Source organism: Kryptolebias marmoratus, linkage group LG8, assembly GCF_001649575.2.
Source record: "Kryptolebias marmoratus isolate JLee-2015 linkage group LG8, ASM164957v2, whole genome shotgun sequence".
Taxonomy (NCBI): Eukaryota; Metazoa; Chordata; class Actinopteri; order Cyprinodontiformes; family Rivulidae; genus Kryptolebias; species Kryptolebias marmoratus.
This window is the reverse complement of record NC_051437.1, coordinates 13166812-13235380: the sequence shown is the minus strand read 5'-3', so window position 1 is coordinate 13235380 and position 68569 is coordinate 13166812. Positions and strand designations below refer to the sequence as shown.

The following is a 68569-nucleotide window of genomic DNA, read 5'->3' as shown; positions in this document are numbered from 1 at the left end:
TTATTAGGGTTCAGTGGCTCATACGCTGGGAGGAAGGCGGCTTTCATTTGTAACAGTGTTAAATTTCAGAGCTGCTGCAAGGATCAATTCAAACGGGCTTTCGAGACATGCTCTTTAAGATCAAGAAATCAAGAGGCCTCTAAGCTTTTCTTTGAAATACAATATATATGACAAAACCAAATGCAAACGGCTCGCAAATAAAGACATGTAATACAATTACAAGGAGACAAAATGACAGTAAAGAAATGGTAAAATAACTACATCTGACACAAAACACTTAAAAAAAATCAACAACATAAAGGTACAATAATTCTGACTCACGAAGGTAAGACTTAAACGGGACATGCAACCAGCACACATGTGAAGTGTCACAAATATATAGTAACATAGAGTAAAACAATAGGATACTATAGTTAAAGAGAGAGGGAATTACCAAACTTTTACATAAACAACCAAAGGAGTCCCTACAAAAAATCAACACAATCTTGTAAAAATTTCACATAATCAAAAATGACACCCAGTAAAAAGGATATAAAAGAAACACAGAGGGATGCAAAATGACTTGGATAAACACATGACAACCTGACTGGCAAAACTGCAGGAATAGACACAAAATGGAGACAATATATGATCACAGAAAACAACCCTAAGGTGACTAAAAGGGTGTCCACAACAAATACTAAGAGATATAAAACAAGTACAGACTGGTTTATGTGGTTTGTGGTGGTTCTTCTAAAGTAAAGGGCCTCTCTCTGTGCCCACAAGCCTCTCAGTTGGGAGTGCGACAACTGATGAGATGTCTTTCTGACAATAACCTGTCAGAAACGTAGCAAAGTCCCCACATGACACGTGCTAAAGGATGCTTCGGTTTATCTCAGTGGTACAGAGAGGGACCCGCAGTGCTTCAAGTGTCTCATGAATGTCTTATGAAGCATTTAAACATACCCCCCAGATTCCTGTTTAAAATTCAGAAAAGAGTGCATTACTGCGAGAGGAGAAACACATCAGCTCGGGCTAGTTTATAAACAGATAGAAAATCAAAAGGACAAGAAAGGTCAGAATGCTGCAGGCTCACTGAACGGCCTTTAGACGGACAAGAAATACATCCCCTTCATAAAGGTTAAAACACAAAAACTAGCTTTTGTTATCACAAATGAAATATGAAGTTTTCTTCTCATATTAAACACTCTGTAAAAAAAAAAAAAAAAAAGGGAGGGGGGGCGACCAGAACAATGTTGTTTTTAGGGTCATAAAATTTCTAGAATGAGACTGTTTTGTCCTCTAATTCTAAATTTGGCAGGTGTCGTAAAACATGCAGGATGTTTTCACCTGTAGAATATTAGTCATAATCTGTGTACAATAATGCGATTATCATTCAGAAGTGTTCCCACTCCACCTGTCTAAAGCCTCCTATATCTGCTGCTGGCTCAGTAGTAATTTAATGGCCTTAGGGTAATCCCCTGAGAAAGGAAGGCTATTTTAAGATTCAGCTCTATAGTCCAGAAGATACAATGAAAGAAACAAATACGGAAAATCTGTCTGTTTGCGAATGAAGCGAAAGTCTTAATTTTGTTTTGTCAAGTTGCGTCTGTGTTTTGGCTCAGTAGTGGCAGAACCTGCAGCCTCAACAGCATGTCCAAACATGACATTGTTGTGTTACTGTAAAAGAAACAAAACCGAGAAAGACAGTAAGCCAAGCTGCTGCATGACAAAACACTGAAAAAGAAAAAAAAAAGAAAAGAAAGGAAAGGAAAGGAAAAACAAGTGGATATCACAGTAAAATACCAGCAGCTGTGGTTGCAAAGAATTCACTGTGAAAACACACACACACACACAATGACAGTATGGTACATTTGTTAAAATTTGTATTTTTTTGTTTGCGGTAAATTGTTATGACAAATATAAACACACTGTTAACAGTTAAACAACCTTTAAACAACAAAAATACCGTACGTCTAATGAAAGTCTCAGTAAAACCAATTTTATTCAAAACTTCCAAGTTACGGTAAATTACCAACAGCTGCGGTAGGCATAATTTCACTGCAAAAACTGCAATGACACTGAATGATGGAGGTGGTTTGTTCCACGGGTAGAACAAGGTGCGTTGTTTCATGCACACCTGTGTACTCAGCTTACTGTCATTGTGGATGCTGCAACATTCTGCTGTACTTCTAAACAGCATCCTCATGTTGCTCTAAAAGCATCTTCACACCCTTCACCAAATTCCAGACAATACATTTCTGCTATAATTTGAAGAACAGCTCCACAACCAGCATGGTGGTGCTGCACACTGTTAGGCCATGCCATTGCACTGTTTGTTCAGGTGTGTATGGCAAGCCCATTTGTCATATAATTGTTTGACAAGCTCCTCCAACCACACATCTAGAATTCTATTTTTACCAGTGAAAATTACATTTTTAGCTATCCAGAATGCCACTTGTCTTAATCACAGTCAACACTTCAGATATGAACCATCCCGCTGTTATAAGTTAGTGACGATGGGAACAATTTTAATTAACAAGTTTCCTTTTATAAAATGAAAAACTAATCCAGAACATTTTAGAATTTCTGAAATTAAAACAAACACAACAAAACTTAAGCAAACTTTTAAAAAAATAAAACTGTCATTAGAGCCAGTATTCATGTTATGGCTAGTTAAAAATGCAATTTCAGAAATCTGTCACTGAAATCATGACTCATAACAATGTACAACTATCTAAAAAGTTATTTAGATTTGCTATTCAGAGCCCAATGCCAATTCAACATAAAGCAAATTAATTGAAACTTATGACTAGTAATAACTCCTGATAAAAACATAAGAACTTTATTTGAAATGTGAGTTTTTCCCACTAGGAATTCTGTTTCAGATATCCATAATGATCATTCTAAATGGGATATTTGCAGGTACCTGCAGAAGGAAAGAATTTTGAGATGTCTGAGATGTTGAATGCTGATGTAGGATGAAAGCCCTTCTGGATATATTTAAAAATTTGACAGGAAGAAATCATATATTAATCGGCCATACAATACATATCCAGTAGTTATTAAACGGTAAAACATCCACTGAAACTTTCTGAAAATCCAAGCTTAAGTTTTCCTAACACAACCCCAGTTGCAGAGAGACTGAAATATAAATTCTACTCATAAGAACGCACCATTTCATGCCTTTAATTTCAATACGGACAAACAGGGATGTCAGTAGAGTGCTATTAATGTTTTATAGAGGGTGCACAGATCTTCAGTCAGTTTCCTGCAACACTGGATCCTAAATCGAGCTTTTTATACTAAAGCCGAGCTTGCAAAAATATTTGACACCTGCGTCCCCTCTAAGTGAACGACAGGCCACAGCATATTACTCACACATGTTTTAGTGCTGTCCCTCTGTCAAGAGGTTCGGGTTGAGATTTTTCTTACGTTGTCTAATGTGGAGAGGATATTGCTGCAGATGCCTCGACTGCCTTGTTCGGAGTGTGGTCTTCTTCCCTTGATCTCTCTCCTGCTAAAAACGACTTAATAGTGTTCACAGCTCTATTAGCCATGAGGTTAATTCTGCAGCTCCACCTACATATATAAGCTGGGTTAGAGAGGCCCTTTATTTTCTTAAATTGGAACAACTCTGGCTTGTATGTGCATATTCCTTGTATGTACACATATGGAAGTATGCCTGTGTATTACATAGAGATATATTTTTTTCTTAAAAACACACACACACCTTGTCTCTTGTGTATGTTTCGCTGGTCTGTTGAGGGGCGGGTGCCTGGGTGAGGGTGTTCATGTGTTGTTGGCTTAAAAAAGAAGAAGAAGAAAAGAAACCAGAAAACATTTGTACCAACGCATTTGTACTGTAAAGACTCTTCCGAACAATAAAATGATGTTTATTAGTGGTGGCGAAAACGAGATAAGTGCGGTTTGTTTATATGTTACAACGACCTGCCATAGACCAGGTGTTCGATAAGAAAGTGCGTATCCGCGCGTTGTTGCGTAATGATAAACGTGCCAAGCGGTAGGTTGGCGATTGTTTCTCCGCTTGTGAGGAGGAAAAAAAAGAGGTAGAGAGGGATGTGGAGAGAGAAGAAGCGGTCGGAGGGGGCGTATTTCACTTCACTGGCTCGTGGCGAGAGAACTGGCTGAGGTACGGGGCTGCTGAGGGGAATGGTTTCACCTTCACCGCCGGTGGTTGTACACTGCGGGTAAAAAAAAAAAAAAGAAAAAAAGGAAAGAAGCGTTGAACCGGGACCTTTTCTTTCATTGTTCCGATATGTCCTCCTAAGTGTTTGCATCCTGCCGCAGCGGACGCCATCAGGAAGCAGCCGAACCGAGCAGCAGGTATGTTTTGCAGGGGGCTGACGGTTGCCCGGCAGCTGCTATGCGGCGGTTCGGTGCGACTCGGTGCGCAGTGGGTGACGCTGCGTCCACCTGCGCCGCGTCGCACCGGCGGCTCGGGCTCAGGCTCGGGTTCACGCACCGCACTGTGCGCGCACGCTTCAGTTTGCACGAACGGGGATTCGTCGAGCCTCCGGGCTGGTTCCCGTGCAGCAGCTCGGCTCAATAAATCAAGTTCAGGAGAAGCGTCTTCCTGAGAGCGCGTCAGAGACGAGCGTCAGTTCGGACGCATTTTATCAGCTTCTCCTGAAAGCGTTTACAAACTCAGCTTAGCTTACTGTAGCACCAAAAACTCGCAGTCCTCCACAGCAAAGTTTCTACATATTTTAGCCATTGCCTCTCTGCGTTGATACCTAGCTTACAGATAAATCATTTACTGTCTCCTTAAAAAGATCCTGGTTCGATTCCTGTTATTTGACTTAAAGCTTTGTTACAGAAACTAACACGTCAGCACACTGCATTCATTTGATTATTAATGCCAAATACCCCGAGACGACTGCTTAATGGTTCATTTTGAGGCCCTGAAACTGTCTGGTTGGAACCAGCAACAAGTGGACCACTCTTTATGTGGACACTCTAAAGGAGGGCTCTTTGGAATGTCATGAAGACCGGTAAGAACAAATCATGGAGTAGGCAACAAAATCTGATGGTTAGTGTGTGCCTGAATTCAAAATTTGCAAGCAAAATTATTTGTGACCAGTCACCAACTTCCTTGTGTGGGTTTTCTATTTATGAAAACAACCTAGGTGACTGAAAATAGGTCAACCAAGGCGAGGTCCATGGAAGGATGGTTAGGGATTGAGAAGTCTAACATTATTAATATAATGGTGTTGTGTTTGTGCTCAGATTTGTTGAGTAAAGTAATATAAGCAGTGATCAAAATATAACCGACTAAACAGCCTAATGTAGGTCAGTCTCGTGACTCAAGCTTCCACGTGGTTTTTCAGTGGATTCAGTGCTTTGTTTACATTGAATGCACACCCACTTTTCAGAATGCCACATCGGTATATCTGGGAAAACTGCCTGAGCAAATTCTCTCAAACTGCACCGTTTCATATAGTTGAGGATAACCTTTTTAATTTTTCATGTTATAGTTTGCATTGAGCACCTTTAAGCAGGTAAACTACATGATCATGTGTGTGTGTGTGTGTGTGTGTGTGTGTGTTTACAATAAACCTGAGCTTTAAAACAGTTTTGACTCACATTTTCATTAGGATTTGGACACATAGAAGCAGAAAGAAAAGGACAGAAAGAGAAAACAAACCCGCACCAATCTGCCTCGGGTCTCCTCCTAGATGCTGCTTGGTCGTAGAAATCCTGTTAGATGACTTTATTTTTAGGAAAAACCAGCACACCCTAGACAGCTAATATGAGTAAAGGGCCTTGCCCACTTCTAAGGAAACTCAAGAGAGATTTTTCAGTGTTTCGATGGAAGTAAAGATAAAGAGAAAAACAGATCTAACAAAACAGAACATGATTCATACCTGAGCACTGAGCCTCCCATTAATGGCCTGCTTCTATGGTTATTTTGTTTAAAACTCGCTCATGTTTGGAGTTGAAGTCTTTAATGTGGCATGCTTTCCGTGTGGCATGTATGATAAACCTTACAGAATAGAAAACCCTGAATAGAGAGTTGAAAATAAAGCCTAACTCGGTTCATCGGGGACGCACAAACCTGCTGAACAATCTCCAAGCACTGAAACAATCTTTAATGAGCAGGACACTTTGAAGTTCGCATCAAGTTCTCTTTATAAGATAGCACTTAATTTACATACAACTTGGTTGCAAACCTCAACATAATTTCACTGGATCCAGCTGTAACAATCTAGAGGAGTTGTGGTCAGATCGCTGTGGCAGACCCAGTTTATAACTTGTCATGCCTGTGATTTATTTTCCTGAAAGTGTTTTGTGGCCTAAGAACTGTTCCAAGTAGGCAGCACACCCACTCACTTATCTCTCAGGGTGTGTTTCTGGCAATAAAAAGAGTGCGAAACTGGCAGGAGATCATGTCAAATTGCTGCCGAACTTCCCTCTCATTGTTTCCTATCATTTGTCAGCGTTATCAGTCTGAGTTTACTCTCCTCGGCTGCCTTGTTTTGTCTTTCCCCCTGCTGCAGTCGCAGTGAAGTCAAGTTGTCTTGCTGTTGCCGTTAACAGAGAGCAGGACGAGATTGGTTCTGGAGCGTGACCCCGCTGTGTGGTCTGTTGCTGGAAGTTTTGACTCCCCTGCTACACCACCACCCCCATCCAATACAGAGAGGCACCTTTAACAAACTTTTTACTTTTTTTTTTATGTCTGGAGCTAAACGGATAAGTTTAGTCTGAGACTGGTTTTAAATGTTGTCATGACCTCACACGGAAAATGTTCCGGAGAATCTATTTCGCAGGTTAGGAGCTCGAGGACGTCCCAATAGACGTGCTAACAGACTGGTGAAGAACCCTTTTTTTATTAACATAATTTGCTGTGGGAGAATGACGATATTTTGCAATCCACGTGTTACTTCAAGGTGTGGAATTTTGTAACGGTTGAATCGGCGACTCCCCCCCCCCCCGCATACCAGCGTAACCACATACTCCTTCTCCTGTCCGCCCACCCTCACTGTGTCTCCCACATACTTACAATATTCACATACATTCACTTCCCGACACTGCCCGCCTCTCCCTGTCCAAGATGTCGTACAAACAAGTTATACATCTGCACGAGCTGTAATACTTTACCAGACTACAGGAACACTCAGCTCTCTGCGAAAGATTTTCCAGCTAAATATCACTCTTTTCCAGTTTTTTTTCTTTTTTTTTCCTGTTCAGTTTTACAGACTTTCTTACTGCCCCCTTTATGATAGATTACATTGTAATCTGGCTTTTGTAGTCTGCTTCTTCTCTTTATTACTTCTCTGATTTTCTTGCTCTTCCACGTCCACAGTTAACCTCTCGCATGTGAAGGTTTCTGGTTATAAGTTTCAGCCTCGTCTTAGTATTCAGCCACTTTCACGCTGAATACTAAAAGTCGGCTCGAGTGTTTGGCACTGTGATCCGTCAGTTCTCAGATTCTGGACACTCTCTTACCATCTGTATATTCTCCACTTTGGGCCATGGAATATATTTCAGGAACTTGTGAAAGGATTTCTTAGAATATATGTTATCCATAAATTAATTGTCCTAAAAGGATCGATTCCACATACTGAGGTGATCCTGTAATTTCTTTTTGACTCTACTGCCGTCTTTCACAGCTATAACAGCTTCCTTGCAGTAATTGGAGCAGAAAACTGTCCTTCTGCTCAGTCGTTTGTAGTTCTCATGTGCAAGAGAGCAGAGTTAAACTGTGAAAATATATTTTTTCCACATCAATTTTACATTATTTTTTACTGTTTGCAGTTAAACTGGCACTATGAAAGTAAAAAATGAGTGTATTATTAGTGCCATCAGTTGTTTATACAACTCTTGTATATCATATATTTGTCTACTTGCACATGTTTTTGTCCAGATTTTAACAATAATAATATCCCGATCGTCTAAAAGTACATTTGATTGTAATTTATTGGTTTAATATTATTATATCTCAAATTAAAACAGGATTAGTTGCAGTTTTGTGTTGGCCTGATTGCAGTAACAGAATTAAAACGTTACTCATGATTCTAAAAATTAGGAAATAAAAACAAATGTTCATACTGTCCCTTCAGAAAGAGTCCAAAGATTGAAATGCCTTCCAAGCACAAGCAGCTGGACATTTCTGGACGTTTGCCTTGGTGAATTATAGTCTAAAATGTGGTTTTAAGGATGCATCATTTGATCCGTTACTACTCAAACAAGACGGCATTTTAGTATTTTGTGTTTTGACTCAATATTTAATATACTCTGTTTGAAGGAAACAGTTTGGTCTTTACAAAAGATTTAGCGTTTTAAACCAAGCCTGTGGAGACATGCATGAATTAGATCAGTCTTTGTCCAAAAGACAAGTAATCCTCTGTGCACAGTCAGAAATAGTGTCTCAAATCAATGGAAAGGCTGCTCTGTCGGACCGTCTGGGATCTGGTGGAAAGAGAGTGGGCATTTTTAGGAAAAGGAGAGATTCCCCACAAACTTGACTCCACGCAACCCCCACACCACCCCCCACTGCTAGGTTTCTTGTGGAAATTTTGAACATTAGTTTGTCATATCGATGTGCGAGTGCAGACGTGACATCAGTGCTGCACTGATTAACTGATTAGTCGCAGCTGCTGTAGTACTTAGTCATGTGGTTGTGTAACGAGCAGGTCCACGCTGCGGGCAAGGAGTTTATAGTAATCTGCAGATTGCCGCTTGCTTGCTGTACTACTGGACATTATCCATGGGTATTTCCTCCTCTGGAACAAAGCACGTATTGTGCAAGAGAGAGTGACCGTATCTAAACAACATGCTCGCCACTGTGTGCAAGTGAAAGGCAGAGTGAAGTGTCCCCCTGCCCCCAGGGGCTGACAGCGATAAAAATACTCTGACCGAGGACCCATCTGTGTTCCTTAGTGGAGCATCACAGAGAAAAGTCATTTCTCTTTGGGATTGCGTCTGTGTATTTTAGTCCCTGTTCAGGGATTCCTGCACAGATGCACCCGAGCTGAGGGAATGGAGAGACTTTCATTAAAGTAAACATCAAACTGAGTGATGAAGCCAATGTTTGTTTGTTTTTTCTCTTTTTAGTGTTTGATTAGAAATTACACCAGACAATCTTTTTTCCTGGCTTGTTAGTTGAGCTGTTTGGATGAGCTGCCGTTCTACCCAAATGGGCTCAAGTTGTTTTTGGTCCGGTGGACTCTTGTTCTGCAAGTCCACAAGAACGTTTTGGTGAGCTGCTTGCTGTGTTTTAGCTTTCGAATGTAGTGCAGAGAAGGGATAATTTCTGACAGTGTCGTCAATGAGCACCCAGTGATGCGTATCTGAGAGTTTTATTAAAATCCATCCACTGCTTTATGGGATATAACACTAACAGTTTAGACAAAAGAACATGCTCACAGGCTTGGGGAAAACAATATTGCACTTTTGCCTTGGGCTGCAGACGATAATACGTTTGTTTATGTTTGACTGTCAGAGACCTGCCAGCTAAACCGAGAGGCTGGTTTGATTTCTTTGAGTACCTTCCTGACTTGATGGCCTCTCTCGTGCAAAACCTGTTCCTTCAGTGTGACTCTTCCTCTTTTTCTCATGTACTCCGCTCCTTGTTTTGTGTCGGTTTGTATCACGTATCTGCTCCCACCCCGAGTCCATGTTCTAAATTTGCAGCGCTCACTTCTTCTCTCGGTCCTAAATTTTGTCATCAATCCCGTCAGCTCATCCCCCTGCCCTCCTCTGTCAGCTCCATCACATCATGCCTCCTCCACCGTTTGAGCTTCTCTATCTAATTTGTTTCTATTTATATCAGCCCTCTCTAATAAATACCTTCTTATCTCCCACAGCCCCTGGCAAAAATGATGGAATCGCCACTCTTGAAGGATGTTGTTTCAGTTGTTTAATTTTGTGTAAAAAAAATAAATGAGACGTGCAACAAAGCTATTATTTTTCAATCTTCCAACCCTATGATATTAAGAAACTATAAATAGGGGAAATAAATATAATTAATGTGGTCTGTCAGAATTGCTTTTTATTAAATCAAGTAAAGAAGCAAATAATGGAATCACTCAACTCTGAAGAAAACATGGAATCATAAGAAAAACACTGCTCCATTCTTTATTTCGTTTCTCCGCCTCCAAGTTTTATAACAGCTTGAATTCTCTGAGGCATGGACCTAAATAATGACATCATCATTCTGGCTCCAACTGTCTCTTGTTGCTACTACCAGATCAGCTTCGCAGGTTTGAGCCTTGTCACTGACTATTTTCTTCAATTTCTCACAGATTTTCACCTAGATGGAGATCCGGACTATTTGCAGACCACGACATCCACCTTATGTCTTTCTTGAAGGAAGATTTTCACGTCCTTTGCACCATGACAAGATGCATTATCATCTTGAAAGATGAGGTCATCATTACCAAACATCCTTTGAACTGATGTAATAAGAAAAATTAAAATTACAATGTAGACTTGGGCATCTATTGAAGATGTAGTGACTGCCATATCCCTAATGCTTTTACCTGAGATGTGGGCCCAAATCATCAATGACTGTGGAAATTTACATGATTTCTCCAGGCAGTCATTTTTCTACATTTTATTGGACCGGCACCAAACCAAAGTTCCAGCATCATCACCCTGCCCGGAGCAGGTTCATCACTGACGATCCCTTTCATCCAGCCATCAACAGTCCATGATTGCTTTTCTTTAGCCCACTCTCACCTTATTTTTTTTCTGACTGTGTGTTAATGATAGCTTCCGTTTGGCTTTTTTGTATGTAAATCCCATTTCTTTTAGGAGATTTGTTACAGTTTGGTCACAGACATTGACTCTAGTTTCTGCCCACTATCTTGCTGCTTTAATGTCTTCCTTAGTATAGCAGCATTTTGTTTGCACTTGGTTCAGATTTTAGACATTTTTAGACTGGGAAGATAGATTTTAGACTGGGAACAACCAACATCTTTTACAGCATTTTGATTTACCTTCAAGATGTTTCATAAACCTCTCCTTTGTTTCAGCTGATATCTCCTGTATACATAACTCATGTCAATCTGTTTTCTGCAACAACTCTCCAAACTGTGAACACTCTTTTTTTTCTGAAGACTAATTAGCAGATTTAATTTGCTGCAGATGTTTGTTTTGACATTTCAAATCACAGAGTGATTCTATAATATTTTCCTCAAGTTTAAGTCATTCCATAGTTTTTTCCTCTACTTGATCAAAAGAAAAAGGCAACTCTGACTGACTACAACAATTATATTTCTTTAGTTATTATAGTTTCTTAATGCCACAAGGTTGGAATTTAAAAAAATAATGGTTTGTAACATGTCTGGGCTTTATTTTATTTTGTACAAACTTAAACAATTGAAAGAGCATCTTCTAAGAGTGGCGATTCCATCATTTTTGCCAGGGGTTGCAATCCCTTCATAAACTCTATTCTTTTTTACTTTGCTCAGACCTCACGCAGCACTGGGGCTATGATAAATAATCCAACTCAAACTGGGGGCATAAAAGAAAAGGCAGGAAGGTTGGGAAACAGGAACTGGTTGGAGAAAGCAGAGGAGATGGCTGAGAGAGGAAAGTAAATAAACACTGAGATTACTGTGAGTGGGCGGGAAGTGAGATATACTGGCAGTTATACTACTGCACACACCGATGAGCTTTTTTTCCCCCTTTAAACATTCATGTGTAGCACTGCAAAAACACCAAACTGAATATTCAAATTTTCTGAGCATTCATCTAAATTTTCAAACAGTACATCCTGTGTTTCGGTGTGTGTGTGTGTGTGTGTGAGCCTGCTTGTCCACTCAAACACACTTTCCATATTCAGTACTCACACAGATTACTCACTCCTTAAGCATGTCCAGGAGCACTAAATGCACATACAAACCCTGGTGTAGGAGCATTTTGTGACAAGAACTTCTCTGAGGCCCGATCATCGTAGATGTGAATAGACTCAGGGTGAGTCATACGCAGCAGAATGGCTCTGATTTCTATTTCCTGCCCTTTTCCTTCTTACGTTTCAGCTGAAGTTTTTGCATCATTCTGACCCCGTTTCCAGGGGTTATCTCCATCTGTGAGTCATAGGTAGAACCTGGTGTGAACAAGGGAGTTCTTTGTATTTAAAAAAAAAAAGGATGTTAACTGAAATTACTGGCAGCTGTTTGATTTGGCAATTTGTTAAATTGTGCAGTTCTTAAGGAGCTAGAGGTTTCTACATGTCATCTGGATCTATAAAATACACCACAATTGGTCTCACACCTTCTGAAAATCATGACTCAAAAACATTTGAACATTAAAAGCCTAGCAATCCTTGAAAGAATGCATATCACCCACCATCTTTCATGCCAGAACTAAGATTGTCTTATGATGAGAAATGATAGAGGTATAGCCATATTGGTTGAAGCTTGTGTATTACATTTCGCTGGATCGTTTGCGATATTGCAAGCTCTTGTGATATGCATTAGGACTCTGAATATGTCCTAAGGATGAGTCTCAGCTACTACCACACCAAATTTTAGCTCAATATCTGTAAAATTACCTGATTGCTAACAGATAGACACGCACGCACACACACCAACACAGGCAAAAACACCATCGCTCTAATAAGTCTTGTTACTTAGAACAAAACAGATAAAGACCGTTTGGAGTAGGAAAAACAATTCTTTTAGGATACTTTTCCTGGCATGAACACAAGAAAAAAGTTTGAGTACCCATCTGTCATTAAATAAAACCATCTGTGACGCCTTTCTTTCTTTTTTTTAAACTTGGCCTGATTGTTTTCATTTTGCAGTCTGCTCTATAACACAGAACCTGAGGTCTTGTCGTTGTGCGTGTTCATGTGTGGCAGCAGATGTAACACGCTCTCTGAAACCATATAGCTGAGAGTTTGTTGGTATCATGCTGCAATAGCTTACTTGGAGTTGATGCAAGGCTGAAACATGCACCACCTAAATTATAGATAAGCAGAAATACTTAATGACTTACTGCTCCATGAGTTCAGTTTCAGCAAGCTTTGGGTAACTGTTAAAAATGACAAGAATACTGAGCTGAATTGATATAACTTAGTTGTGCAGAATTAGAAAACCCTACCATATGTACTTTAGGTTTTAGTTACCAAATAAGGGTGAAATGGGGTTTGTTCAGTAAAAACACATTTTCTCCTAAATGAGTTACAAATTGCAAAGGCTATTGTAATTGGAGTATGTGTTGGAGGTGACTCTCAGCTTCTACCTCACCAGATTTTAGCTCAATATTTGAAAAAAATGACTTAGTTTTAGCCATATTTGTGTTCATAGCCATTTTTTTGTGTGTGTTTGCTAAAGTTAGTTAGCTGCGGTGGCCATCTTGAGTCAGGTTGACTCCATATGTTTATCAGTTATAGATGTGCATCAAATAAAAAATGTTTTAAAGCTTTTATTAATATCAGGGGTTCATGAGATTCTTTGCAAAAGCAAAGACACAGACACAGGCATTTACATTATTGCCTGCCTGTCATGGCAACAGTTGATAAATATATCATAACACTATTAGTAAATTATCCTCTTTTAATTAAACAAAATGTAATTTATGTGTAAGTATCAGACAGTTAACTCTAAATGGAGTAGATCGGAGATGCATTATTTACTATGCTTGTTCTTCTCAACAGTGGAAGGATGTTGTGACGAACAGACTGAGGCTTCAAGAAGAACTGAGACATCACTGCTCGGTGGAACATGGCTCCCAAGTCCCTCCTGTTCCCAGCTTTGCTTCTCTTCTTCCTCCCTTTTTCTGATGCCCAGACCATCATTGGCTCATCCTCCTCCTTCCCCGCTTTGGACCTGCCTAACAATTCACCTGCACCTACGAAGCAGACTGTTCGGTTCTGGCCCTCTTTGCCTCCCAGAGGACGCAGCGACGTTCCCATCAGAGTAACAGTCCAAGACAGATTTACAACTACAAACTCAGTGGAACATGAGGAAAAGATCAACCATCCAATGACACAGCTCAATTCTTCTCTTGTTTTTAATATTTCAACACAGAGTCCAAGTAGAGGGCATACTACAGTCCAAACAACTGCCTCCAGGCCCAGGACTGACACAGCTAGTTTAGTATTCGGCAGGGATTTATCAAAGGAGGAAGCTGCCAAAAACGGCCTGGCTCCACCTTTGCCCACTTTACCTTCTTCTGCTACTGCTGAGCCTGCAGATGATGGGGAGACTGCAGGGAATCCAGAGGAAGAACCAGTTAAAGAGACAGAAGATGGCGATTCACAAGGGTTGGGATCAGGCAGGACTCCAACAGGAGCGTTTGTCAAGCAGGAATCACCTCGTCTTACGCCAACTGTCGAAATGGCACAGTATCGACCACAGGCGCAGACCATGATATCCAAAGTTAGTGATGAAATAAACCCACCACTCAAAGAGCAGATTGTGCTGACTACAACCAGTACAACCAGTGCAATCTCTTCAACACGACAGCCTGAGAAAAGAGCCACACTGCCCTCTGTGATAACTCAGCAAACTCTGAAGACATTAGAATTAACAGGTTAGAAATATTACAATTAATGCTTTGTGACAGTAAGACGTTTAGGTCCTAATGTCATATCATGTCACTAATGTGAATTTTTCCTCACACTTCCAGATAAATTAGCGGTAAACAGTCCTTCCACCACTCCAACATCTTCTAACTCCACTGAGACACAGTCACAGATGGCAAGGCAACCTGTTCCAGGCCAAAGCCAGACTGGTTCGCATCTAAACACCTCAACAGCACAAGTGGCCCACACATCTGCGACTGGTGAGCTCGGCGCGGCACAGAAGGAAGACTGGACCACAACAAGTCAAAGCAGCAGAGCCACACCAACAGGAAGTCATACAACTGTAAAGTCTTCAAGGAGAGGTAAGAAACAACAACGCTGCGTTCTGGGGTTCGGACCAGTTTTAAAGTTTCCGCTGTCTTCTGATCATTTGGAGCAGACGTATTTATACAGCTGGGTCGTTTTACTGGAGGAATTTAGAAAAAGAGGCTTCAAAGGAGGGGAAAAAGCAGAGTTACTTTTCCATGGAAAGTGGGGTTGTGTTTGAAAAGGATAGACACAGCAAGCGACAAAAGTGCGAGGAGGAGGTGAGAGGAAAGGTCAAAAGGAGGTGGGTAGGATTGCAGGCAGGGAAAGGGTTGGAGAATGAGAGAGAAACTGTAAGGTTTGGGGAAAAGACTGCTGAGAATAAGATGAGAGAACAGACAGGGTGCGTAAAAGTGTGGCAAAAGAAAGGTAGAGGCGTAAAAATGCAGAGAGTTGGGATAGCAATGAAAACCAGATGCAGAGAGAAAGAGGTGAAGGAAGGAGAGATGGGGAAACGTAAACAGAGAAGGAAAACTCAACACATTTGGCACAGACCGTTCTCTTTGATACCAGGATAATAACTTTGCAATGACTTTTAAACATTCCGACGCTCCTATATAGCACTTTTAAAACAAAGCCACATTGCTAACATAACCGCATTTTTGTTGGATTGAGATTTTATGCCCCTTTTTTTCTGTTAAGAATCAGATTTATTGGTTCAACCTAATTCAGTGGTCTCCTCCTAAACTGGAAAAAAACCTCTCAAACGTTTGCTTAATACACCGGCGCTCCCGAATAAAGTAGCAGCAGCTGTGCTCAGAATTAAAAAAGGAGAAGATGGGTCAGGCCCACTTTGTGCCTCTCAGGCCTGTCTGCCAAGAAATTGTTGCATTAAAAGGAACTAATTGTACATGAGATGTATTTCCCCGTGGGGCAGCTAACACAATATGTTGGAAAAGAACCTAATAAACACAATAAACAGGAACATTAACTGTGAAAAAGAATACGAGCTATGTAAGAAACAGGCAAATTTAGGAAGCAGCATGTAGTTTTCTTTTTTTTTACCACTACAGGATCCTACACAGAAATTGTTAATTCATCCTCCCTGCTTTTTAAACTCTGTTGAGTTGTCTGAGAACATCCATGTTCAGAGCCTTTCCCTGAATTTTACATTAAACTAGAGCTTTTGAGACATTCCAAATGTGATTGGACTAAACTGAGGCAATTCAGATAATGAACATAGTCTGTCTGGTTGACTGTATTTCTTTTAGCCACGCCCATGAAAATAATTTTCCCATGAACACACAATGGATACAAAACTGTAGAAACCTGTTTTGGCCATTACCCCAAACTTGTCCTTGTCATCCTTTAAACTCAGTCGTTGTGTTGTAGTTTATGTGTACGTCCTCTTTGAGAGCAAGTTCATTAACAAGAGATTTGTTTTTGTGATTCATTCCAACACGTGAGGGCTGTGTGTGTCTTTAAAAAGAAAAAAACAAAAAAAATAGGGTTTGGGGTAAGCCTAAGTGTGCCCACCTGTGTAACTTGATCGGCACATCTGGAATGTGTCTGGATCCTGTTCCTGTTGGGGAAAGAAAAGTCTGAAGGGAGGAAATAAAACCTACCTCTATGTAAATAAAAGAGCGTGTTTGTGATCCGCAGTGCTCACTTACGTTGTGAGGCTGAGAAGTGTGAGTGTGTGTGTGTGTGTGTGTGTGAGAGAGAGAGACAGGAGGAATAGAGTGAGAGAGAGAGAACAGTTGAGTTAAACATGTGTAAGAGTGAGCCATTAATCAGTGTGTCAGCCTTATGGGTGTCTTCTGTTCGGGAAAGAGTTACTCAAAGTGACTGAAAGTTGAGTGTTAGATAAAGTCATTCCACAATCTGTTAGGTTCAAATGTTTACAGTAAAACAATACTTCTAGAAATCCATCATTTTAGAGACACTAAGCCCACAAATTTACACATTTACTCGTTATTTGCATGCTCAAAGCATGCTGTGTGTTTGTCCTTTAAATAAATATAATAAAAAGAGTTAACTTAGACGTGTGTTGTGTTTTTTCATTGTGTGGTATCTCCATAGTTACGTTACAAAGCTCTGTGTTAATGATATGATTATAACCCCGATGGATGTTTCCATTTTATTCAACAAAATAAGGTGTTGCAGTTTGAACAAACAAAAGCATAAATAGTCATAAAACAACACACAGTATTACATGATCGGGTGTCTCCCCGCCCCCATGAAATAGTTTTGTATTGTATATTCTAAAAATATGTTCTGGGTCATTTGTAATTCTGAGACGCACTGTGTCGCTGCACGCTGTGTTTCATAACAAAGATGTTCTGGTTAATTATATAATCCAATTAGGCCCCATGGATAGTTCAGCTGAATCATTGTTGGTCAGATGTGTTTATTACTATAACAAGGATGATTACCATGAAAGCATGTTTAAATATGTTAAGATAGTTGAGTTGTGTGATTGTAGCTGTTCAGATATTCAATTGTTTGTGTAATCTTTTGGCACATGATTTAACATCTGACCACTGCTGACCACCCAATAGTGACAGTTTGTGATTTAGGTCTCCATACATGGATACATAGACATCTAAATTACTATATTTCTCCTGATATTAGAAAAAAGAAAGAAACGTATCTGATGTAAATGTAATTAGATTAATTTCACATTATTTTCATTGAATGTGTTATTTATTTATCTGGTTTATAAACCATGTGTAGGTCTTCGCAGTGCATTACAGCAGATCTGACTGAGCTGCTTCAAACAACTGGAAGGATCAGGCAGCCGTACTTCACAACTTTATTAGTCAACTACTCCCCTCTAGTGGCTCTCTGTGGTTCCACATGTACTTTCATATGTTCTGTCCATTGGTCAAATTAATAGAATGATCAATTTACCATTTGGTTCCTCATGAATTTAAACATTTATTAACCGAAACTGTGTGCTCTTTTTCAGGGGCCTCGTCTGTCCTCCCAACCGGTGTTGTTCCTGTCATCCGGTCAAGATTCAGCCCCACGTATCAGGCTGAGAGGAACCGCTCTCTTCTTCTGGGACATCCTTACCAAGCTCCCTATTCCACTTTGATCCCATCTCCCTCTCCCAGTGTGAGTGCTTCAAACAATGGTACACCTTTTTATCTGGGAGATTTGAGCCAACCGTTGGCTTTGGCCTGGGAACTTCATGTCTACGGCTCAGCAAGTCTCTTTCTCCTTCTGTTTGCCGGAGCGGCACTTGGCCTCGTGCTGTCCCCTGGTACAAATTGTCCTCATCGAGGTGCTCTGGCACATGCCAATGTGCTGCTGTTTCTCGTCGGAGGCCTCAGGGCAGCTCTCTTTTTCATCGATCCCTATGGAACACGAAAATTCCTCCCCCTCCCTGCAGTTACAGCCCTCTACAACCTGCCTCTGCACCTGCTGGTGTGGACGCACGCAGTTCTGGCACTGCTTGCACTCAGGGTGGCAAGAGTGAGTTTGTTCACTCCAACTTTAGAGCATCCTCCCCTCGTGGCTGTACTGACTGTGCTACAGTGCACCGTGCTGTTGGCTGCCGATCTTTTGTCTCCAGCTCTGTCTCCTGTAGTGCCGATCACACTGCAGGCCCTGTCTTTATGCTGGGGCCTGGCTCTCTGTTTGGGCTTTCTGTGCTATGTGTTTCCACGTATACGTGTTCCCCACCACGAAGTCCCTGAAGAGGCTGCGAGGAAAGCTTGGACAGGAAGCCAGAGAACAGGCGTCACTATGGGAAGAGTGTTGGCAGTGTGCTCAGTACTCGGAGCCTTGTGCTGTGGCTTGCATGTCCATGCTTGTATCTGGCTTTATGGACTGTTAGGCGATCGGACCCGTTTCAACTGGGGCTGGTGGCTTGTGCACTTCTGGGCCCGGCTCCTGGAACTGACCTGGGGGTTCTTCCTCCTAATTCTGGGTTCATGGGTGTTTTGGAGACCTGCGGGGTGCAGGGGAAGGGAGGAAGGAGAGCAAGACGACAGAACAGCAGGTGAACTACCATCCCCTGGTCAATCTGTAGGCTCCCCCCAAAGACATACGTGCTGGTCCAAGATAGTCCAGAGCCTTCGGGGGAAGCCCTGCAGAAAGTCTGACAGTAATGGTGTAGGAGGAGGAGGAGGCGTGGGGGAGATGCCTAACAACTGGGCTGGCCAGGAGCGACCTGGAGCTGACATCAGCAAGAGTCTCATTAGGAACCAGGACCTTGAACCGAATGCGGCACAGGCCAGCTGCGTCAAAGACAACAACTACGGACAAAACAACAGGGGCCACTCTGCAGAACGAGGCACAACTGATGGCTCCTCTGGGCCCCTGCTGAGACTGCAGACTCTGGGTCAGCCCCCACAGCGCTCAGTGAGTGGCAGTCTGGATCAGGATAGGGATACTTCCTTATCTTTCTATGAGTTTGACTTGCGGCCGCCCTCCCCCATTGATCTGACTCGAAGCATCGACGAGGCTCTGCACAGAGAACACTTGCTCGAAGGGGGGAGTCTTTTTCATCCTTTGAACCAAACTTCACTGACTCCTTCCCTTGGTTCAGGGATCAGCCAGGGGGGCTGGCTCCGCAGAAACAGTGACCCTCAGCTGCTTTCCGACAGCAGCGACGCCCCGACAGAGTCCTCTATGCCACTGGGGGGCAGCATTCTCAGCAGCGTGCCTAGCAGGCAGGTGACTGCTCCCCCGACGCCATCTCACCAAGGTCACAGGTGGGCTGGGAACGGCATAGCGTGTGTACCCTCATCAGTGTCCTGTCCGGTGTCACTTCGTCCCTCCAGAACATCAACAGGGAATCTGGGGGAGGATGGAGTGGATGACACAAGGCCATTTATCACCCCAGACTCTGAAAGGGTTCGAGGGAGACCAGGGAGGCCAGTGGGGTCACGCAGTTACCTGGAAGTCAGTCGACATGACGACTCCGCAAGTGTGAGCAGTGAAATTATCGACCTCTGAACCAAACCCAGAACATTAAGACCAATGACTGCACTTCAAACTCACTCATTTAATTACTTCTGTCAGATCAAGACTAACCTGAGATTCAAAACTATTATTTTTGAAAGAGGAAATATACAAAGTATATACATAGAAGATCTAGATAATAAGTCTTAAACTTATTGTCTAGTTGCCTTTTATATTGTTAGAGGATATACCAAGTTGGGCATAAAACAGGTTTTCTTAATACGTTTACCCATGAAGCAAACTTGGGAAATACAGCACAGATAAAAACAGCACACTAACATTTTTTAACCTTCTTTTGCACACATCCTTTTGGTCTGATGTTGAGTTTTCAGGGACCAGAACTGCATATGTTTCATTAGAGAAGCTCTTTAGCAGATCTGTGCTCGAAATATATCATAGTGATACATTTTATCCTCCCACAGTGTATGAAATGGATAAGATGTTAAACTCCCTGTAATGTGACTGCCTGCCCTTTAGGTCCCTTTGCTCTTGTTTTGTCTGAAAGCATTTGTCAGCATATCATTGGTTGTGAATTTCTTGGAGTTTATTCTGTTTGCTTTTGTGATATAAAGACGTGCCATATGTAATACAGTCAGTTTCTTTGCTGTTCTCTCTCTAGTGTCTTTGCATTTGTTGTCATGGCGACTCAGCTGCAGAGTACAATGCGTTTTATCTTCCTGCAGCTGCGCTGGGTTTGCCTTGTATGTCAAAGCTGGTAACATAAAGATGCAGACAGTAAACAGAGATGGCTCATCTGCTGACGCATGCTTACGTATGGAAAAGGCTACTGAGGATAAAATTAGCAGCTGATTAATTTGGTAGACGCTGTATTGAGCTTGATGTGCTTGCATTTTTATCAAGTTAACTTGCTGCAGACAAAGCTTTTGGGATCAATAACCATCCGTAAGTGATGCCTCTGAGTGCATTTTTGCAGAATCCAAATCTGAATAGTTACTGTGCATTAAATCTGTTTGATATTTAACTAAGTGCTACGCAACTTTGCAGAGCTGCAACATACAAGTCTGGCTTGGCATGAACCCCAGAGCTCTAATACTAAACCTTAATAACAGAGCACTTACCTGTACTCTAGACTGAAGTATTTTACTACTACATTTTAAACATGCGATGTAACAATGTAAATACTATTATTTTTTAAGTGTTCATGAATAAAAGATGTATTTAAAACAGTCATAGCTGCAACTGTGAAGGACAATCTGAAGTAGTAGGTTCAAATTAGAATTTGAGATTGTGAATTAATGTTTGCAGAGTTCGAAGTTGTAAATTACCCCGAGAAGAAACCTTTGTGCGCACACAGAAAAGACTTATTTTTCCATAAACAACAAGAGTGAAGTTTCCCAAAAAACTGAAACTATACAAGTGTTTTTGTGGGTGTTCACGTTGGCAGATACAAAAAAAGAGAACTACAGATGTTCTTATTCCTAGAACTGATTGGACGGCTATAACTCAATTACTAATTAAACTGTCCAGTCAGAGTGCAGATGAGAAACTCCTAATCATAAAATAAAAAATACCTGATCATGAAAATCTAAGATTTATACTTTAATTTCCAAAGCATTTGGACTCTGACTGGTAATATTTCTGTTTTTGTCTTTAAAATCAACTTCTCTCTTGAGGTTTGCAATAGAGCTGAAGGTGGTTAACCTCTGATTGGACGGGCAGATTTGTGACGGACATGTTACCGTCCAATCAGCTTGAGGTAAGAAGACCCCTGGACTCTTTCCTCATAACTTCAGGGTCACGCAAACTGTGGGAACTTTGAGCACCGAGTTCTGCATCTGTCAACAGCTGTTCACAAAAAACCACTTCTGTAGTCTGAAGAACTTTGCCTAAACTTAGCTTTTCTCTTCACAGACTCTTTTCTGCACATGAATGCACAATCTTGAATTTCGTAGATTTGTTTTATAGGTTAAAGCAACGGCAACTAACAACTTCAAATATTGGCTTTAATAATTTCAAGCTCAAGCTCTTACTAACTCTAACGTGGGGGGTTCTAATGCTTTTGAGCTGAGATCAGTTTTGATCATTTCACAGCAGACTGTGAACTGTTTACGACAGAAAGACTCGTGAGTTGATACTTGGCCAAATGAGTTAGGTCAAGAACCTTCTGTGCTCCGGTTTGTGACCATAATGCAGCTCTTTCGGCTTATTTTCATTCCTGCTTCGAGTTTCTGTTGTTTTTAATTTAGGACAAAGGCATTAAAAATACTAGATATTTGTGTTGGACCCTATTTAGTCTTTTAATTAAGTTGAAACTCTTCCTGCTCCTGAAAAAACAAACAAAAAAAAGCCCAACGCTTCCTTCCTCAGTCATTACGTTTGAACGATTTTATTCCAACATGAAGTAAAACAAACCTAAATTTAGATAATTTGTAATAACACTTAGTTCCTGATGCTTTGTTCCTGTTCGGAGACGTTCCACGACTAGTTGTCTGGTTACTTTTGGTGATGTGAGACGCTTGACTTGTTTAGGTTATTTTACAGTGCGGTCTGGACTTTTTGTTGCTGTCTACATTTCAATGATTCTGTAAGATTTTCCTCTCCAGCTCATGGTTTCACACCATGGCTCTTCCAGCACCCTCAGGGTCGTCCCACAGAGCAGCACGTGTCGTAGGGAATCCAGTCAGCGTGCCCTGTGCCGTCTGTGTCGACACTTTGAAGAAGTGCAACTTTGAAGAAGTGCAGTGTTAGTTTCATCTGTTTACTTTGCTCCTGGAACTATTTGTTCATGTATTTCCTGCTGCTTTTGAAGTCTGGATTCAAATAAAAACCAGTATACCTAAAATCTTCCTACTGTCATGATTATTATCGCCTGCCGCTGAAAGGCAAATGATGATTATGTGTGTGCTCATGTCTGTGTATGTGTCTGTAAACATTTGAAAATATCTCATGAGCCACTGATTTTAATAAAATTTATGGGAAATAATCAAACAAGAGGGCCATCACAGCTAACCATGTTAGTCAACACATAAATTGCTAGAACTCAGTTTTACAGATATTGGGCTACAGTTTGATGTGGTAGTAGCAGTAGTAACATATAACAATATTTTCAAGGCCCGTCTAAAACATCTACAACTGTAATTTCATCATAAGACAATTTTACTTGAAAACTCAGACAGCGTGATATGTGTTTCTGCAAAGAATACAGTATTTTCCAGACTATAGGGCACACTTAAAAGCCTTCATTTTTCTCAAAAAAAACGACAGTATGCCTTATAATTTGGAGTGCCTTATATATGTAAGAAGTCGTAATGTTTTTGTACAACATTGGTTAAACTACAAAGCCGCACCGCTTGCAGCATTAAGGCTCAGTTATAGTCGCGCAGGGCTCCGCCCACGGCGAGCGGTGGAGGCGTTTATACTTGATGCTTACGTCAGTGCAGTATCCTTCCGTGAGTTTTGAGCCGTTTGATTATCTTTGTAATCTCTCATAGAGGGACCATATAAATGCTGATACAGGAGAACCAGCTCCGCTAGAGCACCGAAATCATCCATTCTGAATGGAGCGCAACGCGCACAGTCTGCGCAAAGTTACAAAAATCGGGAGGTGCACGACGACACGCCTTATATATGGCAAAAGTTCGAAAATGGACCGTTCATTGACAGTGCGCCCTATAGTGCGGAAAATACAGTACTAAGCTTTTCATTTTTAAATATGTTTGGGTCTTTTGTGGACAGAAGGGAGGGACTACAGAATAGTGCGGAAATGAAGATCAGTGTTTTTCATCTTCCTCTTGTAGTCTTCATTAAACTCCTCGTCCTGTTTGACAGTGAAGTGATTCTTCCAGTCACCAACATTCCCTAAGAAAAATAAAAACAACCATAAAATGCTAATTTGTGTTTTTCTGTCAGTTCTCCTCATTGGATTAATTCAGAAACATCATGCTTGGAGAAGGATGTATCTAACCTTTGCGGATGAAAGCAGATACGTTGAAGTCAAAGGCCTCATTGGTTGACCCGTTTACCATCTTGTTCTGCTTCATGTTATTAAAAAGAACTTTTTCTGTTACGTGTTTCTTACTGTCCGCGCTCGGAGACACTCCCAGGAAGGAGCAGAGGCGATTCAGTTCCCGATCAAAATCCTGGAAAAGTAAATTATTATTATTATTAATATTATGAAAGGGCAAGCTGTAGCATTAGGAAAACATCACATGAACCACTGGACTGATTGGAATGAAACTCAGAAAGTGAATACCTGTTGTACATCTACAACCAACTTGGAAGTTAAACCAACTCAAGATGGCTGTCACAGCTGACCTTAAACAACATAAAATTGCTATAACTCTGTCTGTCTAAAAGTTGATGTGATAGTGTCTTAGACTTACAGATTGTTAGTTTACTCAAATTACCTGTCATAGTTACACCAATCATACTACCCTGTTATAGTTATACCAAACTTACTATTAACTAAAATGACCTGATTGATGTTTTTATTTCTGCATTTCTGTATTTGATTCCGTTGTTGTTGTTTGTTGTAAAGCACTTTGGATCGCCTTGCTGCTGAAAAGTGCTCTATAAATAAATTTCACTGCACTTCACACTTCACTTAGAGTCATTCCCAACATATACTTGGAGTGCTGCTACATCTCACAACAGAGATCATGCACGTCGACATCTAAAAGGTTTGACCACTAAGATGACTGCAGATGATGTGCATTCCTTAAAGTAATGCTTGGACTTTAATTAGTTGTAGTTTTTTTTTCATAATCGCGCACATAAAAACATCCCTTCCACCTACCTCTGACAGATCCTCGTAGAACAAGTACAGGATGTTGGATCTGGTCTGTTTCTTCTCCCACCAGCCTGTCACGTGTTCGTACCAGGAGCCAAACACCACTGACGGGAATGTCAACAAGTCAAGCTATGAGCAACGTGAAAAGCCCGTGTGTTTTCAGTGATTAAAGCTTTCAGCATGCCGCTCACTTTCCCCCTCCGTGAATCTGCGGAGGAAACTGCTCCAGTCACCAGGCTCCGGCTGGACCTTGTTCATGCGGTCGAAGTGGAAATACGACACCACCGAGTCCTTGGCGTTGCGAGCCACGTAGACTATCTGCAGCCACAGAGAAACAAATACTGGACGTAACTTACAGTCACATTTTAATCTTGTTTAGGTTCTGTGCAGAGTTTTGCCGGTGTCCTGTGTGTTCATTTGTCCGTAGTGACAGCAAAATATCTCATGAACCAGAATGCAGATTTTAATGAAACTCGTAGAAAGTAATAAATGAAAGACTGAATAACTGATTGAGTAAATGATGAGCCAGCATTCCCAACACTGTTCCTTTTTTATCGTTTCTCTTGTAAGTTTTTGGCAATCGAACAATGTCCGCATGCTTTGTGCTGTTTTTATTAATCATGTCAAAATGCTCAGCTCGGCTGGGAGAAGGTGTGCTGTGACTTCTGGTTTTTGGAACTTTTACACTTTTCAAAACAATTAATTTTACTTAAAAGAGAACTCTATGGAAATGCACTGAGATCAATTCCTCATTTTTATTTTCTTATGCTACCTTTGGCAACTCTTTTGCCACTTTTAATTATTGGGGTTTTTTTTAGCTTTAGCATCTGTTTTGCTGACTTTAGAATTGCGTTTTGGTCATTTTAGCCTCTGTTATGCTTGTTTTAACATGAACAACTTCAATTTAGCTTCGTCTGCAAATTGAAGTAAACTCATTCAACACTCATCTGGCAGAAATTGATTCAAGATGGCTGCCATAGCTAAATCAACTTTACCAAACAGAAAACTAGAAACATCAGAAAAGTCAGATTTACAAATACTGACAAACCTCACTAATTTACTTGCAGTCTACAGACCTTGGCGTTCTGTTCCCAGAAGGACTGGGGGAGAAACTGGACCGGCAGGTGTGTCTTGATAATGCGTGGAAAGCCGGTCAGCTGATTCGCCCCATCCACCCCTGGTAAAGAAAGGTCACGTCACCAGACAAGCCACAACGCCACTCTGATGTCGCTGTTTTACCTGACGTACCATTGAGAAACCCGGGAACGTAGAGCTCCAGGAATGGCACTCTCTGAAAGAGTGGGACCGAGTCCTGCTGCTCGGGCAACGTCTGCCTACAGTACAGAAGGTCCAGGATGTAAGAGACCCACGTGTTTCCTTGGAGATGGGACAAAGATGACATTCAGTGAGAAGCCATCGAACTGATGTGTTGGGACAGAAAGCAGAGTCGAGTCTGTCCATAAAACTCCCACCTGCTTTAGGGTAACTTGCTAACACGATATCATCTGGTCTCGCTTTGAACTTCTGCACATTTTCCCAGTTGTCAGTGAAGTATCTGGTCATGGGGACTCCATGGAAGTCAAAGAGAGTAGGTCGAGGAGGTATCTCCATCTCTGGGTGTATCTTTAAAAAACACAAACACAGGATCCTTTTAACGGCGGAAAAGGCCACAAGTGAAGCAGTCAGAGAAGCTTTGGAGACAAATTACAATTTTACATCAGCACATAAAGACGTTTAAACTTAGATAGTTATGCGCAGGTGTGTTCGTGTCTGTTAGCAAAATATCTCATGACACAGAGGATGGATTTTAATGAAACTTTCAGGAAATAATCACTGGATGTGCATCTACAACTGATTAATGTTTTAAGTCAATCCAGTTCAAGATGGCCACCACAACTAACTGATCTTAGAAAGCACAAGAATAACTATAACTTAGTCAGTTTCGCAGATATTGTGCTGAAATTTGGCGTGGTAGTGGCTGAGAGTCATTCAAAACATTCTGAGCATTAAAATTATTGTACTACACAACGTACAGGCAGATAAAGTCATTATGATGTAAATGTGTTTGAGATTTTTTTAAAACCTGTGTTCAATTGCTGCCACCGTTACATGAATGCTTACTATGATTTAAGAAAATAAAGTCAAGGAAACAGAAGAGGCAGGAGCCATTATGTAACACAATCAGAAAAGTAAATCTTTTTGGCAAAGGACAGAAGGATGGCTTTTTGTCTGTAAACCTGTTTCTGGAATGCAGCAACCAGTCTTTGGTTGAGAAAGTACAAATAAAAGTCTCATTTTCAGACACCTATCTAGTATAAAAAGTGAAACACGCACGAAGGGCTTCAGACAACACTTTTTCCAGATTCTTAAGGAATAGAAAGCAAAGCTGCAGACACACCCGGGCTGTTGCAACATCAGAAAGTACATTATTTGAGCAGTTACAAGTTTAACTTCCTGGATGTGTTTAGATACCATTTCGAAATTTTAAAAAGAAAATCGAGCCTAAACATTGCAATTTTTGCATTGATGTTTTGTTAATTCTAACAATCACAAGTACAAAACAGGACTACACGAACTGAACTCACCGGAATGTGTCCTCTCTGCCTGTTTGGGTCTTACAGTCAGCTTCCTATCGACTTCCTTCAAGTTCAGCACGGCGAAGTTCGCTTCCGATTCCAGCTTTGCTAAAGGGCTGTTCCACCAACTTTTTAGTGTGGTGACCGTCTTTAATCAATTCTGATTAAAAAACTACAGTACTTAGATTGTTTAAACTTGGGTGAAATCATTTATTCTAAAGACAGAATTGTTAAAATACAGTTTATGGTTTAAATATATATATATATATATATATATATATATATATATATATATATATATATATTGTTTGTGAAAGTTCAAGGAAGGGACATTTTAGTGCTTTTTTTAAGCATCTAGAGAACATTTGAATTGGTCCGGTTCAAAAACTACAATGTTTACAGCATTCAAACTGGGACTAAATTATTTTTACACTGTAAATAGAATCAATAAAGCATAAAGTAAAAATAGTTTGTGATTCGTGACACTTTCATTTTGTCTGTGAACGTTAAAGAAATGGCATTTGGACAACACATTTGATCTGGTCCGTTTCAAAATCTACAATATTCCAACATTTCACCATGCCCTTTTTATTTTATTTATTTATTTGTTTGATTTTTAACAGATTAGTGTGTGGTTGGGTGTGGTTCAAGTCTTACCACGTTACAAAAAGTATACTTACACTGGAGCCTGGAAGCGCTTCTTTACAGACACTGTCTAATTGATCCTGTTTTTAGTATAGAATAATCTAATTCATCTTATGTATTGTAGTTTGTAAAATGGGCCAGTTCTAATGATATCCAAATGTAAAGCACAAAAATGGCCTTATTTAAAATTTGATCATCTACAAACATAATAAAGTTTTTTGTTTTTGTTTTTTAAATCACAAACTGTGTTTTATTGATACTGCTATTGATATAGAATAATTTATTTCAAGTTTGAACAGTGTAAGTATTGTCGTTTTGGAATTGGAACTTGTTAAAGGTGTTCAACACACTAAAAATCTGGTGAAATGGACCTTTTATCAAACTGCCAAACTGGAAGCTAACTTCAGAGTCGTCCTGTTAGCTCAGCTTTTTGTTTTACTGCTCAAAGATACAACACAAAGGACTTAAGTAAGAGACCACACTACACCAATGATAAACAGTCTTGCGGCAAGTAGTTTATTTTCAGTGGATAAATAGATCAAATGCACTTGTGATAAAAAAAATTAAATAAAAAAAAAAAAATCTTCTTTCAGTTCTATAGATTTACATGCCAGGATAAAGTAAACAGTTATGAACAACATTAAACTGGACCACTTCATTTATTTGAAAACAACCAAGCGAAATTACAGAAAGTAAAGCTCATAATTTCAAAACCTGTAGACCCACCCTTGCAGCAGTGACTTATGTAATATCCTTTATGACACAATAAGTCTCATTTTGGGGAATTTGGACCCACTTGTCTTTGAAATTCTGCTTCAGTTTAAGATCTTTACTACTTTATTCAAGCCTCTGCCCGGGCCTCCCTTAAACAAGAGATATGTGATCTCAATGGGATTCGCCTGGTTAAAAAAATAGAGGTTGATAAAAAATACTTTCATGAGGATTCTTGTCCAATTACAAGAAACCAAGCTGAGTGAAGCTTCAGCTGCTGAACGGACACCTTTCATGCTACAACACTTTGGTGTGCAAATGAGGTTATAAGGTGTCTGATTATCATCCAGATCCAGATCATTAACCCTCCACCACTGTGCTTAATAGATTATGTGAGGTATTTATTAATTCACCAATATTTTGCTGTGGGTGACTATTTGATATCAACCTTCTAATTTGCCGTTCAAAATATCAGCTCTGGATTCCATTATTTGCAACTAAATCTCTAAACTTCAGTGCGAAAGTGTAGTGTAGGATTCTTCATTTTCTGCTTGTAGTCTTCATCAAAACGTTCGTTCTGGGACACAGTGAAATGGTTCTTCCAGTCTGCCACTTTTCCTGAAAAGAATCATTGGGTTAAATTGATTGTTAATTGAGAAGATTTCCATACAAAATGTGAAAAATAGGACTTTTTTGTACCTTTTCTCATAAAAGGAGACACATCATGGTTCATTATCTGGACAGTGGAGCCGTTGACCATTTTGTTTTGCTTCATATTGTCAAACATCACCGCCGCTCTGACTTTTTCCTTTTCTTCAGCTGAGGGAAATAGGCCGAGGAAGGAGCAAAGTCGGTCTATTTCTCTTCCAGAATCCTGCCCACATTTAAAAAAAAAACTATGAAAGAATGAACGGCATTGCATCCTCCATGGGAGAGAAAATCTCTCTTTGAGGTGAACCCTAAACACGCTTTGAATAGCTAATAAGTCTGCGAGAAAAGGGTTGTTGAGGAGAAAAAAGTGTTTTAATAGCTCAGCTCACTGCACCTCAGTCAAATCTTCATAAAACATGTAGTGGAGTTTTGAATAAGTCTGCTTCTTCTCCCACCAGCTGTTTACATGTTTGTACCATGATCCAAACACCACTGAAAAGACAGAACACCACATGTGAGAACGTGTACACAGAGAACTTTTAAGGACCGAGTTACAGACATTTTGGTCAAATCTCATGAAATACTGCAAAGTCTTACAAAATGCATCAGCTCTTGGAATAGGTGTTGAAAACGACTCTCAGCTACTACCACACCAAACTTAGCTCAGTATTTGTAAAACTGACAGAGATATAGCTGTTTTTGAGGTTTCTAAGCTGTGTGGTTGAAATCCATTCAGTGGTTCACGAGATATTTTTTCCCAACACAGACAAACACACACAGGGGCAGAAGCATTATGGCTCTTGGCCTCCGGCTACTCACTCTTTCCCTCCATGAAGTCCTGCAGGAAGGTGCTCCAGTCTCCCAGCTCTGGATGGAGACTATTCATGCGGCCAAAGTGGTAATAAGACACAACAGTGTCTTTTGAATTATGAGCCACATAGACAATCTTAGGAAACAGATGTGGTAAATAAATTAGTGTTTCGCTTTCATTTATTATTTTTTAATGCATATAAGTGTGTGTGTTTTTACTCTGCAGCGCTGCTCCCAGAAAGACTTTGGTACAAACTGGACGGGTAGATGAGTTTTAATGAGACGAGGAGAAGTGGGGAGCTGGTCTGCCAAGTCTTTACCTTTGTTAAAGAAAAAAGAAAAGTTTGGTTTTGAGGACATGCAAAGTGTTTAGAGTAGTTTGTCTGAGATCTTTATTGGGTTTAAAAACTGGAGCTAAAGGGACGGACAGAATTTGACTGTCAATCAAAGGAGAGTTACAAAAGTACAAGCACGCAGCGACAGCTCTTTGTGACTAAATCTCGCCATATGAACAGTTAAAGCCTTGAAACTCAAGGGATTGTGCTGTCTTTTCCACTCTGTTGAAACAAAGCTCAGCAGAAAGTAGATGTAGATAAGAATCAGTACTCCAACAAATATAAACAAATAAAATAAAGGCCAAATAATCAGTTTCACATGACCACTGCTGAGCCTCAACATAAGATAAATCTGTGAAATATAAAGAAAATGTCTTAGTGTAAGAATGTGTTTTGGTAGCTGTTCATTCCTCAATAAACTGTATCTAAAACAAGCCACTTGTTTCTTGTTTTCAGAAAATAGTTTTTTTTTTCTTCTGCCGACAATCAACAGAATTTAGAGTAAAGTGCTCTAAATGAAACCTCTGTTGTACGAGTACATCTCAATTAGTTACCTTATCAAAAAGTTCATTTTTTCCCCTAACTGAATTCAAAAAGTGAAACTCGTTATGCAGATTCATTCATATCATACAGACTACATTAATTCATTTACTTGATTTATAAACTTTAACAGTGATTGCAGGCAGTGCTGTATTTTGTTCAGTTCTGCTGGAATCTCACAGTGCTGAGCCGAAAGATAACTTACTTTTCTCAGTCTGTACCTTTGCTCTCAAACCTAGGGCATTTGTTTAAAAAAAGCACAGCTCTGTAACTGGCTGGTGCTGGCTGGTTGAACAGCTCCCCCCCTGTGTGATGGGCTTGTAGTGGTTACATAATACACACTGAAGTAGGCGGCACCCGGCTGCACAGTGAACCTGGGGTGTGTTTGTGAGCGCAGGCTGCGTGTCTAAACAGCCCAGCCTTCCTCGTTTTAATCACTGACAAATATTTGAATTATTGTTATTCGTTTAGCACCAGCCCTCGTGGCCCAAAAGCCCAGCCGGGCCCATCGGAAATTCTCCCAGTGCTCCCAAATGGCCAGTCCGGACGGGCCTGGGTGCAGAGTCCTGCTGGAAAATGAAATGTGCATGTCCATTAAGTTTCATGAAGTCCTCTAAAATTTCCTGGTAGACGACTGAGCCGACTTTGAACAGTGAACCAACACTGTCAGATGGCCTGGCTCCCCAAATTGTCACAGTCTCAAACTTCACGCTGGACCTCAAGCAACTTGGATTCTGTGCTTCTCCACCTTTCCTCCAGACTCTGAAATCTTGATTTCCAAATGAAATTAAAGATTTACTTTTGCCTGGTAGGAGGACATTGGACCACAGAGCAACAGTCCACCTTTTTGTCCTTAGCTCAGGTTAAGCTTTTTGGATGTTTTGTCTGGTTCAGGAGTGGCTTGACAACAGGAATGGGACAGTTGTAGACAATGTCTTAGACTCGTCTGCATCTTGTTGCCCCTATGCACTGACTCCAGCTGCCGCTGTCTTGTCAATCTCCCCAAACTTTATAAACGGGCTTCGCCTTGCAATCCTCACAGGGTTGCAGTTCCACTCAACTTTTCATTAACATGCATGGATACAGCACTCTGAGCAGCCAGCCTCTTTAGCAATGACCTGTTGTGGTTTACCCATCTTGTGGAGGCTATCAGTGATTGTCTTCTGGACAACTCTTAAGTCAGCAGTCTACCCCGTGAGTCAGGCTGAGAGACCATTTAAAGGCTCAGGACACCTTCGCAGGTGTTTTGAGTTAATTAGCCAATTAAAGTGTGACACTATGTGTTTTCAGGAATGAACTTTTTCAATATCAACAAATTTTTTGAGAAACTGAGTTTGGGTTTTTTAATTAGCTGTTAGCCACAATAATCAAAATTAACATAAATAAACATTTCTTTGTGCATAATGAAATTATATAGGAGTTTTACTTTTTACATTGAATCATTGAAATACAAAAACTGTTTGATGGTATTCTAATTTATTGACATGCACTTTAAACATATTCAAGTCCCTATTTGACCCTAAGATCAAACCTTTGGGCCGAGGAGGTGCGCAAAGCTCCAGGAAGGGCACTCTCTCATTCAGAGTAACGGACTTCTGACGTTCTGGACTCATGTTGCCAAAGTACAGAAGATTCAGCATGTAACAGACCCATGTGGTTCCTGAGATTAGAACAAAATACACAAACTTTTCAAGTAAGAAACATACATGTTTTTATTTATTTATTTTTATTTTTCCCAGCCTGTTCATTTAAAAACAAAAATTACTATTATGACAAGGGTTCTGTATGTTTGGACACATAACCTCACCTGATTTAGGGTAAGTGGCTATAAGAATATCATCTGGTCTTGCCTTAAAGTTCTGGGTGTTTTCCCAGTTGTCAGTGAAGTGTTTGGTCATGGAGACGCCATGAAAATCAAAAAGTGTCGGTCGAGCTGGCAGCTCCATCTGTGAGGAATAGTAGGAGTAGTTTTAACGAGACAATTTCTGAAGAAAAGTTTGAACGGAGCCAATGCAGCTACTGCTCAAAATCCCAACATTAACTTGACCATAAATTAAACAAAGAAAACAATTTGACATATAAACTGTATAAGAGTGTAAAGAAAACCAAGATCAAAAGAAGTGTTAAACCTGCTGCCAGTAGGTCATAGGGTCACCATGGTAACCACACGCCTGTGTCTGTCACTCTATGACTGCCAAGTTAATGAGAGGCAGACAAAAACACAGACTGAAAAGCCTTACATAAACAGCTGCTGTGTAAAAATTAAGTTGAAGCTTAAAAATTATTCAGACTGTAAGTGGCAAAAGACTGATAGTTGCACATGTGAATTTTTATGTTTCTAAGTCAGTTTCTCAAGTTAAAAAGATTCTTTACTTTGATATTTGACAAGATTTTTTTAGCTAAAATATAGCTGAAGTCTGTGGGAGCTTAGGTGTGCACTCAACATTTTGAGTAGATTTGAGAGAAAAGAGCCAAAACCCAACCCTCTGTGACCCATTTAAACTTTGAATGGTGTTTGTGTTGGGAAGTATGCCTGAACTATAACGCTCCAAAGGAAGGGCTTTCTCAAGCCTTTCACAAAAATTCCATTGATCTCCTTTTTTTTTTTTTTTTTTTGTCTATCTTGTGTGATATACCTCTACCAAATGTTACACTATTCCTGATTCAGCCATAGGTTGTTTGGTGTATAATTTCTAAGTTTTTTGACCAGATACAAGACAAATTTAGAACATTTTTTAACATTTTTTTTAACATTTAATACACTGATTAAATATTAAACTATGGCTGTTAAATATTACAAAGACATAACAGCCAGCCCTAGCAGTAAAAGCATGTACTAGTAAAATGAAGAACCGTAAAATTACAACACATCCCTTTCAGCTGATTGTTTAACCCATCCTAGTGAAATGTACCAATAAACATGGACAGTATATGGGAGGACCTTTGATTTTTTTTTAAGTCTCCATTTAAAACATATTGAACATAAGCTGATTTAGTAAACTTATAAATAAGCAAAGTCATTGCCAGGCAATGATTCACTGGCAATTGTCTCCTTTGAACTCAAATGTTCTCCACGATTGCGAGTAAGCTTTATGCTCCTGCTTTTCAATTCTTTATCCCTGCAGGCACACAGATATATTAAACTGAGTCATCTTAAAACAGACTTACCAAAGCAGAAAACAGACCTACAAAGCTGAACAAGTAAATCTGTCCCACTGTAGTTGTGTGTGACTCTTCCAAAGGACAGGAACCAGCTTGTTGTGCAATACTCAGTGCAAAATGCTAAACTACTTCCTGCTTACTGCACTTCAGCATTTATAATGAAAGTGACATGTGAGCTCCTGCATCTGGTTAGATAAGCTTCCAGCATTTAGCATGGATTTTAGGGTGTCATAAATGGGGAAAAAAAAAGTCTCGTCTGAGCAACTGTAAACACAGAAAGAAATGCCCTGAATGGTTAATTGTGTTTCTCTGTATTAATAGAAAAAAATCAACATTTTAGAGAAAGCACTTAGTTGCTTTTCTGTGGACAGTTTGATGAGCAAATCAATATCATGTTTGTTAAATGAAAAAATAGCTAAACTGCCGACTTCAATCATCCAATCAAGAGTTAATAGCAGAATACGCTGTTTTGCATTGGCAGAGATTTGGCAAGTTTTTCATGTGCGTGGATGAAAAATTATACATTGCTGATGCCAAAGAATATTTCATGATTGTGGTACATGATCAGTATATCATGTTATGTTCCCAAAAGAACATTTCATACTTGTGGATTTAATTGTGTCATGACTAATTAGAGATAAGAATGTTACATTTTGATTACTGAATTGTAAGGTCGCTGTCTGGCTCCTTCTCCTATCTAATCAAGAAAACTCGGGTCACGAAGCCCCTGTCAGACTGTAGAATTCATGCATGCTTCAATCGCAAGCTCCTTCCTGGAATCTGATTGGCCCGTGTGTCCAAATCTTCAGGAATCACGGTCCACAGAACAAACATCCTGCCTTGTGGTTTTCTTGGCCACAACTTCCTCACTCTTGCACTCTGTTGAACTTGTGAGCTGCGGAAGCACTGAATGCTGCAAAAGACAATCGTCTTGCTTATTTATAAAATCCACAACAAGTGCAACCCACACACTCAGCTCTGCTGCTTGATCCACAAAAGCTTTTTGCTAAAGGATGTGGCACCATTTAAGAAGAAATAGGCTTTCCAGCTGTGTAAGATTTATTGCCAGGAAGCACTGATAAAGAAGAAGAAGAAAAAAATCAACCAAACTAATTTCCTTACTTTTGGTACTTAGTTATTTTGTTTTACTTTTTAATATTTGCTCATCAGCTCCTGTATTAGTGTTTTGTTCTGAGTTTTTAAGAATGACAAATTTTCTTGAAATCATTGTTTATTTTAAGCACATTCTTATATTGTGATAAAAAAATGATCAGACATGACGGAAGTTTTGATTTTTGACATTAACAATAAGCACTTTTCATTTTCACAGTGAACAGAACATTGAGTCATCATGGACCCAGATTCAATCAAAGACAGTTTAAATTTCATTGCGGAACTGCAGAGTGGGATCCTTCATCTTTTTCTTGTAGTCTTCATCAAATCCTTCGTTTTGGGCCACAGTGAAATGATTCTTCCAGTCCCCAACTTTCCCTGCAGAAACACAGACAACTAGTTGGACTTTTCTGCTCTACTTTAAGAGTCATTTCCTCTCTAGGTTACCATTCAATTTAAATTTATTTATATTCCACCAATGTGTGATAAAAGTCAACTATTCAACATAGTAACAATTTCAAATCATAAATCCGATTACAGTCATTTCAATCCACATATAAAATACAGTCAGAATCATTATTTATAAGAACTACTAATTAGATAAACTATTAACTAAGGCAACCAACAGACAGCATTGAAACGTCACTTTGTCCCAATCCCCCCAATCTGATCAAGCACAACAAACCTTTTCTCATGAAGGAACAAATATTGAAATCCATGGCTGGGAAAGTGGAATAATTGGCCATCTGATTCTTTTTCATGTTATCAAACTGCACTCCATTTACAACCTTTTCTTTAAACTCGGCTGAAGGAGACAAGCCGAGAAAGGAGCAGAGTTTGTCCACTTCTCGTCCAGTGTCCTGGAAACACGTCATCAAGTAGCTTTGCGTCATTGACCAAACCAGATATGACTTTTGGAAGTAAACTCTGAAAAGGAGCAAAAATAACCAAGCAAACACCAACCAATTACCTCGCTCAGATCTTCGTAGCACATGTAATGGAGGTTCGGATAAGTCATTTTCTTTTTCCACCAACCGCTCACATGGTCGTACCAGGAGCCATACAGCACTGAGGCAAAATAAAACAAGGTCAAGAAAATCATTGAATTCATGTAAAAAAAAAAAGGAAATCTTTTCTTTAGTTTTAAAGCTTTTTGTCTGGTCCTCATCGAGTCGTATTGAGTTAAATCAACTTCAAATGCTTAAAGCACGTTTTACTCAGCAGTCATTGTTTACTTGACAAAAAGTAGGCCAAATATTAAAAGCACCCCTTATAGTTTTTGTAATGATGGAGAATAATATGTTAGGTAGTGGTATTCATTAAAACCAAAGTTTGGGAATTTTCAGATCTGGTAACGACCAGATTTTTTTCTTTTTTTAAATCATCTCCTGCTTATTATCATCACAAGTGACAATGACCAGCTGTCTTGCAGCCTCTCCCACATACCCTTTCCGTCCAAGAATTTCTGGTAGAAGCTGCTCCAGTCTCCAGGTTCTGGTAGGAGCCGGGTCATGCAGTTAAAGTGGAAATAGGACACCATGTTGTCCTTTGCATTGCGAGCCACATAGATAACCTACAGAAGAGAAGCAGACAACCTGTTGCAGATGGCTTTTCGGATGACTTCAGTTTGGAGAAATTAGAGTTTAATTGTGACTGGATTGGTGAGATGACAGCTGATCTAAGTAAGGCCAAAACCGAAGTGGATTGGTGCCACCAAAGAACATCTCCAATCTCAAAAATATCATAGCGGTTCATGTAAACTATTTTTTATATATTTTTATTTTCTTATTAGCTTCACCTTACACTGTTATTTACATGAAATTTCTGTGTTTTAGTTAGCACAAATAGTGGCAGCATCAGCTAGCTGAAACACTTAGGAAGATCAAAATATTTCTGCTGGAATAATTATATAATGTAGACAGGATGGCAGTGTTTAGGCTTACTTTATAAAATGTAGTGTTGGCTTATATGGAGACTGGAGTCATTTTAAGACAGCAGTAATTCACTTGGGTCTTGGCCCCATTCAGACCAGCCTCTATCTTGTCAATCTGATCAAAATTAAACTATTTCTCTACACTGAGGTTGTTCAAAATTTTATAGAAACAGGAAAGATACTTCTTCATAATCTCTCCACGAAAACCCCATTTCAAAAATCACTTAAAAATGAATCATGTTTTCAAGCCATAAAAAAAAAAAAAAAATAAAATCTGTCACACATCCTTTGACAGCTGTCTGACCGTTTTAACATCCAACATGTCAACTCCTTGAGAGGATCTATTAAGAAAAACCCAAACAGCACAGAGGCTTCTTTACCCGACAGTTCTGCTCCCAAAAGGACTTTGGCACAAACTGGACAGGAAAATGGGTTTTGATGAGTCGAGGGGTGGTGGGAAGATTGTCCGCCAGGTCTTTTCCTGTATGAAACAATAAAACTGAATATACAAAACTCTGACTCATTCTTATTCCTGGATTACAGACAAACAAAAGACAAGTGCAGACTTTAGTTCAGCAAGTCTTGTGTAAATCATTGAAAAAAGTCCAAACAACAAGGCATCTGATATTACAGAAGAGAGTGTGTCTAAAGTTGCACCTGTGTTAAACAATTTCTGACAGCAATTACATTTAATCACTTCTTTTGTGGTGTCCTTGGTATTTTTTGTCTCCGACAGCAAAACCCACAAAAAAAGAACTTCCAGGTTATGTTGAAAAGTTTTGGTGACAAAAAAAAAAAAAATGGCCAGGCATTTGCAAAGACAATATATAGATAATATTCAATATTCCAAAACAAAGATATATATTGTCTAATGAGACCAATGACAGCAAATCTTTATAGTACTGTTGTGTGGTTTTATTTTAGAAAAAGGAAATTCATAAAGCTCCAAATCTGTTAGCTTAAACCCCTAAAATCAAGATGGACTTTGCTTTGAAACAAAACAAGGGACAAACTTGGCCTGACAAATTAAAAAAACAACAAAAAAAGACTTTGTACTTATGGATTCAGACTGGTTTTCATCTGGCTTGTGTGGGCTGAGACTTCAAAAGTGATTTTGAAACATTCCTAGTTCACTTATTTTAAATCACTTTATTTGTAAAACAACGCAAAACAAAAAAACCTGAAATTTAAATACTGATGAGTTTTCATATATCCACTGAAAGCTCAGGAGACTTTATGAAGAATTAATATAGAGTTTGATCATTAACCTGAAATTACGTTCGGGTTATTGAGCTCCAAATAAGGAACTCTCTCATAAATGGGGATGGACGTCTGACGCTCTGGACTTGTCTGACCAAAGTACAGCAGGTCCAGGATGTAGGAGACCCAGGTGGTTCCTAAAGAGAGTCAGAAAGGAAGGCATTTAACTCTTCACCACAACACACACATTTCTGTGATTTAAAAAACTTGGATAAAGATGCTTGGAGACTGACCAGCTTTGGGGTACGTTGCAATGAGAATATCGTCCGGTCTGGCTTTAAAGTTTTGGACGTTTTCCCAGTCGTCCGTAAAAAAATGAGTCATCGGGACTCCATGGAAATCAAAGAGTTCAGGACGAGGCATATTTACCTTAATAAAGAAAAAATTAAAGTTGCAGAGGAAAAAAAATTAAACTTCCAGAAATATGATCTGTGACCTTACAGGAAAAAGGGAAGAAAATAAAATAAAAAACTTATCGCTGGAGAGAGAAAAGTTACAATTAACTAAAGTTTGTCTGGATTGGTTCCTCCAATCCTTGCAAACTTCAGGCACATTGCTAGACCTTTTAACTTTAGAAGATTAATTTGATCAATTTTATGTTTTAATTGTATATTTTTGTCTGAAGTGAAGTATGCTTTCTGCTGTGTACAGCACTTTGCTCCTCTGAAAGTGTTTAAAGTTTTTTTCCAAATAAAGCTGGATTGGAAACTACTTGCATGAAGCTCCTGTGTACTTTAAAACAACTTCCCAAACAAATCATAATTGATTGCTCAGTATCAAACTCTATGAACATCCAGTGTACTGTCACTCAAGAAAAAAATAAAAAAATAAAAAAATAAATCACATACCTTCTTAGAATCACTGGACATGTTGCTGTTAAAACCTGCCTGGCTCCTCTCCCTGCGGTTTTCACCAAACCCGTCCTCTCTTCTCACTGCGAAGCACTCAAAAGTCAGGACTGGCTAAAAGGTAAAATGTCTCCAGCCACACCTCATTTCTTCCTGAACTTTGACCTCCAAATTTGTTCAAGGACTTACAGGGCACAGGAGATGCAGAATTTTTTTTTACTTTTTTTCACTTTTAAGACTTTATGCATCAGGATATTATATATAAATATAAAATCACTTCTGCCAGTTTAACACAAGTCCATCTGTTCCAGGTTGCAAGGCAAGTCATATTGTGAGCTGTGTGCAAACCTTCCTGCATACAATGACCTTAAAGCTTATAAAATTCCTTTATGCAGCAACAACTCAGGAAATTTATCCTGCATGTTTTAGATATTTTCTCTGCTTCAGCTCACCTGATTCAAATGAGTGAATCATCAACAAGCTTCTGCAAAACGTGACGCGCTGAAGAATTAAACTATGTGCATCAGGTGTGGTGGAGCAGGAAACTATGCAGCAAAAGCGTATGACTAAACAAGATTTGTGGATCAGTGTTGGAGAGGATTTTTAACCCACTCTTCTTTATAATCTTCCACCAAGAGGTGTCAATGAAGGTTGAATCAAGTTATTTAGTTAGCTTTTTTTTTTATTATTTTCTGCAATCATTTTCATATCTTCTGTGTTTTATTTCTACAGAAGCAACATTATCAAAAACAACAAAAAAAGAATTGTATTGCAAATACAAAATAAAAGATACAAAACAGCTTACTGTGTAAACCGTGTTGCTTTTTTATTGGGGGGTGGAGTAATTACATCAGTGCATATTGAATATAAAAGTTGACTTTAATCACATATATTCAGACATGACAAGTCCTTACATTTATTGAGTGAAATTAAGCTCTTTATAAGTCAGCCAGACAATAACCCAGGTAGAATTTCACAGCCTGCAATTGATCATATTCAACAAATTTATTAACTTCTTTCTTAAACTCACATTTGCATATTTGCAACAAAACCTCTTTGTTTTGTTTACATCAGCGATGTGTTTTAGCTGGTTTAGCTGCTGGATCTGGGTGGGGCCTTTGACTGATGCCCCGCTGCAAATGCTGTGCAGCCACTCTACATGTCTATTCTCACATTTGACAAAAGCAAAAAATGTGCTGCCATGGATTTAGCAACAACTGAGATTACAGTATTTCATTTTCAGTCACTGAACTTCACATTAGGTCAATCATGGACTCAGCTTCAAACAGTTTAAATTTCATTGCGGAAATGCAGAGTGGGATCCTTCATCTTTTCCTTGTAGTCTTCATCAAATGCTTCGTTTTGGGCCACAGTGAAATGATTCTTCCAGTCACCAACTTTCCCTGTAGAAACACAAACAACCTTTTCAGCATTTTTGTTCTTCTTTGAGAATCAGTTTCTTCTCTGGCCTCATATCAGTGTTAAACAAACCTTTTCTCATGAAGGGAGAAATCTTCATATCCATGACTGAGAGAGTGGAATAGTTGGCCATCTGATTCTTTTTCATGTTATCAAACTGCACTCCACTTAAGACCTTTTTCTTCAGCTCGGGTGAAATAGACAAGCCGAGAAAGGAGCAGAGTTTGTCTATTTCTCGTCCAGTGTCCTGGAAACACACCGTAAAATTTTATTTTTGAGGTGTAACCAACCAGAGATGAACTTTGGACGTAAAACAACCATTTACCTCGGACAAGTCCTCATAGAACATGTAGTGGAGTTTTGGATAGGTCTGTTTCTTCTTCCACCATCCGTTCACATGGTCGTACCAGGAGCCATACAGCACTGAGCCACAGAACAACATGAGGAGGAGTGTTAAACCCATGTGGATGATATCACTCGTAAATGATACAAAAAACACTTTCAAAAGTTTTTTTTTTATCTGGTTTGCATCACAAAATTGTGTTAAATCAGAAACAATTTGAATGAGCCCTTATATGGCAAGCCTGTATGGAGAGGTTTGCCTTTTTCTGCATACTCTTCATTTTGTGGCTGATGTTACAGCTGATAACTATTTATCCCAAAAATGGATCAAAACTTTACCACCATGATGTGTGAGACCTTCAACAAAACCTTTTATTACCCAAGTTTTTGCTGCTAAAAGTGATTCTACAAACTAATGTAGTGCATCCCCGAGTGTTTCAGAGGTTGATTTTGAAATTTTGCTTTTTCGTGATATGATAAACAAATGTCAAAGACTAATATGGTGTTAATCATTAGAGATAAAGTTTTCAAATTTTATTACCTAATATTGATTAAATGATATTTCTTTTGTTTACTAAATATTTGTGAAGTGCATGTGAGCTACAGTAAGAGTAACTTTACTGCAACCTAATAAAACAAAAGACAAAAAGAAAAATCGTACTGTTTCCCTTCAGGAATCTCTGGAAATAGCTGCTCCAGGATCCAGCCTCTGGTTCGATTGAGTTCATGGTATCAAAGTGGAAAAAAGACACCATGTTGTCTTTTCCATTCCGGGCCACATAGATGATCTACAGAAAATGAGAACCACACACAAACATTCCTTAAAAACCCATCATTTCTTTTAACCTCTCAAATGAAATGTGTCATGTATGATCCTAAATCAGGTTTATTGCCCTTGACTGTGTGAACATCAGTATGATTCAATACTTCAACTCCTTAGAGTCATACATTGAGAGAAACCCAAACAGCACAGAGGCTTCATTACCCGACAGTTCTGCTCCCAAAAGGACTTTGGCACAAACTGGACAGGAAAATGGGTTTTGATGAGTCGAGGGGTGGTGGGAAGATTGTCCGCCAGGTCTTTTCCTGTATGAGACAATAATAAATGAATACACCAAGCTTACAACTTTTACAACAGAACAAAAAAAGTGCTGTGTGAATTCAGCAAAAATGAAACAACAACAAAAATAAAAAAAAAAACACCAAACGGCATACTGAGAAGTACAACAGTTCAGAAGAAATTGGGACATTGCTTAAAATATAAATAAAAACATAATGCAATGATATCCAAATTTTATAAATCTCTATTTTCAGATTTAAACATATCAAATGTTTAAAATTAAAAATTTGTATAATTGTTTGGAAAAATTTAAGTAATTTTGAATTTTATGGCAGCAGCACATCCCAAAAAAGACAAAGCAACAGAAGTCTGTGAAAGTAAGCGGTTTGTATAAGAAACAGCTGGAAGACCATTCTGCAGTAATTTAAGTTAATTGGCAACAGGTCAGGAGGAAGACTTGGATTTAAAAAAAAAAAAAAAGCATTTCAGAGAGGCCAAATCTTTGGAAGTAAAGATGGGCAGAGGTTCACCAGTCTGTGAAAAACAGCTTCTAAACATAGAGGGACAATTTCAGAATAATGTTCCTTAACTGACAATTGGAAAAACTTTTAATATCCCATCATCTACAGTTCACATCATCATCAAATGATTTCAGGAATCTGGGTAAATATCTAAAAGCATCCACATTTAATATGTTTACCATGTTCTATTGTAAATAAAATATGGATTTGTCAAATTTGAAAATCATTTCATTGCATTCAGTTTTTAACTACAATATACACAGCATCCCAACTTGTTTGAAATTGGGGTTGTAAATACAGTATATAATGAACTCCACATACTCTTGGTAAAACTGAATATGTTATGGTTAAATAATGAATAGGTAAGATACGTTAGAGTTTCATTCAAATTATTTGTAGAACTTTAACCTAAAAAAAGATAAAACAATGAGAAACTTTGACTTCTGTACATTCATTGGATTACTTTCTGCAAGTTAAAATCTATCCAGTGGTTCATATGATAGTTTGATAAAGCTAAAGACATATGGATAAACACACAAGCAAAAACATAATCATTGCCTCACCTCGTGCAGTGGGGGATAATTAAATGCAGTGGATACACCAAAGACTACAGCTAGGACAGTATCAGCAAATGGTTAAATTATTTTGCAACATTAAATTTAACAATAGGGACCTATAGAACTGATAGTTGTCTAAGTGCAAACTGGTTATTGCAACATTAGCATCACTATATTATGAGCATCACTACGTGTCAGAAAACAGCAACTTGCTCTTTCTAAGAAAGCGTTTTACCCGAGGCTTTAGTTTACAAAAAATAATGTGGGTCCAATAACAGGTCAAAGTTGACATGAAACAGGCATTGAGAGCTGAAGGTGGGGAGTGGCTTTGCGCTGGATCACTTTCACGGTTAATAGTTGTGGATTTGTTCTCATCTTATTTGTACATGTGGCATTTTTAAATGCAATTTAGAAAATAGTTCTGCTTTCTTTTAATCACAAAGCACTCCTATTTTAATTATTGGTGTGGAGACTTTTAAATCCACTTTAAGCTAAAGAAAATTCATAAAGGTAAAGCTTGAAGTTGATCATCAACCTGAAAACACATCTGGGACGAAGAGATCCAAAAAGGGCACTCTCTCATAGATGGGGATGGACGTCTGACGCTCTGGACTTGTCTGACCAAAGTACAGCAGGTCCAGGATGTAGGAGACCCAGGTGGTTCCTAAAGAGAGTCAGAGATGAAGGCATTTTACTCATCACCTCAACACACACACTGCTGTGATTTAGGAATCATGGATAAAGATGTTGGAGTCTGACCAGCTTTGGGGTACGTTGCAATGAGAATATCATCCGGTCTGGCCTCAAAGTTTTGTACGTTTTCCCAGTTGTCCGTGAAATAATGAACCATCGGGACTCCATGGAAATCAAAGAGTTCAGGTCGAGGCACATTCAGCTTTTTAAAACAGAAATATAAAAACTTACAGAATATATGATCTGCATTTGTTGCACTTACATTTAGAAAATAAAAACTAGTTGTATTTTGTGATAAATCAGGCCAGATTATGTTTGAAAATGTTGATTCTATTTAAACGTCACAAAGCTTTACCCAACATAGACTGCACATACAAAGAGAACGTTTGAGGCAGCAGTCAGACTCATACAGCTGCTTGTTGAGATAAAGAGGGGCTGAGATCCACAGATTTGTTCAAAGTGTTTGCATGAAGCCCTTGTGGGCATTTAAAATATAATTCTTGACAGCCAAGAAGCTTGAAAACAAAAGAGTCAACACTGCAGTGCACTCACTCAGGAACAAAAACAGCAAAAGTTCACATACCTTCTCAGGATCGACTGACATGTTGCCGTTGGAGTCTCTTGAGCTTCACTTCCTGCAATGTTTTTCCCCTCTAACTACAGTGAGCTGTTTCCCCTCCTATCTTCTCATTGCACAAAGTCAGGATAGGCTCAGATGTAATCTAAATATCCAGCCCCACCTCATGTCTGCAGAGTTCCTAAAATTTCCCCTCCCAATGTCCACCAACACATGCTGAGCACACAAGCTGAAGCCACGCACTTTTTTGTTGTTGTTTCTGGACGTGAAAAAGAAATCACTTTCAGCTGCAGCAGCTTCAATGAATCATTTTTAAATGACCTTTTCGGTCTTTCACATTGTTGTAGAGGATTTTCAGCCAACTCTTATTAACAGTGTTGACTTGGTGTAGCAACAATTTTAGACCCCAGACCACTTCTGCATTTCAGTCAGGTTAAGGTCTGAATTTTGAACCACTGCAGCTTTTCTTTCACAGCCATTCTGCTGCATGAATGCTGCTTTAATTATTGTCCTGTTGCATGATCCATTTGTCCCAGCCTTGAGCTTTCACTCTGCAGAAGTAAGCAGTTTTTGTTGTTGCAGGGGTTTCTTTTTTTTTTTTTTTGTGAGTGAGGTGCTGTGTTTTTTGGAAATATGTTCATAAGGACAGTCTTTCAGACATTTTTGTTAAGCTGCTATGCTCTTTCTCTCTCTTTAAATAGAGTTTTAAAGAGAATAGATTTTTTTTTCTTTTCCGGGAAGTGCTTTCAAAACAAGCCAAACGTTTTGAACAACTTAAGTTTGGAGAAATAGCATAACTCTGATCTGATTGACAAGCCAATGGCATGTCTGAGTAAGGCCAAAACCGAACTGGATTGCTGCCATCCTAAAACCACTCCAAGATGGACTTTGCCTTGCAACAAAACAGGGGACAAACCTGGTCAAGTCTGACTGATTAAAAAAAAGACTTTGTACTTCACCCAGCTTGTATGGGCTACATATTTAAAAGGAGCAAATTACTTTATTTACTTTACTTTTTTTAAACAGCGCAACAGAAAATTGTCATTTAAATACTGATGAATCAATGTTTTGTTTTAAATCCACTGTAAGCTCAGGAGATTTTATGAGGAATGAATGAATATAGAGTTTGATCATTAACCTGAAATGACGTTCGGGATGGAGGTCTGACGCTCTGGACACATCTGACCAATGTCAATGATGTCAATGTGAAATGTTAACTACAATGCTTCCTGCATCTGAGCTAATTTTATTTAAACTTCTTTTTCTATTTAGCTTTCCAGTCAACCCTTTCGCCTCTTGCCTGGTTCTTCCTCCACCTTGCCTTCTTCCATTTACCAACTGAGACCAGTCATTAAAACCCAGGTCTTTGTCATCCTCTACCCGAGTCTCCATTCCAGTCCAGTCACAAACCAGCTAATGCTCACCGCCAAATTAAAATAAATTTCATTAACAGCGGCCTGTACCCTGCATGTTTTAGATATTTACCTGCGCTTCAGCAGGTCTGAATTCTGCAGAAGCCTGTAAGACACTCATTCAAACCAATTGTTTCAAAGCAAAAAAACACCTAAAACATGCAGGATAGTGGCCCGTCAGGACCAGGACCAGGACTGGAGACCGTTGAAAAAGTAATCATCTTCTAATTGACCTTAGCATCAGTCAGGGACTTCATCGTCTTGTAAATTTTTCTGTCGGTTGGCAAAAACGGAAAATGTGCATTGCCGCCACCAACTGATAAGGAGTATGGATCAAAATATTTATTTGTCTATTATATGTATGTAATTATGTATATGTTTGATGTACTAACTTTTTGTTTCAAAAAAAAAATTGTATAATAAATTGAATACTTTCACTTTTTGATGCTTTCTGTAATTATGTCAATAATATCTGACAACTAAAATGTGCAAAATACCAAAAATTACCTACTATTTAACACAGAGCCTGTCATTGATGATATGCAACAGATTCATTGACTTTAATCATCACATTCGGATCTTTATTTGTTTACATCAGCGATGTGTTTTAGCTGGTTTAGCTGCTGGATCTGGGTGGGGCCTTCGACTTGATTCCCCGCTGTAAATGCTGTGCAGCCACTCTACATGTCTATTCTCACATTTGACAAAAACAAAACAAATGCAAAAAATGCTCTGCCATGGATTTAGAAACCAGTCAGATTACAGTATTTCATTTTCAGTCACTGAACTTCACATTAGGTCAATCATGGACTCAGCTTCAAACAGTTTAAATTTCATTGCGGAAATGCAGAGTGGGATCCTTCATCTTTTCCTTGTAGTCTTCATCAAATGCTTCGTTTTGGGCCACAGTGAAATGATTCTTCCAGTCACCAACTTTCCCTGTAGAAACACAAACAACCTTTTCAGCATTTTTGTTCTTCTTTGAGAATCAGTTTCTTCTCTGGCCTCATATCAGTGTTAAACAAACCTTTTCTCATGAAGGGAGAAATCTTCATATCCATGACTGAGAGAGTGGAATAGTTGGCCATCTGATTCTTTTTCATGTTATCAAACTGCACTCCACTTAGGACCTTTTCCTTAAGCTCGGGTGAAATAGACAAGCCGAGAAAGGAGCAGAGTTTGTCTATTTCTCGTCCAGTGTCCTGGAAACACACCGTAAAATTTTATTTTTGAGATGCAACCAACCAGAGATGAACTTTGGACGTAAAACAACCATTTACCTCGGACAAGTCCTCATAGAACATGTAGTGGAGTTTTGGATAGGTCTGTTTCTTCTTCCACCATCCGCTCACATGGTCGTACCAGGAGCCAAACACCACTGAGCCACAGAACAACATGAGGAGGAGTGTTAAACCCATGTGGATGATATCAATTGTAAATGATACAACAGCTATATTAAAAGCTTTTTGTCTGGTTGTCAAAACTTTGTTAAATCAACTTCTTGTTTGACGAGCTATTAGTCTAGCCTGTACTGAGAGTTTCGCCTTTTTCTTCATACTTTGCACTTTGTGGCTGATGAAAAACAAACAAATGTCAGAGATTAATATGACAGGTTTTAATTATTTGAGATACAATTTCTCAAATTTATCACCTGATAATGATGACATGATATTTGGTCTGTTGCTAAATATGACTGTGTCATGAAGTACATGTGAGCAGCAGTAACAGTAACTTTACTGCAGCCTTTCTTACATACCGTTTCCCTGCAGGAATCTCTGGAAATAGCTGCTCCAGGATCCAGCCTCTGGTTGGCCCTTGTTCATGGTATCAAAGTGGAAATAAGACACCATGTTGTCTTTGCCATTCCGGGCCACATAGATGATCTACAGAAGATGAGAACCACACACAAACATTCCTTAAAAACCCATCATTTCTTTTAACCTCTCAAATGAAATGTGTCATGTATGATCCTAAATCAGGTTTATTTCCCTTGACTGTGTGAACATCAGTATGATTCAATACTTCAACTCCTTAGAGTCATACACTGAGAGAAACCCAAACAGCACAGAGGCTTCATTACCCGACAGTTCTGCTCCCAAAAGGACTTTGGCACAAACTGGACAGGAAAATGGGTTTTGATGAGTCGAGGGGTGGTGGGAAGATTGTCCGCCAGGTCTTTTCCTGTATGTGAATATATGATGGAATAAACAAAGTCAATTTTCTATTTTGTAAACAAGTCAATTTTGTAAACAATTTTCTCTTACAACACAACAAAAGACAAGTGCTAGATGAATTCAGCAAACTTTAAACTAAAGATAAAAACACAGGCAAAAGCATCATTCCAAAGCATAATTAAATACACTGGACATATCAAAGACTACAGCTAGGATAATATCAGCAGATGGTTAAATTACTTTGCTACATTAAATTTAACAATAGGAACCTGCAGAACTGATAGTTGACTAAGTACAGATTGGTCACTGAGGAAACCAAAAAGTTCTAAACAACAATATGAGCATCACTTCGTGTCAGTAAACAGGAACTTGTGTTCTTTTCCAATAAATGAACAGAATCATCAGTTTTTCATGATAATAACAGCACATATTAAATTGGCCACATATTTGTGAAAAAAGACATCCATATTCCTAAACTGTATAAAAGAAAACCTGTGATTGCCCAAGTGTGAACACAATGAAATGTGGTGGCAGTTTTGGACCCGAGGCTTTAGTTTAGAAAAAAATAATGTGAATTTAATGTGGGTCCAATTACAGGTCAACTTTGACAAGACATCTTGCAGCATTGAGAGCTGAAGGTGAAGAGGGGCTTTGCTTTAAAGTTTAACAATAACCAAATCCATTCATCCACATGAACAAAGGAAAGGTTTCACAGAAGACCAACAGGTTTGACCCTGAATCCAGCTGTGCACTGGATCACAATCACAACTGAGAAATGGAATTTGTATTTTAGCCAAGTCCAGATCTGCAGACTTTGTACCTATTTGTACAGATAAAGGAAGTTTAGAAAAAAGCTGATTGATTTTGTTTCTTTTTTAAAATCATAAACTGATCTTTTTTGTACACGGCTGTGGAGACTTTGAAGTCCGCTGAAAGCAAAAGAGAATTCATAAGGATGAAGTTGATCATCAACCTGACATCATCTCCGGGATGAAGACATCCAAAAAGGGCACTCTCTCATAAATGGGGATGGACGTCTGACGCTCTGGACTTGTCTGACCAAAGTACAGCAGGTCCAGGATGTAGGAGACCCAGGTGGTTCCTAAAGAGAGTCAGAGATGAAGGCATTTTACTCATCACCTCAACACACACACTGCTGTGATTTAGGAATCATGGATAAAGATGTTGGAGTCTGACCAGCTTTGGGGTACGTTGCAATGAGAATATCATCCGGTCTGGCCTCAAAGTTTTGTACGTTTTCCCAGTTGTCCGTAAAACGATGAATCATCGGGACTCCATGGAAATCAAAGAGTTCAGGTCGAGGCACATTCAGAATTTAGAAAAGAAACAAAACAAAATATAAAAACCTACGCTATATATGATCTGCATTTGTTGCATTTACATTGAGAAGAGGGGAAAAAAATTGTTGTAAATTTGTGTGATTATTATGTTGATTCTATTTAAACATCAAAAAGCTTTACTTAACATAGACTGCACATAGAAAGAGAACGTTTGAGGAAGCATTCAGACTCCGACAGCTGCTTGTTGAGATAAAGAGGGGCTGAGATCCACAGATTTGAAGTGTTTGCATGAAGCTTTTGTGTGCATTTAAAATATAATTTATGACATCTAATAAGCTTGAAAACAAAAGACTCAACACTGCAGTGCACTCACTCAGGAACAAAAGCAGCAAAAGTTCACATACCTTCTCAGGGTTAAGTGACATGTTGCTACTGGAATCACTTGGGCTTCACTTCCTGTAATGTCTTTCCCTCTAACTACAGTGAACTGTTTCCCCTCCTCACCACACAGATCTCCAAAGTTAGGATCAGCTTAGGTGTAATCTCAATATCCAGCCCCACCTTTTCTCCCCAGAATTCTTGAACTTTCCCTTCCAGTTTTCCTCCAACATGTACCGAGCACATAACCTGAAGTCATGTAATTGTTTATGTATCTGAACATAGAATAATTAATCATTTTCAGATGCTGTAACTTAAATCAATCATTTTCAAAATGATGTTTCCATCCTCCACATTGCTGTGAAGACATTTGGTCTGCTCTTCTTTTCAGTGGTGAACAACATTTTCAGACCTCAGACCACCTCCCCATTTCAGTCAGGTTGAGGTCTGAACTCTGAGCTATTGCAGCTTTTCTTTCTCAGCCATTCTGCTGCGGTTCTGTAGCATGGTCAGTTTGACCCAGCCTTCAGCTTTCACCCAGTTGAATCGTTTGACTGAAAGTGAGAGTTAATGCTTGTCTGTCTCGTTTGTCTTTATGTGGCCCTGTAATTGGCTGACAACCTGCCCCCTCTCCAATGACTGCCAGAGATGGGTGCCAGCTCACCTGCAATCTTGAACAGTAACAAGCAGGTAAAAGAAAATAAATGAACAGATTATTTGTCTTTAAATAGTTTTAGAGTGCTTTCCAGGTTGGTTGGCAACAACAGTTGCTTCTCTAAAATCACTGCTGATGTCTTTTCCCCTTGGTCATGTGTTAAACACATTCCTTGATGCTCCTGACTTGCAAAATATCAAAGCTTCTGCTTTCTTGGAAGAGCTCATTTAGGCACATTTGGTTAGCAGTGCCTGCCTGCTATTTGTCATCTTAATTACTGAAGAAATAATTAGGTGTATTTAGTTTTTCATAGAATTAAAAGACTTTTTAAAAGCTTTTTTTCTTTGTGCCTGCAAATCACATATATATTTGCTGGAAAAAAAAATGAACGTTGCAGAATGAAGTTTACAAATTCATGAAGTGGGTAAATGTGAGTCATTTTGAGAGTCATAATGATCTATACTGAGTTAAAAGGGGCATCAAGAAACAGAGCAGTAGTCATGACAACAATAAACTGAATGAATAAACATTGTGCATAATCACTTAGTAAAGAAGTCACGCTGAGAGTTCAGCTGACAAGAATTATCAAGAGCTCTACTTTTTTTGTACAAATGACAAAAAAAGACTCACTTGAACATCAGCCACTTTTAAACACTAACTTTGCTGGTAGTGAATTGTTCTTTTAGTGTGAATAGTTCAGCTCTTTCCATTTTGTTCAGTTTTTCAGTGGTCAGTGCTCTGTTCTGAGAACTAAAGAACTGCACATCTGCTCAGTCTCTGAGGAGTCCCCCATTTTTATTTGTTTCCATAAGAAGTCTTGGTCTATATGACTTTGTGGTGAACTGCGAGAAGTGATGCAGGGGAAAAAATGAAGCAAAAAGGATCACTCACTGAAAGACTGCAGCTGAAATTATGTTGTAATCTTTTAAAAATAAACCATTTTAAATAATTATATCGTGCTATGATTAAAAAAGTAGCATATGTACACTTGAATTTAACTTCTCAGATTTTAATGAAGACTTTTATGTTAGTCATTGTACAACAAGATTAATTAATAATTAAGCAATTAATTAAAAGTCTTTATTCAGAAAAACAGCCTAGTGTGACATGCAAAATTTACTTAAACTCATAAATACTGCCACAAATTATTACATTTGTCACAACAGCCTAAATGGTAGTGATGTGCAACGCAGACTTTCTTTTAGTCCTAGAAGTTAATAAACTGTTTAGTTGGTCTCTCCCATCTCAGTTTCTCTTTTCTTCATTGCAACAAGGAGGTGCTTTTGCTTGGTATTAACAATTCAGCGTGAGGCATCGGTTCTCTTCTTCAGCTGATTCTATATCAAGTTATTTTACAAGTTAAACTAATGAAGAAACGACAGACTCCTATCTACTTCAGAACCTTGGTGAGGAACCCTTTATTTAAATAGTTGCAAATCCTTAAATTATTGATTTATTACTGAAAACTGAAAAAAAGATTTGGTGTGTTAATCAAAAGCATAGAAAATAAGCTACTTGCACGCCTACATGTACTTACAGCTCATATGAAAAAATATAAATGTTTTTGTTTAGTTTAGTGGCGACCATATTACATCATAAATTTTAAGATATTCTTTTGATTCCCTCCCTCAAAAATAAAAAAAACCCAAAGCGAAAAAGAAAAACCCGGAAGTGATGAAGTGACGCAACCGGAACTAAAAAGAAACATACACAACAAAGATGGCGTCTCCCGTAGAGCCCAGTGTGAATGTTTCACACGTGGAGAAGAAGAAAAAGGTAAGTCTTTCATAAAATTAAATTACACCGCACAAATTATGAAGTGTTTACACTTACATGCACAAAAAGCAGCAGCTCCATGTTTGTGAGCTTTGTTTTCGTGTTTATTAAACGCATTAGCTGGTTGTGTTTGTAACTCGGGTCTGTTCATTCGCTTCTGCCTCATTCCTGCAAACAGCCTCCTGCTCGGTACTGGCAGGAGCAACAGGACGAGGAGAAACATAAAAACAAAGATGAAGAACAAACCGAAGAGGCTGTGCAGCAGGACGAGGAGAAACAGACGCGGAAAACAAAGAAAAGAAAGCAAATAGATGATCTGACGAATGAAAATAAAGTCATATCAGGGGTAAGACTGATCGACCTGACAAATGCGTTCATTATGTGTCTTAGATTCATGACAAACTAGATATGAATGGTCCTGCCTTTATTGGTGTTTTAATATTCTTTAACTGCTTATTTAAAGTGGACCCAGAATACAGTATTGTGCAATAATCTTGATCCAGCACTCATTTATAACTATACTCATAAATTCATCTATTCTGCTTCCAAATAGGCTTTTGTTATTGTACTCAAATATCTTCATGCATACATTTATTGTTTGTTTGTTAAGCCACTTAACTCTGACCTGTTAATGAGGCTCCTAAACACAAGTTATGAGCCAATGTCATGTCAACACATACCAGACAAATAAACCAAGAACTCATTTTAAAGGGACGTTTTTAATTAGCAGCCTGTCACAGGCTGAGGTCATTCTGACCATATCTGCTTTCTGTCCCCAGTCAGAGCCAAACAAGCAGAAACTGCATTCAGCCTTTTTGCACCAAATATTTGGAACTATATTTGGCTTTTATTTAAGTAACGGTTTATTACAGTCCTGTATCTTCACAGACATATATTTTATTGAAATTTTTTTTCATCTGTGTATTAGTTTTATTATTTCTTAAGACAACTGATATTATGGAATCAGAGTTTTTCATAAAGGGTCACATTTAACTGCTTTAATTTCATTTTTCATACTGTTTTCATACTCTTTTAGAAAACAGACCCTTTCCCTGGGCCAGCTTCCATCTCAAAAGACAGGATGCAAAAATTCAAGAGGAAAGAGAAAACTCAAAAGGTAAGCTTCATTATGTTCAAACTGCTTCAGATTTATGTGATTAACTTCTTTTTTTGTTGTTGTTGTTTTTCAGGCTAATTTTTTTTTTCTTTTATACTTCTTGTTCCAGCCTCACATGCGGCATTACAAGCTGAAAGACATTATCACTCGTGCAGAAGAGGCTTCAGAAATGGCCCAGAAACAAGCTGCTCGGTTTGACCTCCTTCTCCCGGAGGAGGCTGGGTAATTTTCTCCTGTTCTTCATGTCACAGCGAATGCTTCAACGAAATCAGGTGATTAAAACGTGTCTCTCTTCATTCTCAGATTCTTAGAAGGAGATGAAGATGAGGACACATGTATGATATCACAGGAGGATATTGCGGATGCTGTGGATATAACATCTGGAGCAAAGGTACTGAGGTTTTTGTCAAACTATGAAATGATAACTTTTTGATTTACAGTCACACCTCATGTCTACCTGCCTAATGCGTAAGAAAATGCTACATTTAGTTTTTATTGTATTTAAACAGATCAGTGAAAGAGTTGGTTGCTGGAACACTTTTGTCTTTATCCAATCTTTACTAATTTATTTCTTCTGCCACAGTATTTCAATCTGAAACTGACTCAGTTTGGACCATATCGAGTGGATTACAACAAAACGGGACGGTTAGTATCACGCACTACGCTTAGCTTTGGTCCTAAGGTTGCTTTTTATGTTTAGTGATGGTTTGTGTTCAAAAAGAGATAACACCAAAGCTGCACAAGCTCACTAAACGGTGATCATTATTATGCGTTAGGAAGACACAAACTTTAGTTTGTTTCAAACTTTTTCTTCTTTTATTCACAAGAGGCAAATTCTTTTTCTTAATAATTATTCAAATAAATCATGGTCTGAGATGAATTTGAAAAGATTTGCTGTCTGCAAGTTGGACCATAGAGAGAAGCAGGAGCCACTGCTGTCTTAAATGTAAAATGGGATGTTAACCAATTTATTTTAGGTTGTATTTTTGTTAAAAAATAAAAAAAAATAAAAACAATGACATCCTATAACATGGAGCCTTTTGTTTTTAAATCTATTTCAGAGAAGCTCCTGCTACAGTCATTTATTCATAATTGTGATTTAATAAAGAAAACAGATTAAACTGTTTGTGTATCAAGTCATGTATAATTTACTTGAAATGGAGAGGACTGACACAAAGATACAAGCGCGAGTCTATCATGATATAACAAGTGCATGTGAAACGTTTTTATAATTTCATTTTTTCATTAAACTCCGGCTCTTTAAAAAATGATCTGCAGTTAATCTTGCTGGAGACTCGTTTCGCATTCGGCCACATTTTACTTGTTTGCACGAGGTGTAGCGCAGTGATTTATGGTCTAGTTGAACTGGAAGTGTAAGTGGGAGGGAGCTGAGCCTTTGTTAATGTGATTCACACTCCTGCATGTTCAGCAGACATGAAACAACTTTATTGTTCATTTTCACTCTCATTATTTAACTCATCATGACCCGGTGGAACTGCTGTGTTTTTAGCTTTAAATTCTGGAGTGGTGCACACGTCGCAGGAATGTTTTTAAGGTTGTTTTTTTTTTAACTGTAGGTAAATATGAAGGCAAAGTTAGTTGTAGTATTTTTATAAGGATTTTGAAACAAAGCTTTTGCTCATAAAATCACAGATTAATTCTAATTTGAGGCTATCTGGATGCATTAAGACTACATTTTCTCTCTTTCTTTGTGTGCCAGTAACCCATTGAAGTATATTTTGAGGTGAGTGTGTCTGTGTGTATTGGCATAATGTTTTGTTTACTTCAGGCACCTGCTGCTCGGTGGGAGGAGAGGTCATGTGGCTTGTGTGGACTGGCAGACCAAACAGCTCATGTGTGAGATTAATGTCATGGAGTCGGTAAACGATGTAAAGTAAGTTATGATCCTTTACACTGTGCCACACCTCACAGACAAAAAAAAAAGTCACATTTGTGAGAAATTGTTCTTAGTTTTTAGAAATTGATTTTTTTGAAAGACTGAAATATATTTGTTCTACTTTATTTTAAGATGGCTCCACAGTGAGAACATGTACGCTGTGGCTCAGAAGAAGTGGTTGTATATTTATGACTCCAATGGGATCGAGCTGCACTGCATTCGCCAGTTCAACGACGTCCTCCGAATGCAGTTCCTGCCCTACCACTTTCTGCTCGCCACAGCGGTGGGTTTAATGTCTTGCGTGTGTGCAATGCTGAATCCTAGATTTGCCACTAATGCTGAAGATCATGCTCACAGATGAATGTGCCATGTACAAATGTTGATAAAATTGAAATAGAGAACCTGAGACAAATAGAAACTATTGTAGAAATAGAAATAGCTTATCATTTTGGAGTTTTAAAAAAAAAGCGTTTTTACAAACAGATTTTGCAGAAAGCAACGATCTGTTTTAGAGCTGTGTGTATCTACAGCATGTGTGTTGTCAGATAGCTAAAGATGTCTCCTGAATGTGCTTGTTTTTGGCTAAATGCAGTTTATTTTTAATTTGTTAAGGACTGGCCACCATCAAGGCAAAGAAAGTGGCACTGCAATACTGTTTCCCAATCTATAACACACTTTGCTGAAAAGTGATAGGGTACAGCGTCCAGTTAGGATGTATAAATTTACAGAACTATTAGGAAGAGCAAACATTCTGACACTGTTTCTCTGAGTAAAGATTCCCCAGTTTTATATTCAAGGCACATTAGCTTTTAAAGACTTTCTTTTCTGTAAAACATTCAAACTAAATGCGCACACAGTGATAAAAAAGATTTAACCACCAGTGAGCGGCTCTGTCAATCTTTCTGGTTGACATTTTTTGTCTGCAGAGCGCTACAAGCTTCCTGCAGTACTTGGACGTGTCTGTGGGGAAGGAGGTAGCGGCCATCTGCACCAAGACTGGCCGACTCGACGTGATGTGCCAGAACCCTCACAACGCCATCATCCACCTCGGCCACCCCAACGGCACGGTCACCCTCTGGTCACCAAATCAGAAAGAAGCCCTCGTCAAGATGCTCTGTCACCAAGGAGGCGTGCGCTCAGTCGTCGTGGACAAGACGGGCACGTGAGTCACACAGGCTTTTCATGTTACAGCAGTGGTTGTCAAAGTTGGGGGTATTGAAACACGAAGCTAAAGGGTCTTGAGATGCTTACCAGGGGTCAAATAAAATAAAAGTATAATTACTAAAAGCACATTTTCAATATAATTGTTACAAAAAGCTAAAAACGGTAGATGAAAATTGATATAAATAGTGTAAAATAAGTTGAGGTCGGTTCTTTATTTAGCTTTTTAGCAATGTTAGGCTGTTATTTGGTGTTACAAGTCTTCATCAACATCACCCGAAGGCGGGAGGCGCTATTGTTTTCACCCGTGTCTGTTTGTCTGCAGCGCTAGCAAAGCATTGCATGAACCAGTGGTCAGCTTTTGATGAAACTCTCCAAAGTAATCACTGGATATACATCTATAAATACTTTTTGGATTCAGCCCATTTCAAGATGGCGATCAAAGCCAACTGACCTTAAGAAACACAAAAATGACTATAACTCAGGCGATTTTACAGATATTGGGTTAAAATCTGGTGTGGTAGTGGCTGAGCAACATCCCTAAGACATACTCTGAGCACTAACACATCTTTGAGGGATCTCGTATGTCATTTACAGGATTCGACCAAAACGGCTATAAATACATCCCTTCTCAAAATAAAATGAGCGTAGCTAATGTGTGCGTAACAGTACGTGCATCGATCTTCTCGCGGGTGACTCGGCGAATTGCCAGTCACGGTGAGGCGGAGAGTCCGCGAGTCAGAGCGTAATTCCATGCCCGGAAAATGCAAATTTGATGATGCATGGCTTGCTAAAGAAAGCTATGCTGCGTGGTTGTCCAAGGACCCAAAAAATAAACATTCTGCAAGGTGCAGAATCTGCTGCAAATCAGTTAAAGTGGAGAGGATGGGTAAAGCTGCATTGTCAAGCCGTGCACCACTAGATGGACTTGTTGAGCATTTGAAACTTGTATGAGCTTCATCTACATTTGCTAAAGAGCTTCAAGGCTTCAAAGCCTCATAGCATCACCAGAGATATCCATGTATTGTGGATATGAATGTAAGGTATACATTCAATCCCGTCTTTTATTGATTCTGACCAAACAACTTCTATTCTATTTGGTGTTTTTTTTTATTTGCATTGTTTTTAAATCATTTAGTGTTAACCTATACAGCAATTGCTGGAGGTAAATGTCTATGCACATCATCCTTGAATTTGAGAAAATTGGTCCTGGAAAGTCCTTGAAAGGTCCTTGAATTTTATGTTAACCAAGGTGTGGGAAGCCTGTCTTTTGCTATCAGTGACTATTTTTTGTTCAATCATTTCACATAACTGCCTGAGTTCCTTTTTTCTGCGATTGTAGTGTCTTGTCCGTTATTTTTAACAACTGTAGATTAATCTGTGGACAGACATAGACATGTGTTGCACATGGTTATTAATGTAACGTTTTCTAAATACCTTTTGCACGATTTTCACCAAAAACAATTAAATGATCTGTTGTTTTGCTGGTGTAGATTCTCAGTCATCCAGGCCATGGTAAATTTAAAAAAAAAGGTTAAAAAACAACTGGACTTCTTCAACTACAGAATAGAGGTCCAGTTGTCTTTGTTTTTCAACCTATTTTTGGATCTGTTGTTTTCCAGTCAGGAGAACTGCAACAGTTAAAGTGTGTTTTTTGACCCAACAAAAAGCAATATTCATCACAGTTTCCTTGTTATTTTGGGCAGATACATGGTAACATCTGGAATGGATAAAAAGCTTAAAGTCTTTGACATTCGAGCCTTCAAACCTCTAAAGTCCTACTTCCTTCCTGCTGGAGCGTCGTGTTTGTCTCTGAGCCAGAGAGGACTCCTGTCTGCGGCCACGGGGGACATTGTTCAGGTCATTCTCACAAACACTGTTTCCTCATCAGAACTCAATCTGTCTGGACAGGATGTAGTTCAGTTCAGTTTAAACATGGCTGCATATTTAGTACGAGCAGCTAAAGTAATATTTTTTTTATTGGAAGAAGTGTCAAATCACAAGGAGTGTGATTGCTTGAAATGAAAATAGAATGATGTGATTCTAACTAATAATTTAGTTTTCTTAATGTATTTTCTTAACTTCTTTTTGTTGCAATTTCCAACCAGTAATACATAAAACATCAATGTTCATAGTTTTTGTCTACGTCCTAAATTTGTGTAAAAACACTGTCCCTGCAGGTGTACAGGGACGTGTGGAGCGCTCCTGTCTCTAAACCCTATATGGCTCACAGGGTTCGGGGGACAGTGTGGGGGCTGCACTTTTGTCCCTTTGAGGATGTCCTCGGAGTTGGACATGGAGAGGGTTTCACCAGCATGCTCATACCAGGTCAGGCTATTTTTAAAAGTTGCCTTGATGGTGAAATTTCTGAGATGCGTCTGCATGAGAACTAAAAATTGACTGCATGTGTTGAAACTTTTAGAGGAAGTATTTAAGTGAGAACAAGGCTGTAGCCAGACTTAAAAAAAATACTGAGGTCAACCACTCATTATCTCCCTGCACATCAGTTACAATGAAGACTAAAACTTAATTAAAATAGAAGCATTTATTTAAAACAAGTGACTTGAATGTGTATATGACATGTGTTTGTGGGTGTGTAAATCCATGGGGATCAACATCATCTGAAGCAACAGAGGACTCAGGGCACAACCATGACGATTCACTGAAATGACATGAATTAGTTTATATGAATGTTGATTGTTCACGCTGCACAAACCCATTCAGAACACAAGATTTTAGCTTAGATTTTACTTTTTTATCCAATACCAGTGAGGTGTTGTAGTTTTGGAGCTGGACTAGTTCTAGTGTGATTCAGATACCAAAAAAGTGCTGAAATCGCACTCTATTGAGGTTTCACCAATCAGATTAAGGTTTCACAGATCACACACTTGGTTTTAAATGTTCTGCAATCAGTGCAGAATAATCTGGTCCAGGTTTGAAGTGTCTAGGTGTTGTAGTTTTTTAACTAGAGTGGATTAAAGATGCTGAAGGTAGTGAAAAATTAGGTGGAATCGCCCTTTAGCCATTTTCTGAATCGGAAGCTGAAATCGGAAACCAACTTCAGCTTCGTGGGATTGAAGGAGAATATTTTTAGCAAGTTACCTCTGTTGTGTTTCACCGTAAGTGGCGCTCTTCTTCTTCTGGTCTTTATTTTAGCAGTAAGGTAGCAAAGCTGCGCTCTTCTTTGTAGACATTGAGTTTGGCTGCAGCTGCACACAGTTGCAGCGCCTCCTACAGTAAACTGGTGGAGCTACGCAGAGAACCACGCCGTTCAAAAGTGTTGTTTTGATTGTTTTTTTTGTATTATATACACAGCAGAAAAATAGTGAGGTCTGGACCTCGGTGTCCCCAATAGTAGCTACGGCCCTGAGTGAGAATTAGTATTAACTCGTTAAGAGTTTGGGCTCAATTTTCTTTTTGACATTGTTGGTTCAATTCATATGTTACCAACGTTGCTGCAAATGAGTAATCGGCTATTTACAACTTGAGAGAGAATGTGTGACGTAAACCCCACAAGATCCTTAAAATGTGAACATATTAATAATTAGAGTATGAGTTAATTATTAAAAAATAAATCCCTCATTAGCTTGACATTTGATTAAAGGTTGACTAAACTGAATGTAAAAAAAAAACACACACAGACTCATAAAACATTTTGACTCAGTTGTGGAAGTGTTGGTTGATGTATTTTACAGTTACTGAAAAACGAAAGATCGCTATATTTTAATTTTTAATTTTTTAAGGTTTTACTATCAGGATATAATAGAAAATAAAGGCCTAGAATTATTTGAAGGCATGTCATGTTTAGTGCTAGAGTTTTAGACTAAAATCATTTTATGATGAGATATTGTTATCAACGTTTTGGTCAAACTTTGTAAATTAAATTATATATGGTTTTATGCATCTTTGCCAGATCTCATAAGATGCTAGTGCTCTGGGTGTGTGTTGTGAATGACTATAAGCTAAAAATGACTAAGTTATAGCCATTTTTGTACAGGGGAAGGTCGATTAGGTCACTCCAAAGTTAATCACTTGTAGGAGTTCTCTTTCTGAGAGTTTATTTCAAATTTAGTGGTAGATGAGATGTTTTACAACACAGACATGGTGCTAGGGCTATTCACTCTGTGAGGGTTATTTTTAAATAAATTCTAGGATTCTGCCAATAATTAGTTTAAATAAGAGTGTTTTAGTCTTGCAAGAAGGAACTTGCATCAAATGCACAGACAGTACAAAGATGACGCTCAGAGTTTGTTTCTCTGAACAGTCTTCCATCTGGTTACATGACAATGGGATTTAAAATGGAAATCTGCGGTAGCTCCGTGGTCACTGCCGCAGTCTTGCAATCTTGAGGCTGCAAGTTCAAGCCCAGGCTGCAGCAGGAAGGACATCTGGCACAAAACAATTGCCAAATCGTTCGTGCGAGTTTGCTCGCCGTGGCAACCCCTGACGAAGGAAGCTGTAAGAAGAATGGAATTTAAAATGGAAAATCTTCAGTGCTTTTCCCAGAGCAAGTAGATGACTTAAATAGTTGCTTTTATCACATTCTACCTTAAGGGTTATCACGAGATAATCTCCTTTGAACCTCTGGTATCTGAAGAATTGACCCACCTCTTGCTCTAGGGTTTGTGGTATAAAATGAAACCAACAAAGATACAGTTTGTATCATTCTACATTTAAGCACTGAAAACAGCATAAGCAGCCAGCTATACACAGGGGCAAGAGGGGTCATTGCCCCCTCAAACAAATTTGCCGAATAAGGCACAAGTTTCCTCCTCTTTCTCCTCTCATATATATATATATATATATATATATATATATAATATTTATAAATGAGTCTAGGAACCACCTGACTCTCATGTCAGATTTTAGTCTGCCTCACTATGTCAGCATAAACTCTGGAGTTAACGAACGTGTTAAGTTTATTCAGTTTTAGTGTGTTTGAGTCAAACTAATGAGGTGTTTTTTGAACGTGGAGCTCTCCAGCTTCTGCTGGAGGTTCAGACCCAGAGATGATGGAGCTGCAGTCAGAACCTCAGAGGCAGACATGGAGATAAAAATAATTTAAAAAAAACAGAATCTGAGACAGACAGGGATGAACTAGGTGTTCCATGATTTGTTTCAGAAGAGGATCACTGGAAATAGAATCACGCCTTGTTTGTCTCCCTTCCAGCCAAAAAATAACAAGAGGCAGATTCAGATCCATATTTTGCATATTTTGGATCATTTATCTGAGTGATCCTGAGCAGGACATAGAAAATGACCAAACCAAGGAATGTGATGTGCCCCCTTTGCCTTGGTTTGGACAAAACTTGTTTTTATGAGTGGCACAAAGATTTTTAGCAATTTATTTTAACTACTGATTGTTTTGTCCAAAGAATATGTTTGCATTTTATTGGAAATGTTGGTATAACTTTGTTGTTTGCTAAGTTTGTTCATGTATTCATGAATATTAGTGTTCATATTTGCATTCTAAGTTGCAAAAACATTTGATTAAGTATGTTTGAGGTTTTTACAGTGAAAAAAAAATTTAAATCACTAGGATTTTATCCTACAGCTTTCAGCAGCTCATATAAAGCTTCACATGTTTCTCTGCATCCATTTTGTCCTCAGTAACTTGGACAATCCATGTCAAACTGCACACGACAGCGTAATGCAGCATAGGACAACAACACACAGCACTGCCATTAAACTTCCATGGTTCCCCCAATCCCATGAAGCAAACACTCATCAACAACAACAAAAAATGTGCTGGAGCACGATGTGTACGCATGATGCCCCCTTCACATTTCTTCCTGCCCCCTCAGATGTGCATGCCTAGAACCGGCCCTGCTAACATTATCCTCCTTTCACATTTGGGCCAGGTAGTACCGATCTGGTCTTTCCCAGATTCTACAATGATTCAACTCTAATCTCAAGTGTAATTTGTCTGTTTTGGCCTCATTCTTCTTTAATAGATAATGACACGGTAGAATCTGCTGTGTGTTTGTACACTTGAGGTTAGGTTTCACTCATTTTTGAACCTGGTAAAGTCAAAATTATTTTTAATATGTCCTAAAATTAGGCTGGGCGATATCAGGGCAGGTTTAAGAAATATTGATAAAACTTTATAAGCGATATAAGATGACAATATAAGTTGCACTTCACGCTGCCCCCTCCAAAGTCAAGTCAAACTTTTTCTCATAGAGGTTTGGGCCAAGTATTGTGTGATTAGTCAGAACTTTGTGGGCAGGTTTGTTTATGCAGAGTTGTGCTTGGAGCCAAAGGTGGCTCTCCGTGACTCTGCTGGCTGGGAGGAAGTCCCCCCCGGGGGTGGGGGGGTGTCCATTTGGGGGCTGGGGGATGAGGGAGGGGTTTCCCAGGATTTTTGGCAGCGCTGTTGCATGGGAGTATCAAATGTCCATGCAAATAAAACGTACCACAACTATGAGCGAGAGCAGAATTCTTAACTTCTGACTCAGTATAAATCCAGCTGCAGGCAGGCAGCGAGCCAATAAACGGCCGTGAATGCAGTGTTTTGGTCACAGACTTCATCTGGTGATTTATGAGTGCATTACTGAATCAGTTTATTTGAAATTAGAAAACACTATACCAGGCATATTGTAAAGTAATAAAAAAAAATCGATATATATATATATGTCATACATTGCCATTCAGCTTAAAAATATTGAGAAACATAAAACACTGACATTAAGAGGGTGGCTTTTGTTTTCCCATGACTGTATTTGCAGAGACTTTGCTTTGTGCTTTTTTTTCTGGTTTCTTATTTTGTTACACTCAGGCCTGGAGTGGAAATACACACTGCCAGTGACATCCTGTAAGTGTTAGAACTAAGAAAAACCACATCCGTTCAAACTGCTGCCTCCTTCCACTGCAGAGCCTTCTGTTTTTCTCTGCACACACATGGGCGTTTTTATTTTTATGCTTTATAACATAACATCTGTGAAAAGGTTGATAGTTTGTCCTCTGATTTAAAGCTGTCTTTTGCTTGCTTTGGTGCGGTACTGTCCATGATCATCTCTCCTCCTGCATTTGTGTTGATCTTCATCCCGTCACTCTCGCAGGTGCCGGTGAGCCTAACTTTGACGGCCTCGATGCAAATCCCTACCGCAATGCAAAGCAGAGGCAGGAGTGGGAGGTCAAAGCCCTGCTGGAGAAGATTCAGCCCGAGCTCATCAGCCTCGACCCCACAGAGCTGGGGCAGGTCGACCGTGCTACCTTTGAGGAGAAACATCAAGACAGGGTTCAGGCTCTGGTCAGTGTGTTTTTTTTTTATTGCAGCTCTAACAGCTTGAAGTCACAATTATTACTCATCCTTTACTTATGTCATATGCATCTCTTCCAGGGATTTGACCCACTTGCTACAGAAAAATTTGTTCCCAGATTTAAGAAGAAAGGTCGCAGTTCTGCTGGTGGTGTCGAAAGGCGCAAGAAGCAAGTGGCTCATATGGATCAGAGAGTAAGAAGTCCACAATATAAGCCAACTGTCAAAACATTGGTATAAATCAGAGCTGCGCAGTATTAGGAAAACATGCAAGTTTGATATTTTTATTAAATATTGCAACAACAGTTGCAGTTACCTGACAATTTTCTTCAGTTTTCCCTTTTTTATTTGTAACCAACACACTCACAACACCGTGTTTGCTTTAAGCCAGTATTTCACCGGGCTGTGACTGTTGGAGACTAGATGATGACGTAAAACCACAAGAAGAGTGTCAGATTTTCTGTTGCAGCCTCGCTGAATTCTGAGAGCTTGCAGCCAGCCAGCTGTGCAGCTGCATTTTGCACAGCCAGTTTTTCACACCCATTTGTGTGCGCACTGATGCAAAATTGTGTTCTAGGCTGCTCACATTTTTCCGGTGGCCCGGTCCTGCTCATCTCTGCATATTTTATTCGCACATTTACGATTTTATCTGCTGGAGTACACTTTCGAAATGAGTGTAACCCAAATTGGATCATTGTTATTTACACATTTATTTTTATCATCCGTATGGTTAGGCATGAAGAGTTGGGGCTGTATCTGTGGATGTTTTCTGAATGAACCCAGATCTCGGGACAGAAAAGCACTTTAAAATTACATAAACTTAACTAAGATGGGCTTGAGTTGTCCACGATTACTCTGCAGCTATTTTGAGAAAAAAAAGTTGTTTTGCAAAAATGTTTTCAATATGCTCATTGGGCCAACAATCACGGCCCAATGAGATGCCATTTATCATTCTAATACTACTTGGCATTACACCTCAGTTGTGTACAAAATGGGCTAGTATCCGGCGCATTTTAAAAATCAACAAACCCGCATCAGCAATTAAAACATATCTGGCATGCTACTGTCAAAACTAAATAAAATAGAAAAAAATAAAAAAAATGCTTGCACTCACCAAAACGACTGTCACCAAAACACTTATTTTAACACAAAATCCATTCAGGGGTATCGCTCGTAGTTGCTTGCCTGGAAATGGCAGACAAACCCCTTACCCGCCTGGGACAGGTTAGCTAGCTCGGGGGTCGGCCGTCCTCCTCTAACGAGATCTAGCTTCTCTTGAAAAGTTCGTCTTGAAAACGGTCTTGCCAGTATATCAGCAACCAGATCAACGTGTAGCTCTCCTTCGGCCATTGTGGGTTAAAAAAGTTTTTAACCGGTAACAGTTCCGGGTGTGACTCTGTTGATCTGCACAGCACTGCCGCGGCTCAAACTCGGAAGTATCCATATCCAATCACAGGACGCGTAAATGTCACGTTCAACGTGAGGCCAGCTAGAGGTACTGACACAACTCGTGATCTGATTGGCTATCGCAACTGTCTATCAACTGTATTTGCCCGTTCACTTACAGCGCATAGACGCGTTCATTGCTGATTCTGAAGGCCCGGGCAGATTTTATACAGCCTCTGGCAACATAAAATAGCTGAATTCTGATTGGATGAAACTCTAACCTAAAAACAACAGCACTGGAAGGAGCATAATGTGACACAAAGAAAATATGAATACTTTTAGATATCTATGGAAAGTAAATTAAAAACTAAATTAACCTTTATCATAATTATGATGATTCTTGGTTATGTTAGGCCAGCAGAGAAGGCTTTGCTGGCCCTGATGGCCCACCACTGTTAAATATATCATAGGCTGGAAGAGCATGAATGTATGGCACTTTAGAGACACTGTAGTTTCCTTTCAGTTTCCCAGCATGTTATGGCAAGCTCTTTTTTTTCAGCTTTTTCCACTTCACTTAGAGCACACAAAGGCTTAGATTCCTCTACCTTAATTAAGCCAAGTATTAGACGTTTTTATTATTATTAAAAATGTTCACAGGATATTTTTTTTATGTAGTACCAGACTTGATCTTTGTTGAAAAATAGAAAAGTAGCTGATCTGGATTTTTGTGTAATCTGAACGTGTTGCTTTGTGCAGGATGTTATCAGAAAAACCGTGGAGGACAAAGTAAAAATGGAAGAAGAACGAAAGAGAATGGAAGAGAAGAAGGCGGCACTATCTGGACAAAAATCTGCTCTGGACAGATTCAGAAAGTAGAAGAGGACTCTTTGTGTTGCTGACAACGTTGCAACATTCTGTGGGACTGACCTTTGACCTTTACATAAAAGACACACTTTATTTGAACATGTTAATGTGCTGTAGCAGCAGAAATCGTGGATGTAATGGGAACAGCAGCCCTGTATCCTGATGGAAAGTAGTTCATCAAATCAATATGCAGTGGTCTGGTTTTAGTGAACGACTGCAGCCTGAAGCACACTCTGTATATGTTAACATGATGTGATGAGCTTTGGCTGACATCCATTGTTGTTTTTTGTACAAATAAACAATATCCAATGGTATTTGAACTTGTCTATACTGATTCATTTGTTGTGCATGTTTTTTAGATGGTTTAGCATTTGTTTCATGGTTCATATCAATAAATTAAAGAAATTAACAACATATTTAGCCTCTGACTTCAGACTTTTAATATTAAAGGCTCAGCACAAAGAATGCATATCACCCACTGGATTTCATGCCAGTTTTAAACTATCTTTTTTTTTTCAATAAAAGGGGTCAGAGATGTAGCCGTTTGATCAGACCTCAAATGATACGTTCCACGCAATCTCATGATATTGAGAGATCATGCAAAATGTGTTTGTGCTAAAAGTATGCGTTAAGGATGACTCTCATCTCAGAATCTCTAAAAATGACAGCCTTATTTGTGTTTGCTAAGTGCAATTAGCTGTGTAAATCATGTTGAGTTGGACTGATTCGAAACGTTAATCGGTTGTAGATGAAAACCCAGTGATTACTTTCTGAAAGGTTTATTAAAATCCATCTGGTGGTTTGCAGGATTTGTTCTAATTATACAGACAAATGAACATTCACAAGCAGACATGAGCCCTTTCACCTTCGGTGGCGAGCAATAAATATGACAGCTGAGTAGGCAAAATGCTACAATTTAGCATGTGTACAAATATAAAAATGAGTACTTTGACAATTGATCTACACCTGTCCTCTCAGTAGTAAGACGAAGCAACAAGCAAGGGACAGACCAAGACCAAGACCAAATAACTTCACATGGGTCAGAGATCAAGTTGTGGGTTATAAAAAGATATCTCAAACCCTGAGCATCCCAAAGAGCTTCATTAAATCTCTTATTAGGAAATGAAACGATTATGTAACCACAGCAAACCTGCCAAGAGAGGGTCGTCCACCAAAACTCAAGGAGGGCGTTACTCCGAGAAACGTCCAGAAAAACAAAATTAACTCTGATGGAGATGAGCAGCCCTTCTGTAGAGGAGGGCCACTGCAAGCTGCACAGAGCTGAGTTTCATGGAAGAGTTACCAGAAAGGAAAAAAAAATAATAATAATAATAAGGTAGACTGATTGTACCCAAGCATGTGGAAGAAGGTGCTGTAGCTAAAAATTGACCCTTTTTTGCCATCAAGGACAACACCATGTCTGAGGTAAATTAACCACCTCTTATCATGCTGAGAACACAGTGAAGCATGGTGGTGGCAGTGTCATGCTGTGGGGTTGCCTTTTTATTTTTTTGATAATCAACAGGGACTAGAAAAACAGTCATAGATGAAGGAAAGATGGACGGAGCAAAACACAACAAAAACTTTTTGAGGGAAACTTGTTTTTTGAGGCTGGTCACTGTCCAGCAGGACAATGGCCCTAAACTCTCTGCTGAAGCAGCACTCCACCAGTTTAAGCAGAAACAGTTAAAAGGTTTTGAAATGGTCTAATCAGAGCCCAGAGCTCAATCCAACTGAGAATCTCTGATTTGATTTAAAAACCCCATTACTCTCATATTCCTTTAAAGTCATTGTTCGCTTTGAAATCTGACTCAGCATAGTTGCTCTATTTTTGTCTTTTTTTTTTGCTACTTTTAGCTTTTAGCTCGTGTTCTGCTTATTTTAGCGTCAGCAGCTTCTTAAGCACATTTCAGCAGTCATTTGACACCGGCTGCATTTTTGCAGAAAATGCCATTTCTCTAGTTTTAAATTAGTTTGTATTTAAAACGTTTTTTCTCTGTTTAACTCCACTATTTTGAAGTATTTTTTATTACTGTTACTCATAATCAAATTAAAAATCCAGTCAAATTTTATATTGACAACAAAAGGCAAAAATTACCAAGGGCGAGCGGATGCATGTTTGCGACTTGGCAGAGTTTGAGGTGAGGCAAACACCTTCATGAATAGTCCTGAAAGCAGATAAAGCAGGATGTGTGTGGAGAAGGGTGTGTTTCAGTAAAAATAGATGCAATTTTCATAACAGATGTATAGTCATTAGCAAGAACACAAAGGGACACAGTGTATCCTGTATGTAATGACTACGTGAGCCGCGGTCTACAGAATAGTAAACAACAACAGCTTCCGTGACAGGTTCACAAGAGGAAAATCTTTTTTTCCCTAAAAGATCACACAAATCAAGACCAAAAAATGAGTGTTGCACAGATATAAAAGAAAAAACCTGAACATCATCGGGTATACAACCAACTTAACCTGTTCAGCAAAACAACTTTGGAGCACCAATGACTTTTAAAAGAATGTGTCTGAACAAAAATAGTTGTGCAACCACACAACCAAGCTGGCTACCGGTCTGAACTTGCAACATCAAAGAGCAGAAATAAAACCCGCGGTACTAATGAGGAAGAACCTCAAGTTTTTTGGTTTGTTTGAGGAAATTCATCAACAAGTTGTCTAAAATACACCCAAGCCTGTCATGTGTGATCAGACTTTCGAAACTCTTATATTAGGTTCACATTTACATGTAAAGCAAGGTAAATATGTGAATACTAATCAGACTGATTCATTTACAGCAGGACAGTATGATGAGCGAGGGTGTCCAAAGCTATTAATATAAGTTTTCTCAGGTCAAACCGGAAGGTTCCTAATTTCTGTTGTAAAATATCTCGTGAATCATTAGACAGATTTTAATAAAACATTCAGGAAAATGAA

General features: G+C 39.1%; 7 protein-coding genes across 8 annotated transcripts; 2 read left to right on the top strand and 5 right to left on the bottom strand.

The window, feature by feature from the left end:
* The first annotated feature begins 3977 nt into the window (after positions 1-3977).
* Positions 3978-22562, top strand: LOC108232101 (proline-rich transmembrane protein 3). Of its 2 annotated transcripts, none has more exons than XM_017409683.2 (4): positions 3978-4132; positions 13610-14487; positions 14584-14841; positions 17757-22562. In XM_017409683.2, exons 2-4 carry the CDS (start codon positions 13677-13679, stop codon positions 19751-19753), a joined length of 3066 nt encoding a protein of 1021 aa, XP_017265172.1. In that variant the 5' UTR covers positions 3978-4132; positions 13610-13676; the 3' UTR covers positions 19754-22562. The 2 variants fall into 2 exon arrangements, with proteins under 2 accessions (XP_017265172.1, XP_017265171.1); XM_017409682.3 differs by having other exon boundaries at positions 3984-4326.
* Positions 22563-23385: 823 nt separating this feature from the next.
* LOC108232160 (cytosolic sulfotransferase 2-like) lies at positions 23386-27202 on the bottom strand. Its single transcript, XM_017409778.3, has 8 exons — positions 27095-27202; positions 25982-26132; positions 25758-25886; positions 25586-25686; positions 24701-24827; positions 24516-24613; positions 23685-23859; positions 23386-23578 (listed from the first exon to the last, which is right to left on the bottom strand). The coding sequence occupies exons 2-8, from the start codon at positions 26118-26120 to the stop codon at positions 23466-23468; spliced, it is 882 nt and encodes a 293-aa protein (XP_017265267.1). The 5' UTR covers positions 26121-26132; positions 27095-27202; the 3' UTR covers positions 23386-23465.
* A 1023-nt stretch (positions 27203-28225) lies between these two features.
* On the bottom strand, positions 28226-34082 carry LOC108231992 (cytosolic sulfotransferase 2-like). The gene is made up of 8 exons (XM_025004436.2): positions 33946-34082; positions 32585-32723; positions 32309-32437; positions 30122-30222; positions 29912-30038; positions 29487-29584; positions 29141-29315; positions 28226-29059 (listed from the first exon to the last, which is right to left on the bottom strand). The coding sequence occupies exons 2-8, from the start codon at positions 32721-32723 to the stop codon at positions 28947-28949; spliced, it is 882 nt and encodes a 293-aa protein (XP_024860204.1). The 5' UTR covers positions 33946-34082; the 3' UTR covers positions 28226-28946.
* Positions 34083-35168: 1086 nt separating this feature from the next.
* Positions 35169-39582, bottom strand: LOC112450298 (cytosolic sulfotransferase 3). The gene is made up of 9 exons (XM_025004435.2): positions 39546-39582; positions 39094-39179; positions 38479-38614; positions 38254-38382; positions 37366-37466; positions 36499-36625; positions 36023-36120; positions 35738-35912; positions 35169-35430 (listed from the first exon to the last, which is right to left on the bottom strand). Exons 1-9 carry the CDS (start codon positions 39565-39567, stop codon positions 35318-35320), a joined length of 987 nt encoding a protein of 328 aa, XP_024860203.1. The 5' UTR covers positions 39568-39582; the 3' UTR covers positions 35169-35317.
* Positions 39583-39894: 312 nt separating this feature from the next.
* On the bottom strand, positions 39895-44404 carry LOC108231966 (cytosolic sulfotransferase 3). The gene is made up of 8 exons (XM_017409414.3): positions 44269-44404; positions 43752-43887; positions 43528-43656; positions 41840-41940; positions 41516-41642; positions 40838-40935; positions 40585-40759; positions 39895-40496 (listed from the first exon to the last, which is right to left on the bottom strand). The coding sequence occupies exons 1-8, from the start codon at positions 44287-44289 to the stop codon at positions 40384-40386; spliced, it is 900 nt and encodes a 299-aa protein (XP_017264903.1). The 5' UTR covers positions 44290-44404; the 3' UTR covers positions 39895-40383.
* Positions 44405-46228: 1824 nt separating this feature from the next.
* LOC108232132 (cytosolic sulfotransferase 3-like) lies at positions 46229-49653 on the bottom strand. Its single transcript, XM_017409736.3, has 8 exons — positions 49554-49653; positions 49046-49178; positions 48822-48950; positions 47755-47855; positions 47431-47557; positions 46955-47052; positions 46702-46876; positions 46229-46613 (listed from the first exon to the last, which is right to left on the bottom strand). Exons 1-8 carry the CDS (start codon positions 49572-49574, stop codon positions 46501-46503), a joined length of 897 nt encoding a protein of 298 aa, XP_017265225.1. The 5' UTR covers positions 49575-49653; the 3' UTR covers positions 46229-46500.
* Positions 49654-51829: 2176 nt separating this feature from the next.
* Positions 51830-65964, top strand: wdr46 (WD repeat domain 46). Its single transcript, XM_017409735.3, has 14 exons — positions 51830-51958; positions 52137-52304; positions 52995-53075; positions 53185-53297; positions 53379-53466; positions 53659-53720; positions 54865-54969; positions 55105-55255; positions 55899-56134; positions 57840-57993; positions 58314-58461; positions 63195-63385; positions 63476-63589; positions 65537-65964. The coding sequence occupies exons 1-14, from the start codon at positions 51902-51904 to the stop codon at positions 65654-65656; spliced, it is 1788 nt and encodes a 595-aa protein (XP_017265224.1). The 5' UTR covers positions 51830-51901; the 3' UTR covers positions 65657-65964.
* Positions 65965-68569: the final 2605 nt, after the last annotated feature.

What these genes read in the sequence shown, in the direction of transcription:
- LOC108232132 (XM_017409736.3), bottom strand. Translation starts at nt 49,574, where the DNA reads ATGTCACTTAACCCTGAGAAG. An exon ending in TGTCACTTAACCCTGAGAAG is followed by an intron (nt 49,179 to 49,553) that starts GTATGTGAACTT and finishes TTCTAAATTCTG; the next exon opens with AATGTGCCTCGACCTGAACT. An exon ending in TGCAACGTACCCCAAAGCTG is followed by an intron (nt 48,951 to 49,045) that starts GTCAGACTCCAA and finishes GACTCTCTTTAG; the next exon opens with GAACCACCTGGGTCTCCTAC.
- LOC108231966 (XM_017409414.3), bottom strand. Translation starts at nt 44,289, where the DNA reads ATGTCAGTCGATCCTGAGAAG. An exon ending in TTTGGGAGCAGAACTGTCGG is followed by an intron (nt 41,643 to 41,839) that starts GTAATGAAGCCT and finishes CATTTTCTGTAG; the next exon opens with ATCATCTATGTGGCCCGGAA. An exon ending in TTCTCCCTTCATGAGAAAAG is followed by an intron (nt 40,497 to 40,584) that starts GTTTGTTTAACA and finishes GTGTTTCTACAG; the next exon opens with GGAAAGTTGGTGACTGGAAG.
- LOC108232160 (XM_017409778.3), bottom strand. Translation starts at nt 26,120, where the DNA reads ATGGAGATACCTCCTCGACCTACTCTCTTTGACTTCCATGGAGTCCCC. An exon ending in AGCAAGTTACCCTAAAGCAG is followed by an intron (nt 25,887 to 25,981) that starts GTGGGAGTTTTA and finishes CCCATCTCCAAG; the next exon opens with GAAACACGTGGGTCTCTTAC. An exon ending in CGTTCCCGGGTTTCTCAATG is followed by an intron (nt 25,687 to 25,757) that starts GTACGTCAGGTA and finishes TTTCTTTACCAG; the next exon opens with GGGTGGATGGGGCGAATCAG.
- wdr46 (XM_017409735.3), top strand. Translation starts at nt 51,902, where the DNA reads ATGGCGTCTCCCGTAGAGCCCAGTGTGAATGTTTCACACGTGGAGAAG. An exon ending in CTTCTCCCGGAGGAGGCTGG is followed by an intron (nt 53,298 to 53,378) that starts GTAATTTTCTCC and finishes CTTCATTCTCAG; the next exon opens with ATTCTTAGAAGGAGATGAAG. An exon ending in CCACGGGGGACATTGTTCAG is followed by an intron (nt 57,994 to 58,313) that starts GTCATTCTCACA and finishes CTGTCCCTGCAG; the next exon opens with GTGTACAGGGACGTGTGGAG.
- LOC108231992 (XM_025004436.2), bottom strand. Translation starts at nt 32,723, where the DNA reads ATGGAGCTGCCAGCTCGACCGACACTTTTTGATTTTCATGGCGTCTCC. An exon ending in TTTATGAAGATTTGACTGAG is followed by an intron (nt 29,316 to 29,486) that starts GTGCAGTGAGCT and finishes AAATGTGGGCAG; the next exon opens with GATTCTGGAAGAGAAATAGA. An exon ending in GTCTCCTTTTATGAGAAAAG is followed by an intron (nt 29,060 to 29,140) that starts GTACAAAAAAGT and finishes GATTCTTTTCAG; the next exon opens with GAAAAGTGGCAGACTGGAAG.
- LOC112450298 (XM_025004435.2), bottom strand. Translation starts at nt 39,567, where the DNA reads ATGATTCACTCATTTGAATCAG. An exon ending in GAAATTCTTGGACGGAAAGG is followed by an intron (nt 36,121 to 36,498) that starts GTATGTGGGAGA and finishes ATTTTGCCTCAG; the next exon opens with TGCTGTATGGCTCCTGGTAC. An exon ending in GCTACGAAGATCTGAGCGAG is followed by an intron (nt 35,913 to 36,022) that starts GTAATTGGTTGG and finishes ACGTGTTTCCAG; the next exon opens with GACACTGGACGAGAAGTGGA.
- LOC108232101 (XM_017409683.2), top strand. Translation starts at nt 13,677, where the DNA reads ATGGCTCCCAAGTCCCTCCTGTTCCCAGCTTTGCTTCTCTTCTTCCTC. An exon ending in GAAGACATTAGAATTAACAG is followed by an intron (nt 14,488 to 14,583) that starts GTTAGAAATATT and finishes TCACACTTCCAG; the next exon opens with ATAAATTAGCGGTAAACAGT. An exon ending in TGTAAAGTCTTCAAGGAGAG is followed by an intron (nt 14,842 to 17,756) that starts GTAAGAAACAAC and finishes GCTCTTTTTCAG; the next exon opens with GGGCCTCGTCTGTCCTCCCA.